Consider the following 72,089-nt stretch of genomic DNA (forward strand, 5'->3'; position numbering starts at 1 on the left):
CATGGTGAAATTGTCCAAAGGTGTATTCCTTCCTCTGTGTACCCTGACATCTTCCCTGCAGGGTGTTTCCAATATTTAGCGCAGAGCTGTGTGTACATTAGCTGGGTGTGTGACGGACTCCTTCTACTTTGCACATGCATGCTGAGCGATGTCTCCACCTGCATCCTTCGTGGCATTCTTGGTAGTCATTGTACTTGTGTATGTGGACTATTGACATGACTTCATGTGTACATGTTTTCTTTTCTGAGCTATGCATGCGTATACTCCCAGCCTCGCACACATGTGGTACATGTACTCCAGGGTCTTTGTGCACCTGACTGAAATTTGTGGGCATGGTATCTGTGGCTACTCCACCCTTTGCGTTTCATGGGCACTGCTGTGAGTGTTAGGCACACACCCCTCCTGTCTCTGGGCACTGCTGGGAGTGATAGGCACACAACCCTCCTGTCTCTGGGCACTGCTGGGAGGACTCTGCACACACCCCTCCTGTCTCTGGGCACTGCTGGGAGGATTCTGCACACACCCCTCCTGTCTCTGGGCACTGCTGGGAGTGATAGGCACCCACCCCTCCTGACTCTGGGCACTGCTGGGAGGACTCTGCACACACCCCTCCTGACTCTGGGCACTGCTGGGAGTGATAGGCACACACCCCTCCTGACTCTGGGCACTGCTGGGAGTGATAGGCACCCACCCCTCCTGACTCTGGGCACTGCTGGGAGGACTCTGCACACACCCCTCCTGACTCTGGGCACTGCTGGGAGTGATAGGCACACACCCCTCCTGACTCTGGGCACTGCTGGGAGTGATAGGCACACACCCCTCCTGACTCTGGGCACTGCTGGGAGGCCTCTACACCCACCCCTCCTGTCTCTGGGCACTGCTGGTAGGACTCTGCACCCACCCCTCCTGTCTCTGGGCACTGCTGGGAGGACTCTGCACACACCCCTCCTGACTCTGGGCACTGCTGGGAGTGATAGGCACCCACCCCTCCTGTCTCTGGGCACTGCTGGGAGGACTCTGCACACACCCCTCCTGTCTCTGGGCACTGCTGGGAGGACTCTGCACACACCCCTCCTGACTCTGGGCACTGCTGGGAGGCCTCTGCACCCACCCCTCCTGTCTCTGGGCACTGCTGGGAGGACTCTGCACACACCCCTCCTGACTCTGGGCACTGCTGGGAGGCCTCTGCACCCACCCCTCCTGTCTCTGGGCACTGCTGGGAGGACTCTGCACACACCCCTCCTGCCTCTGGGCACTGCTGGGAGTGATAGGCACACACCCCTCCTGCCTCTGGGCACTGCTGGGAGTGATTGGCACACACCCCTCCTATTTAACAATATGTACGCTTAGTCCATACACGTGTGTGGGTTCGCTCCATGGGGGTACGGGTCGTACTTACACTGTTGGGGTGGGGGTTACGCTCCATACGTCCGCGGGTGAGGGTACGGTCGTACTTACACTGTTGGGGTGGGGCTACGCTCCATACATACGCGGGTGAGGGTACGGGTCGCACTTGCACTGTTGGGGTGGAGGTACGCTCCATACGTACGCGGGTGGGGGTACGGGTCGTACTTACACTGTTGGGGTGGCGGTACGCTCCATACGTACGCGGGTGAGGTTACGGGTCGTACTTACACTGTTGGGGTGGAGGTACGCTCCATACATACGCGGGTGGGGGTACGGGTCGTACTTAAACTGTTGGGGTGGAGGTGCGCTCCATACGTACGCGGGTGGGGGTACGGGTCGTACTTACACTGTTGGGGTGGAGGTACGCTCCATACGTACGCGGGTGGGGGTACGGGTCGTACTTAAACTGTTGGGGTGGGGGTACGCTCCATACGTACGCGGGTGAGGGTACGGGCCGTACTTACACTGTTGGGGTGGAGGTACGCTCCATACGTACGCAGGTGGGGGTACGGGTCGTACTTACACTGTTGGGATGGGGGTACGCTCCATACGTACGCGGGTGGGGGTACGGGTCGTACATACACTGTTGGGGTGGGGGTACGCTCCATACATACGCGGGTGTGGGTACGGGCCGTACATACACGGTTGGGGTGGGGGTACAGTCCGTACATACACTGTTGGGGTGGGGGTACGCTCCATACGTCCGCGGGTGAGGGTACGGGTCGTACTTACACTGTTGGGGTGGAGGTACGCTCCATACGTACGCGGGTGGGGGTACGGGTCGTACTTACACTGTTGGGGTGGGGGTACGCTCCATACGTCCGCGGGTGAGGGTACGGGTCGTACTTACACTGTTGGGGTGGGGGTTACGCTCCATACATCCGCGGGTGAGGGTACGGGTCGTACTTACACTGTTGGGGTGGGGGTACGCTCCATACGTACGCGGGTGAGGGTACGGGTCGTACTTACACTGTTGGGGTGGAGGTACGCTCCATACGTACGCGGGTGGGGGTACGGGTCGTACTTACACTGTTGGGGTGGCGGTACGCTCCATACGTACGCGGGTGAGGTTACGGGTCGTACTTACACTGTTGGGGTGGAGGTGCGCTCCATACGTACGCGGGTGGGGGTACGGGTCGTACTTAAACTGTTGGGGTGGAGGTGCGCTCCATACGTACGCGGGTGGGGGTACGGGTCGTACTTACACTGTTGGGGTGGGGGTACGCTCCATACGTACGCGGGTGAGGGTACGGGTCGTACTTACACTGTTGGGGTGGAGGTACGCTCCATACGTACGCGGGTGGGGGTACGGGTCGTACTTACACTGTTGGGGTGGGGGTACGCTCCATACATACGCGGGTGGGGGTACGGGTCGTACATACACTGTTGGGGTGGGGGTACGCTCCATACATACGCGGGTGTGGGTACGGGCCGTACATACACGGTTGGGGTGGGGTTACGGTCCGTACATACACTGTTGGGGTGGGGGTACGCTCCATACGTACGCGGGTGGGGGTACGGGTCGTACTTACACTGTTGGGGTGGGGGTACGCTCCATACATACGCGGGTGGGGGTACGGGTCGTACATACACTGTTGGGGTGGGGGTACGCTCCATACATACGCGGGTGTGGGTACGGGCCGTACATACACGGTTGGGGTGGGGGTACGGTCCGTACATACACTGTTGGGGTGGGGGTACGCTCCATACGTCCGCGGGTGAGGGTACGGGTCGTACTTACACTGTTGGGGTGGAGGTACGCTCCATACGTACGCGGGTGGGGGTACGGGTCGTACTTACACTGTTGGGGTGGGGGTACGCTCCATACGTCCGCGGGTGAGGGTACGGGTCGTACTTACACTGTTGGGGTGGGGGTTACGCTCCATACGTCCGCGGGTGAGGGTACGGGTCGTACTTACACTGTTGGGGTGGGGGTACGCTCCATACGTATGCGGGTGAGGGTACGGGTCGTACTTACACTGTTGGGGTGGAGGTACGCTCCATACGTACGCGGGTGGGGGTACGGGTCGTACTTACACTGTTGGGGTGGGGGTACGCTCCATACGTACGCGGGTGATGGTACGAGTCGTACTTACACTGTTGGGGTGGAGGTACGCTCCATACGTACGCGGGTGGGGGTACGGGTCGTACTTCCACTGTTGGGGTTGGGGGTACGCTCCATGCATACGGTGGTGGGGGTACGGTCCGTACATATCCGTCCCCACGCTATGTGATGCTTGTGCGACCCGTACCCAGGCCTTTGCCACGTGGGTACAGCCGTCCCGCCATTGTTGGGGTGACGTAGGTGTGGGCGTGGTACGACTAGTACCCACGCTCTTAAGGCGTGGGTACGGGACGTACCTGTATAGTTGTGTTGCCAGTTCGCGTCGTCAGGCACTTCCTTTGTGGCGGACGCTGGCTTTGCTGGAAACGCCCCCACCCCCTCGTGGTGACCAGGGCATGGGGGTCAGGTATGTCCAGGGCATGTGTGCTGTGTGACATTGGTGGTGGTTTTGTGGCCTGCCCCTGGTCCTGCCCCCCCCCCCTTTCCCCCCCTTTCCCCCCCTCCCTTAGTTGTTCTGACCTTCTGCGGCGTCTGCGTCGGAACCTGTAGAGGAGGTCGACTGCTATGAGGGCCGGGATGACACGTAGGTTCGGGTCCATGTCTGTCCGTCGCGTACAGGTACTCCTTGTTCGCGTCGTCCTGATTTCCCGGCAGTTTTTGGCAGCCGGAAAATATTCACCGTGCGGGATGACGTCGGTGCGAATCGTAATTCCTGGTTCGTGAATGGCAGGCTGCGCGCGTCCCGACGTCACGTCGGTGCTTTCCCGGATCGCATTTGTATGTTTATTTTCGTCGGTCGGGGTTTTGTACGATTCGTACGGAAATGGTGTTTCCGTGCGAATCGTAATTCCATGTTTGTACATTTTGACGACCGGGTACGCGTCGGACGGAGAATTTGCTCCGTCCGACGCTTCGTACCCGGTTTTTACAGGATCGTGATCGGCACCTATATGTATATGTTTAATTAATGCTTTATTAAATTATATATATTACTTATTATTTTTAAACATTATAAAATAGTTTTAACTATGTTTATTTTATTTATAAGTATTTTTTAGTTTATTTTACATATTTTGTTTAACTAAAAAAAAACGATATTTTTAATAACGATATTTTTGACATCGATATTTTTTTTCGATATTTTTGTACTTACCATGTTGAAGATAGGATGTCGATATTCTTGACATCGATATTCTTGCTCCGATATTTTTGTAGGTCGATTTTTTGACCTTCAATATTTTGTCAGTGATCCCAAATTTTTAGTAGATCGCAGAACATCATATTTACCTAATCTGGCTATTTGGAGTCCTCTAATTCATTGGCTCTGCAGCATCAAATTTGCAGTCAGTCGTCCAAAAGCAGGCCAAATCTCAAAGTTCTTTGCTCAGCACGCTACAGTCCCAAAAATCGGCAAAGGACCACAGACGTGCAAGCATCTATCATTGCCCGTAGACTTAAGAAAAGTTCGTAGTCGTCAGATAATCGGGCAGCATCCGGATCCTCTAAGATTCAGGAAAACGCAGCTGTTGGTCGGTCCCTCTCTATTCTACTACGCATTTTTATAATAAAATGAAGCAAAGAAGATACAATTTGATATTTTAAGACAGTCGTGATTGGCTGGTTGAGATCGTCCGATGTCAGTTTTAAGTTTCTAGTTCAGTTCGAGGGGTGAGGTCATTAGTTAGACCAAAAGTCGGCTTGTTCCGGTTTATTGTAAGGTTGATTGTTCTCGTGTCTTGGCTGATGTCCCACTGTGTCCTTGTTTGGGTACATGGTGAACAAAGGTCATGACGAGGTTTAGGAGAATTCTCGCGCAAGCGCAGCTCACTCCGCGCCTCATGGGACAGTGGCCACTTTGTTGTGTGGAGTTAGTGGCCATCTTTGATTTAGGCCCAAACGCCAACTTAGCCAAACAAACACAAAAGAGTAATTAATACATAGAAATAATGAATCTAATGTTAACCCCTTACTAATCACTCTATGTGCTTGTATTTATCTAGCGTATAGCAACATTTAAAGCCATTATATTCACCTTTTTGGTCCTCCTCTTGGGCAACATTACAAAAGCAACATATATCATGCAGTATTCTATTTACCACATATACTACTGTTAGTATGCGTACGGATATTAGTCATAAAGGTTATTTAGCCATGCAACATGCAAATCCCACGTGTAATTCGAATATTAATAATGTTGGTTAATAAACATGCAAACTCATTAAATAATATTATAGTTAATAGATTATTTAATTCGTATTTTCAGGCAGAATAGGGGAGGTATACAAAATGTTGTACTACCCGCTCCATCAATCCCCCCTTTGGTGATTTTATCACCACACCATTTAAATTTTGTATCAATTTGTCATGAAAAACAAAATGAATCCTTTAGATTAATTCACATTTCTGTTTCCCCAATTTCTTCTCTTCTTGCTGTTCTATACATACTGGTGCCGATTCCGATCCTGGAAAAATAATCCCCGTACGAATTGGATCCGGATTTTTTTCCGTCCGAATCGTAGAAGTAGCGTACAAACTGCCAAGTACGATCCGTATGGGAAAAAGACCATCCGAATCGCATTGGATAAAGTTCCCCACACGTCCTCGGGTCGGAAAATGTGTCCGACACATCCCCGGACGAACAAACGTACCGGTCGGAAAAATAAAGTCCGACTGCGCAAGTACGATCCGTCCCGTCCTTCCGAACTTACAACCGTATGCAAAATACACCGTACGAACCGAACTCCCATAGCAACCATGGAGACATGTGCCCGCATACGCGCCGAACAACCCCCCCAGCCCCCGTATGTACGCGCCAAACGACCCCACGCCCGCGGATGTACGTGCCGAACCCACACCCGTGTATGTACGGACTGTACCCCCACCCCACCCGTGCATGTACGGACCGTACCCCCACCCCACCCGTGTATGTACGGACCGTACCCACACCCGTGTATGTACGGACCGTACCCACACCCCACCCGTGTATGTACGGACCATACCCACACCCGTGTATGTACGGACCGTACCCCCACCCCACCCGTGTATGTACGGACCGTACCCACACCCCACCCATGTATGTACGGACCGTACCCCCACCCCACCCGTGCATGTACGGACCGTACCCCCACCCCACACGTGTATGTATGGAGCGTACCCCCACCCGTGTATGTACGGACCGTACCCCCACCCGTGCATGTACGGACCGTACCCCCACCCCACCCGTGTATGTACGGACCGTACCCCCACCCATGTATGTACGGACCGTACCCACACCCCACCCGTGTATGTACGGACCGTACCCCCACCCGTGTATGTACGGACCGTAGCCCCACTCCACCCGTGCATGTACGGACCGTACCCACACCCCACCCATGTATGTACAGACCGTACCCCCACCCGTGTATGTACGGACCGTACCCCCACCCCACCCGTGCATGTACGGACCGTACCCACACCCCACCCGTGTATGTACGGACCATACCCACACCCGTGTATGTACGGACCGTACCCCCACCCCACCCGTGCATGTACGGACCGTACCCACACCCCACCCGTGTATGTATGGACCGTTCCCCCACCCGTGTATGTACGGACCGTACCCACACCCCACCCGTGCATGTACGGACCGAACCCACACCCCACCCGTGTATGTACGGAGCGTACCCACACCCGTGTATGTACGCGCAGAACCCCAGGCCCCTACACCAGCACGCTCACCCAACATCGCGCATGTACGAGTCACACTAAGCCATAGCAAAGGTCAGCACTGTACAACATGGCCCATGTACTCACCGTACAGATGCCCAAAACAGTCCTACTGAACCAGGACAAAGCAAAACAACACAAGGAGAGTCAATTCGATTCGCACAACACCACAAAACATGACCAACAAGCCCAGAAACATCCTATACACTGACCTGCAACAGCCAAACAGCTAAACAGAGGCCCAAAACACAACCACTCCTTATAACACACACGCCCAAATTTCAAACACAGCCACACCCACAAATGGACCAATAAAAATGGACCACACACACAAACCATGAGCCTTTGCAACAGACCCACTGCTGCCAGAGCCCACAGACAACCCACACCACCATACTTGAACCTTACACTTGCATACCTTCCCACAACCACCTTCACAAACACCCCCTCATCACATTCACACACACACCTCCACTACCACACTCACACCCCCACAACCATCCACACCCACACCCCCACAACCATCCACACCCACACCCCCACAACCATCCACACCCACACCCCACGCCATGTCCGCTACCAAGAATCCAAAGTTCACAAAGGATGAGCTGGAGATCCTTGTCGACGAAATCCTCAGAGTCGAGCCACAGCTCTTCGGAACATTGGTCAGACAGACCAGCATATCCGAAAAATCGGCCATGTGGCAGAGGATTGTCGATTCTGTGAATGCTGTTAGGGCTACCAGAAGGACCAAGCATGAGTGCCAAGCCAGGTGGTACGATCTGCGGAGGACGGTCAAGAGAAAAATTGCCGACGACCACAACCAGGGGAACATCACTGAAGGAGGGCCGCCCCGCAGACGGGTAGAATACCATCCCTGGGAGGAGAAGGTGATGGCCACGCTGGCACCGGAGGGAGTACACGGACTACAGGGACTCCCAGACCCTGGTGAGTACACAAACAACTCACCTCACATGGGGGGGAACGCCATACACAACCAAAATCAAAATCATGTACGCAACCCCCCCAAGCCAGCCCCGGACACAACCACACGCCAAGTCACAGGCCACACAAAACACCAACACAAGACAGGATCTCCCCGATGCTGGGAGGGGGGCATCAATACCAACGTTGAGCAACTCACAAGCACACAACAATGGCCTCAGCCCATATGGCCCAGGGCACAGCCATACAAACAGTGTGTCCCCACACAGTACTGTGTTGCCTGCAAATGGTGGCTGCGTTGCAGGAGTACATGGGTATGAAGGCACAATTTGCACATAACAGCAGCCAAAGAAGATGCATCACTCTGAAAGAGTGTCAGCACACCCCGCCAGAGCAGCAGCGCAGACTCAGACACACTGCCCAATGGGTGCCCGGAGAATAGAAATAAAGCCACACGAACAAGCCAATGGCCATTGAAAGACCTGCAAACTGTGTGTGCCCAGGAAGCTGGCCTGAGGTGACAGAGGGTGACACACAGAGGGAGGGAGGGGGGGAGAGAGGGAGGGAGACAGAGGGGGACACAGGGAGACAGACAGAGGGAGGGAGGAGGGTGACAGAGGGAGACAGACAGAGGGAGGAGGGAGACAGAGGGAGGGAGAGGGGGAGACAGAGGGAGACGGACAGAGGGAGGAGGGTGACAGAGGGAGGGAGAAAGGGAGACAGAGGGAGACGGACAGAGGGAGGAGGGATACAGAGGGAGGGAGAAAGGGAGACAGAGGGAGAAGGGAGACAGAGGGAGGGAGAAAGGGAGACAGAGGGAGACAGACAGAGGGAGGAGGGAGACAGAGGGAGGGAGAGGGGGAGACAGAGGGAGACAGACAGAGGGAGGAGGGATACAGAGGGAGGGAGAAAGGGAGACAGAGGGAGACAGACAGAGGGAGGAGGGAGACAGAGGGAGGGAGAGGGGGAGACAGAGGGAGACGGACAGAGGGAGGAGGATACAGAGGGAGGGAGAAAGGGAGACAGAGGGAGACAGACAGAGGGAGATAGAGGGAGACAGAGGGAGGGAGAGGGGGAGACAAAGGGAGACGGACAGAGGGAGGAGGGATACAGTGGGAGGGAGAAAGGGAGACAGAGGGAGACGGACAGAGGGAGGAGGGAGACAGAGGGAGGGAGAGGGGGAGACAGAGGGAGACGGACAGAGGGAGGAGGGTGACAGAGGGAGGGAGAAAGGGAGACAGAGGGAGACGGACAGAGGGAGGAGGGATACAGAGGGAGGGAGAAAGGGAGACAGAGGGAGACAGACAGAGGGAGGAGGGAGACAGAGGGAGGGAGAGGGGGAGACAGAGGGAGACGGACAGAGGGAGGAGGGATACAGAGGGAGGGAGAAAGGGAGACAGAGGGAGACGGACAGAGGGAGGAGGGAGACAGAGGGAGGGAGAGGGGGAGACAGAGGGAGACGGACAGAGGGAGGAGGGTGACAGAGGGAGGGAGAAAGGGAGGGAGAGGGAGGGAGAGGGGGAGACAGAGGGAGACGAAATCACCCTTGGGTGGTGTGGCCATGTCCACTCGTCAGCAGGTGGACTGTGTGCATGTAGACAAGGTCTGGCAGTGCCTCAAACCCCCCTCTTTCCGTAGAGAAACACCGGTCCATGTGTCAATCTGTGCACGAGTACATCCGTGCTGCAGGCACAAACCTAACCTTACACCCAGTATACCCACCCACTGTGTTCGTAAGAACCCTGTCACAAATGCTCAAGTTACCCACCTGCATGATCAAATAGCATGGAACAAACACCATTTGGACACGTAGTGCAACACGGAAGGCGGCTCTGCATGGCTCACTACGCCCGATCACCACACTGCTGACTGTGTTCCAAAATAGATGCATCAACTAAGATTGTGTCACACATAGGTAAAGTGTCGAAAGCTGTGGCCAAGGGACATACCCATGCACAAGTGCACTGTGAGAGGAATGCAAGACATATCCAACTACCCAGAGGAACTGTGCCAACTCAAAAATGAATGAAACATGGATGTCGCATGTAACACAATTAACATTGTCTCTCTCACACACAGGTCAACGTCGTCAATCTCCCCCCAACACTGGAGGGGAAGACTCACAGGATCGGGCTCTGCGTGATGAGGACCCCACCGGCAGCGACGACTCTCACCACACCATGGATGACCAAGACCAACCTGGCACCTCTGGTGTCCAGCCACCTGCAGCACCTGCGTCAGGTACAACTGTGCCAACCACCACCCCCATTCCTGCCACATCCCAGGAGACATCTAGGAGCCCTGCCCGCACACGACAACACAGCCAGTCTGCCCAGGAGGGACACGGTCCTCCGGGCATCCAGGAGGAGGCAGGCGACACCGCAAATGCCATCCCTCAGGGGTCCCGGAGAGCCGATGTGCCCACAACGGCAGGCCAGGCACATGTGGGCAGGGGTGGTGGGAGTGGAGGAAGGCGGAGGCGCGAACCTGACCAGTCGGCTCAAGAACCGGTAATGTCCCAGGTCAGCAACATCCTGGACACATACCGGCGTGACCACAGAGGCATGGACCAGCTTGTGTCAACCCTCACAGACATCAATGGGACCCTCGAGGAGATGAAGACCCTGCAGGCCGAGCAATATGCCTGTCAACAGCAACACCAAGGCAGGATGGAGGACAGACAGGCTGAGCTCGTGGCGGTGCAGACGGAAATGACCCGTGTACTCCGTCGGATTGCCGACAACATGGGCAACCCTCCCTGTGCCATCAGGCGAAGAACATCACCACCCACAGGGAGGGATCAGGATGAGGAGGATTCATCCGACGGAGCATCACAAGCACCGTCACAGCCTGCACCTGAGGGTCCCCGCAGGAGGGTGGGTCGTCCACGCAGAAGACCGTGAGAGTCCGCGGAACATCACCATCTCCCAGGTCACCTGGCCTGGCACCTGGCCCTCTGGCCCAACAGCAGCACATCAGCAAATTACATTCTCTGCCACATGGACTTGCTGGTCACTGTCTGACCAATGTTGACAAAGACTGTGGCATAGACTCTGATGATTTCCAATGGCAAGGATACCAACTCCCCCAGTGAACTTTGGATTCTACACTCCCGCCAAGCACCCCCTGTCATCCCCACAAACCCGTACCCCACCAAAAATAAAATTCATCACAATCACGAGATGATGCCGTCATTTTGCATTATTCCACTACATGTGTGTGTTGTAAAGTCAAACCATGCCTGATCTCAGAAGTAACTCCAACCATCCAAACCCTGGGGTCTCAGTCTGGCACAGGACACACATGGGTCACAATGTATCATCCAATACAGACATGGAGCACCATACTCACCCGTGCTGGGCCCAACCAGTTCCCGCACAACTGTGGCTACAGACATATTTAGAAGAGCAACTGTCATGCGCAGAGGTCAGGGATCATGTGGAGTGTCCTGGGGTGCTACTCCCAGGTATGTGTAGACATGTGGCAGAACCATGTCCTGCATGCTTGAGTCAGGTGGATGTGGAGAATGGTGGCCAGGCCAAGGTTGGATGCATGGAGATGGCACAATGGGGTCTTGGATCACAGTGCCACAAGGTTGAGTTGGGGTTGTGGGCTGGATCATGAGTGTGGGCGTGGATTGAGAAGGTCATCCTGCAGCTGGCAGTGAACCATTCCCCCCATCTCTGTTGGACGTTGATGTGGCCTGGTTGCCGGATGTAGTTGCAGAGCTGTGCAGATGCACCCTGGATGTGGACAAGTATCATGGGAGTTGTAACGCACATGTCCGTAGAGTGCAGGGTAGGATTAGACACGGCTGTTGTAGTTGCCCTGGGGGATGGTCTCTCTTGCCTTGAGGTGGATGGAACTGTGGATCTTGTGCATAATGCAGAGTGTGCAGCAGCATGAGGCACAGATGCTGCTGATCAGCACAGCACATGTCAGCAAGCAATCCATGATGAACACCAGCTCGTTTGCGTGGACCCTGGGTGCCCTTACTGCAGGGCCAGCAGCAGCATGCGCCATGTCAAGAAACAAATGCCACAAGTTGAGCACAAAAACAAGGATCTCAGGAAGGAACTATGCAAAAGGTGTATGTCAAGGAAGGAATGTCTGGTCCAACATGGCACACATACACACAATGGATGCACATGCCGCACAGTGGCCGTCGTGGAGACTGACATGCCACAATACCGACACAGCCATGGACATCATGCACAATACAGATTCTAATCCCTGACAAACAGCTTGCATCTTGCTACTCTACACATAGACTCATATGCACCATCTCAGACAACTATGCCAGACATGCCGCATGCACAGTGGCAACAGACCACCATTGACAGAGATGAGGCACCTTGGAGACAGAGGGACACATTTACTAGTCATGTGTGTAGGAATGCCAATGCAACTCTGTCAACACATACACAGGTCATGTGGATGAACATGTGGGAGCAACACTGGGACCCCCCTTTGCAACACAGATGCTGGTAATCCATTGAACTGGCACACAAGTGACGGGTAACAGCTAAACACCCCCTGCTGCTCACGGAGAGGCTGCTATACACCATTGAGGCTCTGATGGGGCATTCACACACCATGTCAACACGGTGCAACCCGTATGTTTCCGAGGGCATTGTTACACACATTGATGGCTTCATCACATTCCCCAATCCCATGACAGATGACAGTCACCAAGTCTGACCATCGATTCAGGTGAAGTCTGCTCCATGTCATGTTCCCCATGGTGATTCTACATGTATGCTAATTGACCAAACATGAACAGGAGCAGTGAACACACATTACAAACAAATACCACACCCAAAAACCCGTGATGCATCCCTTACCCTAAGGAGATTTTCTTACTTGTCCGTGCATGTGACGCTGATTCAGCACATGTTGCTGTGTTCATGAGGAGTAGCAGGAGTACAACAATGCCACCAGCAGACAGCATGCGCAAGTACCTGTGGATGAGAGACACACAAGGAGTTAGCCAAAAGAAGCACATCCGCCAGCATGTGCATGTACTCAACACTTATCAGGTCGTCAACATGCTAGTTGACAATGATGACTCTGGAAATACATACTTCTATTGCACCATGACTCGAGTGACACATCCATACCCACCACTGACTCACTTGGCAGACATGCAGATGGACACACACATTGCAACACATGCCACACACGGCACAATGCGTGCACACACAGACACTGCAACTCACCACTAAGCAAAGAACTCCCGTGTGAGCCGACTCCTCCTCCACATCACTTGCCCCGTCACCCAGCCCTTCATCCTCCACGGGTGGATGGTCCTGGTCATCTTGATCCAGTATGAGTGGCACAGCTTTCTCCACTGCCATGTTGTGCAGCATGCAGCAGACGATGATGATCTTGCACACCTTCACCGGGGCATATGGGAGTGTGCCGCCGGTCTTGTGGAGGTACCGGAATCGGCTCTTCAGGAGGCCAAACGTCCTCTCTATGACTCGCCTGGTCCGCCCATGGGCGTTGTTGTAGCGGTGCTCGGCAGCCGTGCTGGGGTTGCGGACAGGCATGATCAGCCATGGCATGTTGGGATAGCCAGCGTCCCCTACATGGAAACATCATGGACAAAAGTGGGTCAGGAGAAGCAGTGAGACAGGAAGATGAAGCTAAACACTGGACTGCCAGAGTATACCCACCAACAATACATGCTCGCTCGTTCCGCAGCTGCAGCATCATTTCAGGCACCCTGCTACGCCTCATGATGTAGGCATCGTGTGCTGATCCTGGAAAATGAACACAGACCTGTGAAATCACCATGTTGGCAAGACACACCACAAGGGCATTAATTGAGTGGTAATGCTTGCGGTTCCTATACGCTACCTCCTGTGCCTGTGGTGGTACCAAAGCCACATGTGTTCCATCTATGGACCCAATGACATGGGGCATCCCTCCCAGGGCATAGAACCCACGCTTGACACCTGTCAGCTGTTCAGGAGTTGGGAATTTAATGTACTCATCCAGGTGAACCAACATGGCCTCTAAGAAGTCATGCAGAACACGGCTGAACATTGTTTGGGACATGCCCCCGACATCAGCAATGGTATGTTGAAACGTACCCGTGGCAAGGAAATGTAGGGCTGCCATCACCTTCATCTTGGGTGTCAGTGCACTGGGATACCTGTGTCGTGGGAGGAGCTGTGCTTCCAGCCGGCCAGTCAACTCATCAATCAACCGTTTGCTGAATCTGTAGCGGCGTATACAGTCCCGTTCATGCAGGGCAGCCAGGTCTGGCATTCTTCGAGGGAGAGGCGGTGCCCTGCAGTACATTGGAAGGGACAACGAAGAGTGAGTACAGTACAACAACAATGTCAATGTACTGAGCACATGTTAAACATCCATTACACATATGCTACATACAGAGTCAGGTCTGTGCAACATATCCTGGACACGTATGCCAGGCAGGTGACACTCCTACCAAGAGCCAGCCACAAACGTTGAGTCTCAAGCTCACAATGACATGGCATGAGACTAGCTGTGGGCCAGTGTAAGTGAACAGGCAGACGCATCACAGGAGTCACAGGCATCCACACATGTGCAGAAGAAGGATGTGGATGGTACAGACAAGTTGCGGAACACTAGATGCACAGGTCACATGTCATGGGAAAAGGACAGCCCACACACATTGCCATGAAGGAGTACATGTCAAGATTGATCATTCATACATTGAGAGTATGCAGATATGTCCTTGTTTTGAAACTCCGTGTAGTTGCATGCATACACACCTTACGTCGGATTACACATGTGGGCTGGTGTGCGTAACAGTGTAAGTGTTGGCCTAGTATAGAAATTACTAGGGCTGCAAAGTGCACTGCGTGAAGTGAGTTAACACGTTTAATGCAATTTCAAATGCAATTCTCAAGAAATTATATACATTTCTTCACTGTACATTTCGGTATTTTAAACAAAAAACATCATCCAATGAATATACACAAATGCATTTTTGTTAGACAACAATTTAGAACTGAACAAGCTTTTTTAGAACACCCAATGCATTTCGGGACATCTTAGTCCCTTCGTCAGGGGTAAGCTGTGGGAGAGAAAGGAGAGTTTTCAGAATCCGCGTATTGCGAGAACGTGTAGTTTTAAAACTGTGCTCCCCACACCATAGTGATTAGTGTGGACAAGCAAACAGTATACGATACCTTAAGAGTTGTACTTGTTCGATCTCTACAAAACTGGTGTAAAATGTGATAAAGTAACTAATTTCGCATGTAATACAGAGTTCAATATGAGAGCATTGAAGTCACACTTCATACCTGCAGTTTGTTTATATCACGATGTGATCGCGTTGATGATCTATGAGATGAAAAATTGATGAATGTCAACTAAACATTGTGAATGAAGATAAACAATAACTTGTGACCGTATATATAAAGTTTAGCTCACCTATTCAAGGTTGTACGTATAAGAGCCAGTTGGCGTTTAGGGAGATACGAATTGGAGTGAGGAACGGTCGTGGCCCGTGGGCGTCTAAAAATAAATTAAAGATTAAATGTCATCGAGGCCCGTTATATAAAGTCTAAAGTAATTCTGATGCCGATAGATGCAAAAATCAGTAACAACGCACAGAAGCTTACCGATTCAGAAGGTCGGGTGTACTCCGTCTGTGTCCGCTAACGCTTTCAATCGAAAGTGTATTCTGGTTGGTTTAAACCAGGGTACCTTGCGTGATAACGTTTAGAGTAAACAAAGAAATAGGACTGGGATATAATCGGCTCGAGGGAACCTACGTAAATAATCTGAAAATAGTGAAAGAAATATCGAGAAAAACGGGGAAAAGCCATGGTTTAGTCATGCTAACTGATAAATATAAAAAATGTAAGAAATGAAGGGAGCTCGCGGAGGCGTGCAATATGTTGTAATCAGATGTCCAATGTCAAAAAAATATCAACTGAATAAAGATATGTAAATTCAAATCGTGCTAAAAAACTAGCCCGCTTAACTGAAAGAATGAAATATGTAATATCATTCAGTCCAGTCTAAGGAGATGGGATGCGATGTGGAATTAACTCTCCCGTGTCGGTGAAATATACGAACACAAACTGTGTTGAAAAACGTTAAAGCTCCGTTGGGAAAATAAGTGAACCATATGATACACGAAAATCAGGGTTGATTATCAGTGGGGTCGGAAAGATTGTAGGGAGCGTTATTAGATCAAAATATCTGGAAATAACATGTGTATCACATGGACAATTATAAGCGAACATATTGAAAAAAATCGGTGATGTTGAAATACAACATATATATCACATTTCAAGGAAACATATTATGAGATATTCTGGAATTGTGGATCACATGTGTATCACATGATCGATTTTCTGCGAACATTTTGAAAAAAGTAATGGTATTGGAGTACGACATCTATATCACATTTCAAAAACATTTCAAAAACATGTAATTGTACTAGTGTTAGTGTGAATTCAATGCATGTGCAGTGAGTAAGGATCCCTGTGTGGAGTCTGTTTCTCAGTTGTTTATAAGAAGCAAGCCATCTCAAACTTATCGTTGAGTCCATTTGGGTTGAGGGTCTTAAGTTTTTTGATCCAAAATGCTTCTCTTTGTAATAAGTATTTGGAGTTGTCACGATCTGGAAGCTTGGGTACTTCTTCAATAATTTGGAATTTCAATTGAGCGATTTGGTGTCGTGCTTCATCCCAGTGTGTTGCTATGCTTGAGGTGGTACTTTTGGTGCGTATTTTGCTTTTGTGTTCTGTTAGTCGGATTTTCATTTTTCTCTCAGTTTTGCCGACGTACAACAAACCGCATGGACATTTAATAGTGTAGATCACGTTTTCAGAGTTGCATGTTGTACTGCTGTGTATTTTGATTTTTTCACCCGTGAATGGGTGCAATAAGGTATCTCCAATAATAGCATTATTACAGTGGATACAGTTCCAGCATTTTTGCGTGCCTTTTTTGCCGCTCAATGTTGAAGTAATCTTTGGTTTCTTTCTTTTTGATAAGATTTCTTTGAGATTTTGTGCCCTTGTGTAGGCAAACAGTGGTTTGTCTTTAAACAGGCCTTTGAAATCTGTTTCAAGTTGCAATAAATCCCAATGTTTTGTGATAATCTTCTTAATCCTCGTTGATGCAGTGGAGTATTTTGATACAAAAACTGTGCGTGTACTGGTTTGTTTTGGAGTTTTAATGAGTAACTCATCACGAGATCGAATTTTGACTTTGTTGAGTTGCTTGATTAATAAATTTTCGGGATACCCTCTGTCTATGTAATTCTTGATTTGTTGTTGCCAAGTTAATTCACACGCCGTGTTTGATGAGGAGATTCGTTTTGTTCTTAGAAACTGAGAGACTGGTAAATTCCGAATCAAAGTGGGAGGATGAAAACTGCTAAATAATAGAGCATTATTCTTGTCAGTTGGTTTTTTGTACACGCTAGTGTGTATGTTGCCCTGTTCGATGTTTATCCAGACGTCTAGAAATGAGAGTGACTTACAGCTGATAGTGTGAGTGAATTGTATTCTAGGGTCTATCAGATTTAGTGTCCGTATGTTATTGATTAATGCTGGTTCTGACTGGTTCCAAATGAGGAAGATGTCATCGATGTATCGTTTAAAGAATATCAAACCGTCTTTCCATGTGGGATCATTGAGGATATAGTCATTTTCGAACTTTGCCATGTACGTATTGGCATATACTGGTGCTCCTGGAAAGCCCATAGATGTGCCGTTCAGTTGAATGTAAAAGTGTTCATCCCAGCTGAAATAGCTGTTTTGTAGGCAAAACTCAAGTAGTTGTAAAATGAAATATTGAGGTATTCGGGTGTTATCTTGTTGCAATAAAGCCCATTCGGCAGCTTCAATTCCATTAATGTGTGGTATCGACGTGTATAATGCTACCACATCAATAGTACATAGGATCCAATTTTCCGTGTTTTGATTTTGGATCTGCTGTATATTTCTGAGAAAATCAGTAGTGTCCTCGATGTACGTTTCCCAGTTTTAGACAAATGACTGTAGGAAAGTGTCGATGTATCGACCAGGTTTTTCAAATATAGAGTCACATCCAGAAACGATGGGTCTGAACGGAGGGTCAGTTAGATTTTTGTGAATCTTAGGTAGTAGGTAAATTTTTGGTCTTCGTGGAAAGTCCGCCTTTAAATATTTTTTCGTGGATGAGTCTATCCAGTTGAGTTCTTCTGCTTTCTCTAAAATGATCTCCACATTTTTGGAAATTTCCATTGTGGGATCTTTTTGCAGTTTTCCATAAATAGCTTCGTTCGTGATGTGTTCTAGGACTTTTCTTTCGTAATGTTCTGTATTCATGATTACTAGTCCTCCACCTTTATCAGCTTTTGTGATTGTAATAGCAGAATTTCTAGCTAAACTGATTAAAGCACTGTTTTCAGCCCTACTGAGGTTTTTGGTTTTGTTTGAATATTGGATCTTTTTCAGATCTTGTTGAACAAGTAATTCAAATGTATCCAGGGTTTTGTGTGATACTGGGGCAATAAAAGTGCTTTTAGGTTTGAAAGTCAAAGGTGTGGAATCTTCAAGTGGATCTCCAATGAAATCTTGGGGGCATAGGTTGGTAAACAAATTCCGTAGTCTTAATATTCTCATAAATTTATAGAATGATAGTTCTGTCTCCAATTCTGTGCTGTTATAGGTGCTTATGAATGACATGCCTTTATTAAGCACCTTTTCTTCAAATGTTGTGAGTTTAAGAGATGAGATATTTATTATGAGGTTTTCGTTTGGCTTCTCAAGCCTTTTTTTCTTTTTTCTTTTTCCTTTTCCTCTCCTTGTTTTTCTGTACCACTGGTCGTTTTGTTTTGACTTTTGTCTGGTGGTCTTCCTTGTTCCCTGCCTGTGTCCAAAAAAGAAGAAGAAGAAGAAGAAGGAGTACTAGGTATCGTAGTTGGTGCATTCTCTTCTGATGGTATTGTGGCAGTTTTTGAGCTGGTACTGCTAGTGCTGGTTTTAAAGGAAACTCTCTGAGTGTCTATATCTGAGTCAGACACAACGCTTTCCTCTGAGGACGCTTGGGGAGTTTTCTTAGTGTTAAATCTGCATTGCGCGTAGACTTCTGCCCAAGTGTAAGCTTCATTAAGCTTATAATCAATTGTGTCTCTTTTGAATTTCCTTAGTTTTGTCTCTTGTAGCTCCTTTCCGTATTTGTCCAAGTTGAGATTTTCAAGGAATTGTCCCCATGGTTCTGCTTCCATTCTGGTTGATAGTTCAGTTTTAAGTGTGTGTATTTCTTCTTCTAGGTCATGAATTGTTTTAGACAGTTCCTCAATTATCAGCAGTATCAGATCCAGTGAGCATTTATTTAGAATGGAATACCATTTCTCCATGAATAGTGAATTGTTTTGGAGTCTGAATAGCATAGGACGTATTGGTAATCTTAGTCCACATGGGATCTGTTTAACTCGATGGTATTGGATAAGTGTAGAGGCATGTAGGCGTTGGTTTAATTCTCTTCTGGTAAGGTATTCCAGTTGGCGTAGTTGTTGTGTGACTGATCCGCTCTGCGCGTCAAATGATTTTGTCTCCTTTATTAAATTGTAAATCTCATTTGCATCTTCTGTTGTGTAAACTTTGGTTGTAGCTCGGTTTTCAGTAATATTAGCTATGGATTCGAAAGACATTCTTACAGTGGTGCTGTTCACCAAGGGCGCAATGATATGTAACGTAGAAGTAGGTGGTGAGCGCACTCGTTTTTAAGTTTAATTAAATTTCAGCGATATGCGTGCAACTTTGCTTTATGTTTGCGAGGCATAAGTAACCAATGAAAGTATTGGCCTAGTATAGAAATTACTAGGGCTGCAAAGTGCACTGCGTGAAGTGAGTTAACACGTTTAATGCAATTTCAAATGCAATTCTCAAGAAATTATATACATTTCTTCACTGTACATTTCGGTATTGTAAACAAAAAACATCATCCAATGAATATACACAAATGCATTTTTGTTACACAACAATTTAGAACTGAACAAGCTTTTTTAGAACACCCAATGCATTTCGGTACATCTTAGTCCCTTCGTCAGGGGTAAGCTGTGGGAGAGAAAGGAGAGTTGCATTAAACGTGTTAACTCACTTCATTCAGTAATTTCTATACTAGGCCAACACTTTCATTGGTTAAGCGGGCTAGTTTTTTAGCACGATTTGAATTTACATATCTTTATTCAGTTGATATTTTTTTGACATTGGACATCTGATTACAACATATTGCACGCCTCCGCGAGCTCCCTTAATTTCTTACATTTTTTATATTTATCAGTTAGCATGACTAAACCATGGCTTTTCCCCGTTTTTCTTGATATTTCTTTCACTATTTTCAGATTATTTACGTAGGTTCCCTCGAGCCGATTATATCCCAGTCCTATTTCTTCGTTTACTCTAAACGTTATCACGCAAGGTACCCTGGTTTAAACCAACCAGAATACACTTTCGATTGAAAGCGTTAGCGGACACAGACGGAGTACACCCGACCTTCTGAATCGGTAAGCTTCTGTGCGTTGTTACTGATTTTTTCATCTATCGGCATCAGAATTACTTTAGACTTTATATAACGGGCCTCGATGACATTTCATCTTTAATTTTTTCATCTCATAGATCATCAACGCGATCACATCGTGATATAAACAAACTGCAGGTATGAAGTGTGACTTCAATGCTCTCATATTGAACTCTGTATTACATGCGAAATTAGTTACTTTATCACATTTTACACCATTTTTGTAGAGATCGAACAAGTACAACTCTTAAGGTATCGTATACTGTTTGCTTGTCCACACTAATCACTATGGTGTGGGGAGCACAGTTTTAAAACTACACGTTCTCGCAATACGCGGATTCTGAAAACTCTCCTTTCTCTCCCACAGCTTACCCCTGACGAAGGGACTAAGATGTCCCGAAATGCATTGGGTGTTCTAAAAAAGCTTGTTCAGTTCTAAATTGTTGTCTAACAAAAATGCATTTGTGTATATTCATTGGATGATGTTTTTTGTTTAAAATACCGAAATGTACAGTGAAGAAATGTATATAATTTCTTGAGAATTGCATTTGAAATTGCATTAAACGTGTTAACTCACTTCACGCAGTGCACTTTGCAGCCCTAGTAATTTCTATACTAGGCCAACACTTTCATTGGTTACATATGCCTCGCAAACATAAAGCAAAGTTGCACGCATATCGCTGAAATTTAATTAAACTTAAAAACGAGTGCGCTCACCACCTACTTCTACGGTGCGTAACAGTGTGCCATGCCCATCTACACACAGACACATGTTGTTTGCAGCAACTGCAGATGTATTTGACCAAACACCTACAGCAAACCTATGGAAACACGACACACACATGACATGGTTACAGCGTGCAACGCGGCCATTCACATGTCAGGTGTAATATTCCGTGTACCTGGCATCAGGGGACAGGTGCGGATGTCGGTGACTGTGCCATGCCAGCGACGCATGGCTCTACAAGTCTGTACTACATGCACACATGTCAAAGGAGTGAAGGGGATGTGTGGCACATAGTGCACCTTCACACACGACATGTGTACACAGCTCATCGTACATTTCTTTGCCTCACACCTCAGGAGTAATGTGCCACATCACAGCCTGACACACCTGTGCCCGACACATGTAGTACTGCACAGACAATGCCTTGATGTCCAGCCTTGGGCAAGTATTACAGCTCCATTCCTGTCTGTGTGCCGCCTGTCACCACTGTCACATGTGAAACGCACCTTACATATGCTCGGAGGGCGTGTGTAGGGTCCCTATGTCAATGTGAGGGGTGGCGTATGCGTACGCCACAGTAATACGGACTGTACACGCGCGTGTACGGTCCGTATTAGTATGGCAGTGCTCGCGTACGCCACAGTAGTATGGACTGTACACGCGCGTGTACGGTCCGTATTAGTATGGCGGTGCTCGCGTACGCGTACGCCACAGTAGTACGGACTGTACACGCGCGTGTACGGTTCGTATTAGTATGGCAGTGCTCGCGTACGCGTACGCCACAGTAGTACGGACCGTACACGCGTGTGTACAGTCCGTATTACCATGGCGTACGCGAGCACTGCCATACTAATACGGACCGTGCACGCGCGTGTACAGTCCGTATTACCATGGCGTACGCGTACGCGAGCACTGCCATACTAATACGGACCATACACGCGCGTGTACAGTCCGTATTACCATGGCGTACGCGTACGCGAGCACTGCCATACTAATACGGACCATACACGCGCGTGTACAGTCCGTATTACTGCATTTGGGGTGCCCTAGGGCGTGGAACGCACCGTACCTGTGTGTAAATATTGAAAACACATAGGGGACACATGATGGACAAGCATAAGGGCCTAAGTGCATGCTGGTTGTCATGGAGACCGAGTTTTAAGTTTGAAGTTGAGCAACAGGTGCCCAGCAGAAGTCAGTTGGGAAAAATATACTATGTTGCGAAGTGGTTGTTGACTTGACATCAGGCTCAATTTTGAAACCATGCAGAGCCACACACTGGGGTAGGTTTGAAGGGAATGGATGAAACGTAGGATGCAAATGTGATTGACCAATCACTCTGTACTCCTGTACATGAAACAGGCCAGCAAGGCAAATATAAGGCAGCCAGGCCCCATGAGAGAGCACTTGCCTGCACAAACTTTCATTAATGACCACTGCTGCTGCTCGTGATTCCACTGGCACCATGTCCAGGTCTGTGGAGAGGACCCAGCCATTCACCATGGAGGAGAATATGGCGTTGGTGGATGTGATCCTCCCACAGTACACCATGCTGTATGGTCGACTAGGGGAGCAGGTGAGTGCAGACTCCACTAGCTTAGACTGTGCCCCTTTTATGTGACTGTGACTTCTGGCATTGTGTCCATGTGTGACAGACATGCACTGTTGTTTCGAGTGGGTCCCAGGGTGGGGAAGGCCTCATGTCTCCCCTGCAGGGGCATGCTGTGGTTCCTGTGTGCACTCCTCACTTGCATGGTGCCTACAGTGACAATGAATGCATGGTGCATGCCACATTCTGCCTGGCTCCTCCTCCTGGGAATGTTGTTTCCACAGTCCTGATGTGATTCAGTGGTCCCCCCAGTGTGACAGGTGACAGTACCCATTGATGTGTGTTTGTTCAGTGTACCTGTGCTGTGAGTGTCCAAATGATGTGTTTGTCCCCTGGACATTGGTGTGTGTGTGTGTAAGTCCCCTGTCATGTGGGTGAGTGCATATGGGGAGTGTTGCACACCAGCTGCATGAGGGATGGATATACCCTGCCCATCTGATGTGAGCAGGGAGCACTGCTGTGTGACTGCCGTGCAGAGCCAGCACCACACCTGTGACCCCCCCCCAGTCTCGTGGCACATGGGCAGAGTGCTGTTAGTACCCGCAGTTGGCAATGGAAGGTGTTTGTCCTGTGCCTGTGTGTGTCTGTGTACCCTGCTGAGGTTGTGTCAGTGGGCAGGGGCATGTGACTGCTTTGAGGTGCTGTACATGATCCTGGTGTGGCTCGTGATGCACAGTGTGATCCTGGATCATTGACTGTGTGGCACCCCTCATGCCACCTGTGTATTTGCAATGGCACGTAGTGCTTTTAGCCTTCCCCAGAGGATAATGTCCCTATGACAAAGGTGCAATGAGTTGCCTGCATACAATGGCCTGTGCAAACATGACTAATTATTGATATGTGTGTCTCTGGGTCATTGCTCAGGTGGATTAACGTATTCTCACTTTTGCATCCTCACAGGTAGGCGTCTATGCCAAGGGGGAGATTTGGAAGCGAGCCGTCAGTGCCGTGAACAAGACCGAGGGTCGGAAGCGGCGCCTAGCCCAGGTGAGGAAACGCTGGCAGGATATCCGGTGCTGGACGAGGAGAATTGCACGGGTCCTGCTGGGGGACTCACCTGTGAGCCATAAGAACCGTGGGTGCCGGCGTCTGACCCACATCCAGAAGCGTGTGCTGGCGGTGGTCTTCCCTGACTTGGATAGGCACCTAGCGGACAAGCAGCAGCTGGAAGGGGGTAGGTACATGTGTGTTTGTTGTGTGTTACCAGCTTTTGGAGGTGCGCAGTTGCATGGATGCACTGCCAGGGTTTGAATGTGCAGTGCATGACCTGTTCCCCAAAGTAGACCGGTGCTGTTCTTCCTCCCTTCCCCTCCTTGCCATGTGTTCCCTGGTCTTTGTGTAGTCACCCTTGCACAAGGTTATCTAGGCTGGCAGTTGATCCAAGTGCCCAATGCTTGCAGCATCATGTGTGGGGGTGATGTGTCACAGGTTTTGAGACCTTGCCTGTGCCCTGGCCAGTTCAGTCATTGTGGGGTCCATGTCAGTTGGCACTGATGGGGAGTCCCGACATAGGATTGTGTCTTAAAAGTGTACTGCCTTACAGCATGCATGTCCAATTTTGTGCCCTCTGACATGATGTGCATGAGTGGGAGTGATGCATAGTGCAGGGACGGTTGCTTCAGTTGCAGTCATATCCATCCAGGTCCATGGAGGAGTGTGGGCACTACCGTGCCCTGGGGCACCTTTTCCTAGGTATCATGTGCGTCATCCAACAATATGGACATTCACTGTGTCTTCGGCATAGGTTGGGCTGGGTGGCAGTGTACCCTGGCCTCATCTGTATTTACGTAAAGGGTGCTACATGTGTCCACTGTACCGGGTGACCCAATTTTGCTGCTGCATACTCACAGTGGGCAGTGCCTGTGTGTCTTGGTACGACAATCTGATGATGGTTGTTTGTCAATGATATATGTGGACAGGCGCAACAGGGGTAGTCTGTGTACAGTCAGGATTTAGTGGAGGCCATGTTTTTTTATCCCAGAATAAGGGGTGTAAGTACTTCCTCTGTCTCAATGACATTGTCTCCGGTGTGGGTGGTTTGTGCGGACAAGGCCTACATGTCAAAAACATTAGTGTCCTTTCTGGGTCGGACCTGTTTGTGATGTTTGTCTGGACATACACTCATGGTGCAGTGACCCAGTCATGTTTGACATGGTTTAATGTATTAGCTTAGCAGCATGTGCCAAAAGTTAATAGACATGGTTCCTGCTCATCCCTTTTGTGGCAACGCTGTGTGGTGCAGATGCTGTGCACGATTGTCCCCAGAGGCTGGCTCCTCTGTCAAATTTGTTGTCAAGTTATTTGCTGTTGTGTCATGCTCTCCATTGTTTCTCAGTGGCATGGTGGGTCAACAAACTGTGTGTTGCATGGCCTACATATGTACATTGTATTGTAGATGTTACTCCTGTTGCTTTTCAGGCTATGCACTGTGACCTATGTAGATTTGACTCATGTGACATATGTGTACAGGTGTCTGATTATTTCCTGTCTCTTCACCTTGCCCACAGCATCGTCGGGGGACACGGAAGGAGACACTGGCACGGACCGGGAGGAGGGAGCGAGCACCAGTGCCAGCAGTGCTGTCCTGTCTGGCACATCGAGTGGCACGGAGGCCGAGGGGAGTGATGCGGAGGACCTGTCGACTGGCACCACCGACTATGACGCAGACGGGTCCAAGGCTGACCTCCCTGAGGTGGCGGAGGATGCCCCCCCAGCTGAAGGCAGCCCTCCACATCCCCCCGCCACCTCAATTTACATCACCGGCCACCCACTTGCTCGTGGCCCTTCCCTCCGTGCTCGGTCACCACATGTCTCCTTCTTGCCAGGCACCGCACCCCCTGTCCCTGTCTCCACTGCTGCCGTGAATGCCGAGTCTGTGGACATCCTGCACCAGTTGCAGGTTGGTCAGACTGCGATGCTTAATGTCCTCCATGGCCACACACGTGTGCTGACCCAGATGGAGGCATACATGGAGGGCATTTCGGCTGCGCAGTCTGACCAACGCCAGTTGCTGAGGTCCATAGACTCGACACTGACTGCAGCAGTGGATCTCCTGCAGCGCTGCGTCCCCCCCCTGCCCCTGCACCATCCACACCTCCCACTCCCATGTCTGTCCCACGCACACCCAGACGTTCCCATGCACGTACCCCACCAGACACAGGCACCACACCACCAGGGAAGGCAAAGCGCACACCTCCTCGCACGCACATATAGGGTGAAGTAGGCACACCCACTGGGGCGGGGGGAAAACGTAGGACATGCAGCCACAGTGGGAGACCACATACATCACAACCCCCTCCCTCCCAATCCACTCCCCTCAGCTCTCCTGGACCAGGTACAGACAAGGAATCCTTCATGCACGCTCTGTCCCTGAGCCCCAAGGTGACACCGCCCCGCAAGCGGTCAAAGGGGTCCCCGGTCAGGGGAGTTGAGTCCCCCCCCTGTCCACACCCTCCCCCAGTGGCGCTGCGACCCATCCCTCTGACCCCCCCCCTTGGGGCCTGTTGTTTCTCTGGGTGCAGGGGAGTCGCTTGGCGAACTGGCAGCAGTGTGCAGCGCCGAACACGCCTCCATCTCTGGCGCTGCACCACCCCCTGTGGCGGAGTCGTCCCTCCCTGCACCCACGACACCTACCCTTGCCCCTCCTGTCCCTGCGGTGCCTGCCCCCCCCCCCCCATGATGCCCCCTCTTCTGTGGATGAATAGACTGTGCAGGCAAGCTAGGGGACACACGTCCCGATGTGTACCCCCCCAGGACTTTGCTGATGGCCTGGCCCATGGGCCTTGTAAATAGTGGACATTTAAAACAATTTATTTTGAATGCTGAATAAAGCATTTTGGGGCATATGCATCAACCAAACTAATACCGATTCCTTAATAGCGAAAAATAAGGAATCGCCATTAAGGAATCGGTAATTGGCATGCATCAACAGATTCGGTGAAATTTAGCGATTCCTTAAAAATCGCTAAATTTACCGATTCCTTATTAGCGGGGCACGCAAACGGCCTCACTAGCAAATAGCGACTTCGGTAATACCGATTTGGCTAATAGCGAGTTCGGTAATACCGAATTAGCTATTACCGAATCAGTAATAGCGAAATCGCAAATTGCCGCGTCGCTCCAGGAACAGGCTGATGACATCACCAACCAGGAAATACTGCTGCCCCACCCACATAGCCTCGACAGAGGAGCAGACAGGAGCTGGAAAGAAGGACAGGCTGTGCAGAGTGAGGCCACACAGATTCTGCCATTCACATCACACATCCATCATGTCGCAGGAAGTGCCATCCAGCGCAGAATCTGCACGCAAGCGCAAGAAGAAGTTTTCAGACAGGGAGCTGGAGTACCTCATCGAGGGAGTGTCCAGCAAACACGACCGCCTCTTTGGCAAGCTGTCCCTCAAGGTGCCTGAGACCGAGAAGCGGCGCATCTGGCAGCGCATCCGTGAGAGGGTCAATGCGGTTGGCGTCACTAGCCGCAGCATCGACGACCTTAAAAAACGGTGGTATGACCTGCGGAAGCGCGCAAAAGAGAGGATTGCTGAGAGGCTCCGGGAGGCAAGAAGGACTGGAGGCAGAACAACCACTGCACCATCCAACACAGCCCTGGAGGACCTTGTGGAAGGGACGATAGAGCGGGAAGCCGTCGTGGGGGTGATCCAGATGGACACGTCCGGCGCAGCCACAAGTGCCCAAGGTAAGATGCATGCCTGTGCCACACCCAGCATAGCGTAAATCCATACCCATGCCCCCAGCCCAATCTCACTGTGTCTGCAGCTCTGGCACAGACAGCTCCACACATGACACTACTGCATCTTGGGAGTTGTAGTCTAGTCAGCCCAGAGTGCAGGTACAGGCGTAAATCCTCTGAGCACACACCACATATTTTGTACATGGCTGTAGACTGTTCATTTGTTGGACCACAGAGGGACATTAATGGGTACAACACTATGTAGGTGTAATCATCCCACTAATCATGCACTGTTTCACACACAGATGCATCACCTGGGGACTCTGACGACAGCGACCAGCTGATCATTTCTGAGACACCCGTGGAGTCAGACCAGGAGACTGCGCAGGATGCGCACGCACCGCCAACACCTGCCACCCCACCAGCGCCACAATCAACGGCACCAGCACCTGCGCCACAAGCCACGGCACCAGCACCTGCGCCACAAGCAACGGCACCAGCAAGACAGCCTGCAGCTAGTACAGCCACAATACCGCAGAGGCACAGGCACCAAGTTGCGCCCTTGCAGGAGATGGCAACCCCCCCCCCGCAATTGGCACCCACGCAGCGCACATCCACACCACCTGCTGCACCACCTGGAGGCTCAAGACACGCACGGCGTCACAGGGCCCGTCGCAGTTCCGTCTCCTCAGCAGACCAGGATGTCCCAACAACCTCTGCAATCGAGGAGAGGATGTTGCGTACACAGAACCTGCAGGGAAGACATGTGGCTAGCATCAGCTGCAATATCGTGCGCCTAGCGAGGGAGATGCGCGCCATGACTGCAGCAGTCACCGACATGGGCTCCGCGGTCAGGGACATGGGCACGGCGGTCAGGGACCAGACCACTGCGGTTGCTGATGGCAATGCTCAGCTCAGGGAGGAGGTACGTGAGCTCACCCGTGCCATCAGGGAGGGCCATGAGTCCCAGAGGAGGAGTAACCGGCAGCTAATGTTGCGTTCTGCCGCCGCTACCAAGGCCATACAACGGCACAGCAACTGCACCGCTGTGTTGGCACGCCGCACAGTCTCCCTGCAGGTGGACCTTGGGCACTTCTGCGGTGATGTGGCCAAGTCACTGGGACACATCACCACTGCTGTGGAACAACTTCAGAGCAGCACATGCAGTGCTGCAGCATTGGGAGGGGATGACACCAGTGAGGCTGCCTCCAGTGTCAGCAGCGTGTCACTGGCAGAGGCCAGCACCAGGCGCCGAAGTTCGCGTGCCTCCACGGGGACAGGCCGTGGTGAGGCTTTGGATGCACCTGAGCGGAGGCTTGGTGTACGTGGCAAGCGCCACTAGAAATTTGGACATGCTGCAGGTCCATGGTGGAGCAACCATGGCCATCCAATTATTGTGTTTGCACAGGCCTGACTTTAAGGAACCTTTTATTTACATTTATGCAATCGGAGCATGATTCCCAATGCTAGTTCTGTTGCACAATCCTCAGTGCTACTGTGCATTAAACAGTTGCACCCAACACCAACTTGTAATGTCTCATTTTACCCAGGGTCAAAAATGATTTTGCATTATGTCTGTCCGCCTCCTATGGCCCTCTGCTGTGTTTGGGATGTGTGCCGGTCGTCGTTGGGCGGGTGGTTGGTCAGCCTGGGGGTCGTCATCCCTGTCCACCTCCATGGGTATCCCCCTTCTGGTGGCAATGTTGTGCAGCATTGCACATACAGCAATTATTCGACAGCATGTGTCTGGTTGGTATAGCATGGCGCCGCCAGTCTTGTGGAGGATACGGAAGCGGCTCTTGAGAATCCCAAAAGTCCGCTCTATCACATTCCTCGTGCTGATGTGTGCAGCGTTGTAGCGATGTTCCTGCGGGGTTGCTGGATTTAGGTATGGGGTGAGTATGTATTCCCGCAGGGCGTAAGCACTGTCACCTAGAAGATAGAAGCATAGACTTAGCATTGGTGATGTACATACATGTGTGGTGTTGGTGTGGGGAAGCGTAGTTCTACGTACCTAACAGGAGTCCCTCTCCAAATTCTCCATTGAGTAGTCGCCTGTGCATTCCACTGTTGCGGAAGATGTATGAGTCGTGTGTGCTCCCTGGGAATTGTGCCGCTAGGTCCGTTATGATGTTGTTGGCATCGCACACAACCTGCACGTTGATCGAGTGGTATGACTTGCGGTTCCTGAAAAGGTACTCATTTGCTGACGGAGGACATATGGGGATATGCGTGCAGTCGATGCATCCAATCACATGTGGAAATTGTGCCACCTGGTAGAATGCCTGTTTGGTGCGGTCCAACTGCTGTGGGGTTGTGGGGAAGCTGATGTGTGTGTGGAGCATTGTCAGCATGGCATCTAGGAATTTCTTGAAGAAGCGTGACAGTGCGCTTTGCGAAACACCTCCGGCAACCGCAATTACCCCCTGGAAACTCCCTGAGGCCAGTAGGTGCAGGCTGCATAGGACCTGAACGTGCGCAGGGATAGCATTTGTCCTGTGTGTCTGGTGCTGCAGTAATGGTTCCAGGTCTGCAATCAGGCGCATGATCATAGCGCGATTGAGGCGATACTTCTGGTACACCTCGTCCTCATTCTGGCCGAGCAAGGTTATGCGCAGTCTGAACACTCGCTCCTGGACCCTTCTCCTGCGCTGTCCTGCTGCATTGATCCGCATCCTCCTTGCAAGCACGTAGAGGGCAGCCATTTTGTGGGAGCCAACAGGGTCTCCTGGGCCACATTTAAGGGTTTAGTGATTGCCTCAATCATTTGCACATGTAGGAAGATTTTGTATTTCTTTTTTTTTTTGTGTAACTTTACCTCCAGGTTTTGATTCCCCTTATTTAGCTCTGGCAAAATAGCGATTTTTGGGATTTTCGTTATTAGCGAGTTTTGTTGCATTGGGGTGCGATTCGTTATTTGCTATTGGCAATTTCCGGGAGCTAATAGTGATTTCGGTAATTGCGAATTCGGTATATAGCGATTCGGTAAATTAGCATTTTGGGTATTAGCGATTCGGTATGTTCGAGGTTATTTATTTAGCGATTCGTTATTTGCTCGGGTTTTGGGTTGATGCATTGGGATTGGGTATTTTTCACACAATACCGGGAGCTATTAACGAATCGGTATTTTACCGACTGGATTTTGGCTTGATGCATAAGGGTGTTTGTTTTTGTTTTGCACACTAATGCTTTCCTGGACTTTCTGTTGGTGCTGGTGCTCCATGAGTTGGGGTGGTGATAATGTGTTAGGGGTCTGGGAAATGTTGTAGTGTGCTGCTCATGGGGTGTACCCTGGTATCTGCGTGCCATCACAAGGTCTCTGCAAATAATTTTTGGTCATGTTTGCTCTCACTGTATGGTGACATTGTCCCAAGGCGTGTTCCTTCCTCTGTGGAGCCTGCCATTTTCCCTGCAGGGTGTCTCCCAATTGCTGTGCTGAGCTGTGTCTACATTTCCTGGGTGTGTGAGGATCCCTTTAAGTTTTGGCATGCAGGCTCAGCAATGTCTCCACCTGCATCATGGGTGTCATCCTTGATGGTCACTGTACTTGTGTATGGGGTATATTGTCCTATGTCTGGGCACTGCTGGGGGACTCTGCACCACCCACTCCAATGTCTGGGCACTGCTGGGGGTGTTAGGCACCAACCACTCCTATGTCTGGGCACTGCTGGGGGTGTTAGGCACCAACCACTCCAATGTCTGGGCACTGCTGGGGGTGTTAGGCACCAACCACTCCAATGTCTGGGCACTGCTGGGGGTGTTAGGCACCAACCACTCCAATGTCTGGGCACTGCTGGGGGACTCTGCACCAACCACTCCAATGTCTGGGCACTGCTGGGGGTGTTAGGCACCAACCACTCCAATGTCTGGGCACTGCTGGGGGTGTTAGGCACCAACCACTCCAATGTCTGGGCACTGCTGGGGGTGTACGGCACCAACCACTCCTATGTCTGGGCACTGCTGGGGGACTCTGCACCAACCACTCCAATGTCTGGGCACTGCTGGGGGTGTTAGGCACCAACCACTCCTATGTCTGGGCACTGCTGGGGGACTCTGCACCAACCACTCCTATGTCTGGGCACTGCTGGGGGTGTTAGGCACCAACCACTCCAATGTCTGGGCACTGCTGGGGGTGTTAGGCACCAACCACTCCAATGTCTGGGCACTGCTGGGGGTGTTAGGCACCAACCACTCCAATGTCTCGGCACTGCTGGGGGTGTTAGGCACCAACCACTCCTATGTCTGGGCACTGCTGGGGGACTCTGCACCAACCACTCCAATGTCTGGGCACTGCTGGGGGTGTTAGGCACCAACCACTCCAATGTCTGGGCACTGCTGGGGGTGTTAGGCACCAACCACTCCAATGTCTGGGCACTGCTGGGGGTGTTAGGCACCAACCACTCCTATGTCTGTGCACTGCTGGGGGACTCTGCACCAACCACTCCTATGTCTGGGCACTGCTGGGGGGCTCTGCACCACCACTCCAATGTCTGGGCACTGCTGGGGGTGTTAGGCACCAACCACTCCAATGTCTGGGCACTGCTGGGGGTGTTAGGCACCAACCACTCCAATGTCTGGGCACTGCTGGGGGTGTTAGGCACCAACCACTCCTATGTCTGTGCACTGCTGGGGGACTCTGCACCAACCACTCCTATGTCTGGGCACTGCTGGGGGGCTCTGCACCACCACTCCAATGTCTGGGCACTGCTGGGGGTGTTAGGCACCAACCACTCCAATGTCTGGGCACTGCTGGGGGACTCTGCACCAACCACTCCTATGTCTGGGCACTGCTGGGGGACTCTGCACCACCACTCCAATGTCTGGGCACTGCTGGGGGTGTTAGGCACCAACCACTCCAATGTCTGGGCACTGCTGGGGGTGTTAGGCACCAACCACTCCAATGTCTGGGCACTGCTGGGGGTGTTAGGCACCAACCACTCCTATGTCTGTGCACTGCTGGGGGACTCTGCACCAACCACTCCTATGTCTGGGCACTGCTGGGGGGCTCTGCACCACCACTCCAATGTCTGGGCACTGCTGGGGGTGTTAGGCACCAACCACTCCTATGTCTGGGCACTGCTGGGGGACTCTGCACCAACCACTCCTATGTCTGGGCACTGCTGGGGGACTCTGCACCACCACTCCAATGTCTGGGCACTGCTGGGGGTGTTAGGCACCAACCACTCCAATGTCTGGGCACTGCTGGGGGTGTTAGGCACCAACCACTCCAATGTCTGGGCACTGCTGGGGGACTCTGCATCAACCACTCCTATGTCTGGGCACTGCTGGGGGACTCTGCACCACCACTCCAATGTCTGGGCACTGCTGGGGGTGTTAGGCACCAACCACTCCAATGTCTGGGCACTGCTGGGGGTGTTAGGCACCAACCACTCCAATGTCTGGGCACGGCTGGGGGTGTTAGGCACCAACCACTCTGTAGTAATCAGGTCCACACTGGTAGGTATGATTCAAGATGATTTATTCAGGTTAGTTACAGGATCAGTAGTACAGCCAGTGTAGAGCCAGAGTTAAGCCAGTGAAGAGCCAGAGTTAAGCCAGTGAAGAGCCGGTGAAGAGCCCCACCAGGAGCAGCCAGCCAGGCGCTCAGCCCATCTCCAACTGTGTGTTTCACAGATCAACATTCCACATGACATCATCACCCAGTGTTCCACTGATGGAGAAGTAAATAGGAAGAAACACACTGTACCAAGATATAACATATCCTCCTTCCTTCCAAAAGAATAACAAACAAAGAAATAAAGAATCAGATAAAGAGCTCAGAAGAACCAAACTAAATAGAAGGGTACAAGGGCGAACAGAGCGAAGGTAGAAAAAGAGAAAACAAGCAAAGTTCTTAAGGAAACAGAAAGCAAGCAAAAGTCTTAAAGAAACAAATAACATAACTTGTTTCCCATCCTCCTTTCTACACATGAGAAAAAAAAACGTCAATGAATACTCCCTCTGCACTCCAACTGGCCAGGTAAGTGTGCGAAAGAGCAATCACATCAGTGAGAAACCAGATGACAGAGAAGACGAAAAATGCGTAAGATTAATCATGCTTCCCTGTGATAGAATTAAAGATAACAAAACAATTTTTTAACAGCACTGGGTAAAACAACAGAGAAAGATCACAGCACCCAGTGAACATGAAGTTAAAGCGCACGGCGACTTACATTAACAGTAACGTGAAGCGCAGGGCGGCTTACACACAAAAGAAACAAAACATGAAGCGCAGGGCGACTTATACACAACTATAACGTGAGGCGCAGGGCGGCTTACACACAAAACGCAAAACACATGAAGCGCAGGGCGGCTTATACATAGACATAACGTGAGGCGCAGGGCGGCTTATAAACAGAAAAACAAATGCAGCGCAGGGCGACTTATACATAACTAAAGACATGAGACGCTGGGCGGATTACACATAGTCCAAACATGAGACGCAGGGCGATTTACACACAGGACAAAAATAACATGCACAGGATAGTGGAGAAAAACCCCACAACACACCTCCAGAGAGGTCAAGAAACTGTGCCTAGAAACACGGGACACACATCCGTGCGACGCACCTCGACTAGAGGTCAACTAATGTGCACACAAAAGTGGGACAAACCCCAAAACACACCTCACGGAGAGGTACATAGATTGTGCACGATTGTGCACTGTGTGGTAATTTAATAACCTACTGACACACCAAATGTGCACTGTGTGACCACTGCTCACATGTAACGCAAAAGCAACCTAACTGGTTCTGGAAATTGACACATCACACAATTAAAATGTCATTGAGCAGTTTTAGAAAACATCAAGTTAACTACAACACATCTTGTGTAAAAAAAACGACTTTGTATGAAGTGTATAACTGTAAATTGCAGACTAGACCTTCAAAATTTCATACAACAACTGAATGGTAAAATATTTCCCATGGAGTCTCAAACTGATCATGTGACAAAATGTCACTAGATGGCAGCGTAACACAGAACTGTGAAAAACAAATGTATGAATACAAGATTTTACAATGTTTAACAATACAATGCTGCACTCGAGTAAAGAAATGCCACCACCAAAAGAAACAAGTCACTGTTAATAATTAAATGTCACTAGGTTCCGATAAACCTTCAAAACAAGTTTTGCCCATTACCTTCATGTTGCAGTATCGTAAAACGCTGAAAGAACATAAAGACTCTGTCAGCTGATAGAGCTCAAACCTCCATCCTCACGGAGATCCACGAGCAGAAATAATGTTAACCAGAGCATTTAATTGTTGCTCCCACGATCGCTCTGCTGACATAATAAAGCTTGAATTAACTTTATTAACACACCTCAACTGACAAACGTGGTTGGCAAAAAGAAAGAAGAAGGACATTTCACGTTCCCAAAACAAACAACCTGTATGGTTGAATCCTCCAAGTCCAAGATGCCGTCACGCTATCCCACGTCGTGCAGGGTGGTTCGCGGCACGCCTTTGCCTCCAAACGCCGATGGGAGCCTCGAAAAACATCACAAGAGGCTCGTGAGCTGAAGAGCGCGACACCATGGATGAGGTAAGGTGCGCGAGCACACATTTAAATTTAAAATAGTGCGCAACTGCCATGTTTTACAGGCATTGAAAAACACATAAACATGCCTTTGAAATACAATAATACCTTACCAAGTCAAAAACTTCCCATTCCAACCAGAGATAGAAAGGATTCTCCATGTCTTGCTCCCAGCATTGCCTCACTTCTCCTTCACCTCCAACCCCTTTTTTTTTTTTTAATGTACACCAAAATAACGATCACAGTGTGGAAAGGCAGCAGCGAGGCGAAGGCAACAGGAACTGTTCTTGAATTTTTTACATGTTGAAAACTGTTACCAAACCCCAAAACATGATGCAGGGTCATGTAGAAATAACGCAGATACAGCGCCATATTCATGTTGCGCAAAAACCGTTTTTGTGGTCACTTGAAGGGACAGGTGATGAAACAAAACGTTGTAGATAGTCAGGCTTACCCTCTCCTGAGAGCAAAGCATAGGCTTACTCTCTGTTGAGGGCACAGCACAGAACAGGCTTACCCTTTGAAGGCACAGCATAAAACACAGGCGTTGGGCTTACTCTCACTTGAGGGCACTTCAGAGAGCACAGCACATGACGAAGGCGTTGGGCTTACCCTCACCTGAGGGCACAGCAGAACACAGGCTTACCCTCTTTTGAGGGCACAGCACCTGACACAAGCTTTGAAGAATGTCAGGCTAGATCTGCAACTAAACAGACGCTGTAGGTACAGCAAACAGAGACTTGAGCTGCAGATAATACAGGAGCTGGCACTGTAGCGTTGAGGGCGACCGTTGTAGAGGTCACTGGTGGGGCTGATGTGTGCCAGAAGTTGAGTTAACGCAGCTGTAGTTACAAGAGTTGCTTTTATCTTGAGAGTAGGTACTCCAGATGTCCTCAAAGGTAGCAGAAGCAGGTTCTTAGTTTCAATTCGTCGCCAAAAATATGTAGTAATCAGGTCCACACTGGTAGGTATGATTCAAGATGATTTATTCAGGTTAGTTACAGGATCAGTAGTACAGCCTGTGTAGAGCCAGAGTTAAGCCAGTGAAGAGCCAGAGTTAAGCCAGTGAAGAGCCGGTGAAGAGCCGGTGAAGAGCCCCACCAGGAGCAGCCAGCCAGGCGCTCAGCCCATCTCCAACTGTGTGTTTCACAGATCAACATTCCACATGACATCATCACCCAGTGTTCCACTGATGGAGAAGTAAATAGGAAGAAACACACTGTACCAAGATATAACACACTCCTATGTCTGGGCACTGCTGGGGGACTCTGCACCAACCACTCCTATGTCTGGGCACTGCTGGGGGACTCTGCACCACCACTCCAATGTCTGGGCACTGCTGGGGGTGTTAGGCACCAACCACTCCAATGTCTGGGCACTGCTGGGGGTGTTAGGCACCTACCACTCCAATGTCTGGGCACTGCTGGGGGACTCTGCACCAACCACTCCAATGTCTGGGCACTGTTGGGGTTGTTAGGCACCAACCACTCCTATGTCTGGGCACTGCTGGGGGACTCTGCACCAACCACTCCTATGTCTGGCCATGTACGCTCGGGACATCCACATGTGTGGGTACGGTCCGTACATACACGGGTGGGGGTACGCTCCATACATACATGGGTGGGGTGGGGGTACGCTCCGTACATACATGGGTGGGGTGGGGGTACGGTCCGCACATACACTGGTGGGGGTACGGTCCGTACATACACGGGTGGGGGTACGCTCCGTACATACACGGGTGGGGTGTGGGTACGGTCCGTACATACACGGGTGGGGGTACGGTCCGTACATACACGGGTGGGGGTACGGTCCGTACATACACGGGTGGGGTGGGGGTACGCTCCGTACATACACGGGTGGGGTGGGGGTACGGTCCGTACATACACGGGTGGGGGTACGCTCCGTACATACACGGGTGGGGTGTGGGTATGGTCCGTACATACACGGGTGGGGGTACGGTCTGTACATACACGGGTGGGGGTACGCTCCGTACATACACGGGTGGGGTGGGGGTACGCTCCGTACATACACGGGTGGGGGTACGGTCCGTACATACACGGGTGGGGGTACGCTCCGTACATACACGGGTGGGGTGGGGGTACGCTCCGTACATACACGGGTGGGGTGTGGGTACGGTCCATACATACACGGGTGGGGGTACGGTCCGTACATACACGGGTGGGGGTACGCTCCGTATATACACGGTTGGGGTGGGGGTACGCTCCGTACATACGCGGGTGGGGTGGGGGTACGGTCCGTACATACACGGGTGGGGGTACGGTCCGTGCATACACGGGTGGGGGTACGCTCCGTACATACACGGGTGGGGTGGGGGTATGGTCCGTACATACACGGGTGGGGGTACGGTCCGTACATACACGGTGGGGGTACGCTCCATACATACACGGGTGGGTTGTGGGTATGGTCCGTACATACACGGGTGGGGTGGGGGTACGGTTCGTACATACACGGGTGGGGTGTGGGTACGGTCCGTACATACACAGGAGTGGGTACGGTCCGTACATACACGGGCGTGGGTACGGTCCGTACATACACGGGTGGGGTGGGGGTACGGTCCGTACATGCCCGTACCCACGCTCAGCAGGCCTGTGTACGGCCCGTACCCAGACCTTCATGACGTGGGTACGGGCCGTACCGCCATTGTTGGGGTGACGTAGGGGTGGGCGTGGTACGACCCGTACCCATGCTCTTCAGGCGTGTGTATGGCACGTACCAGAATAGTTGTGTTGCAGGTTCGCGTGAACATCCACTTCCGTTGTGGCGGACGCATGCGTTGCTGGACACGCCCCCACCCCCTCGAAGTGACCAGGCCCTGAAGGTCAGGTATGTCCAGGGCATGTGTGATTTGTGACTTGGGTGGGGGTCATGTGTCCTGCCCCTGCCCCCCCCTTTGCCCCTGGGTGTTGTTCTGACCTCCTGCGGCGTCTGCGTCGGTTCCTGTACACCAGGTGGACTGCTATGAGGGCCGGGATGGCACGTAGGTTCGGGTCCATGGCTGTCCGTTGCCTACAGGTGCTCCTTGTGTGCGTCGTCCTGATTTCCCGGCAGTTTTTGGCAGCCGGAAATTATAATCCGTGCGGGGTGACGTCGGTACGGATCGTACTTCCTGGTTCGTGAAACGCAGCCTGCATGCGTCCCGACGTCACGTTGGCGCTTTCCCGGATCACATTTGTGTGTATATTTTGGCCGGTCGGTGTTTTGTTCGATTCGTACGGAAAGGGTGTTTCCGTCCGAATCGTACTTGCATTTTTGTGATGTTTTGCCACCGGGTACGAGTCGGACGGAGAAAATGCTCCGACCGACGGTTCGTACCCGGTTTTTCCATGATCGGAATCGGCACCACTATCTTTCATTTCTTCTAATTCTACTTCTTCAAATTGCCTCTCTTTTCTCTTATTCTGTCTTCTTTTCAATTTTTCTCTTTTTAACTTTTTCTGTATTTTCTTTCTTTTATAACATAAACAACCTAGTCTTAAAATTAATACTAGAAAAATCACACATGTTAATGGAAATAGGATCCTACCTATAAATGTACCACCTAAGTTTAACAGGAAATCTTTAATAGAAGAAAGTTTCTTCCCAATCTTTTCCCAAACACTTTCAACCTCCAGTGGTGCAATTTCCTCATGCAATTCAGTTATATTTTTAATGTAGATCTTTAGATCTTTACTTTCGTCCGGAATGTAAGTACAACAATGTTGAACTTTCAGCATTCCACAGACTCCACCCTCTTTTGCCAATATTATATCAAGGGCAAGTCGATTTTGCATTACCATGGCACGCATGGCAACCATTTCAGTATTTACCAACAAAAATCCTCCAGCGGTGCTTGTTGACAAGCGATCCACTACTGTTGATAGTTTCCTAATTTTGGTGCCGATTCCGATCCTGGAAAAATTTTCCCCGTACGAATCGTATCCGGATTTTTTTCCGTACGAATCGTACAAGTACCGTACAAACTGGCAAGTACGATTCGTATGGGAAAAAATACATACGAATCGCATTGGGAAAATTCCCCGACACGTCCTCGGGTCGGGAAAAGTGTCCGACACGTCCCCGGACGATATTCCGTACGAATCGTAAAACTGAAGTCCGAGCGCGCAAGTACGATCCGTCCCGTGCGTCCAATTGTACAACCGTATGGAAAAAACACCGTACGGAGCGAACTGCTATAGCAACCATGGAGACATGTGCCCGCATACGCGCCGCCCCCCCCAGCCCCCGTATGTACGCGCCGTCCCCCCCCCAGCCCCCGTATGTACGTGCCGGACACCCCCCAGCCCCCGTATGTACGCGCCGGACACCCCCCAGCCCCCGTATGTATGCACCGGACACCCCCCCAGACCGCGGATGGACGCGCCGTACCCCCAGCCCCCTGTGTATGTACGGAGCGTACCCCCACCCGTGTATGTACGGTGCGTACCCCCCGTGTATGTATGGAGCGTACCCCCACCCCACCCGTGTATGTACGGAGCGTACCCCCGTGTATGTACGGAGCGTACCCCCACCCGTGTATGTACGGTGCGTACCCCCAGCCCCCGTGTATGTACGGAGCGTACCCCCACCCCACCCGTGTATGTACGGTGCATACCCCCACCCGTGTATGTACAGTGCGTACCACCCCGTGTATGTACGGAGTGTACCCCCACCCCACCCGTGTATGTACAGAGCGAACCCCCACCCCACCCGTGTATATACAGAGCGTACCCCCACCCGTGTATGTACGGTGCGTACCCCCAGCACCCCCGTGTATTTACGGAGCGTACACCCACCCGTGTATGTACGGTGCGTACCTCCAGCCCCCCGTGTATGTACGGAGCGTACCCCCACCCGGGTATGTACGGTGCGGACCCACCGCGCACTGGGGGTCCGCACCGTACATACACGGGTGGGGGTACGCTCCGTACATACACGGGTGGGGGTACGCTCTGTTCATACACGGGTGGGGTGGGGGTACGCTCCGTACATACCCAGGTGGGGGTACGCTCCGTACATACACTGGTGGGGGTATGCTCCGTACATACATGGGTGGGGGTACGCTCCGTACATACATGGGTGGGGTGGGGGTATGCTCCGTACATACACGGGTGGGGGTACGCTCCGTACATACATGGGTGGGGGTACGCTCCGTACATACATGGGTGGGGGTACGCTCCGTACATACACGGGTGGGGGTACGCTCCGTACATACACGGGTGGGGTGGGGGTACGCTCTGTACATACACGGGTGGGGGTATGCTCCGTACATACACGGGTGGGGGTACGCTCCGTATACACGGGCGCGCTGGGGGTCCGCACCGTACATACACGGGTGGGGGTATGCTCCGTACATACACGGGTGGGGGTACGCTCCGTACATACACGGGTGGGGTGGGGGTACACTCCGTACATACATGGGTGGGGTGGGGGTACGCTTCATACATACACGGGTGGGGGTACGCTCCGTACATACACGGGTGGGGGTACGCTCCGAACATACACGGGTGGGGGTACGCTCCGTACATACACGGGTGGGGGTACGCTCCATACATACACGGGTGGGGGTACGCTCCGAACATACACGGGTGGGGGTACGCTCCGTACATACACGGGTGGGGGTACGCTCCATACATACACGGGTGGGGTGGGGGTACGCTCCGTACATACACGGGTGGGGGTACGCTCCGTACATACACGGGTGGGGTGGGGGTACGCTCCGTACATACACGGGTGGGGGTACGCTCCGTACATACACGGGTGGGGGTACGCTCCGTACCTACACGGGCGCGCTGGGGGTCCGCACCGTACATACACGGGTGGGGGTACGCTCCGTACATACACGGGTGGGGGTACGCTCCGTACATACATGGGTGGGGGTACGCTTCGTACATACACGGGTGGGGGTACGCTCCGTACATACACGGGTGGGGTGGGGGTACGCTCCGTACATACACGGGTGGGGTGGGGGTACGCTCCGTACATACACGAGTGGGAGTACGCTCTGTACATACACGGGTGGGGGTATGCTCCGTACATACACGGGTGGGGTGGGGGTACGCTCCGTACATACACGGGTGGGGGTACGCTCCGTACATACATGGGTGGGGTGGGGGTACGCTTCGTACATACACGGGTGGGGGTACGCTCCGTACATACACGGGTGGGGGTACGCTCCGAACATACACGGGTGGGGGTACGCTCCGTACATACACGGGTGGGGGTACGCTCCATACATACACGGGTGGGGTGGGGGTACGCTCCGTACATACACGGGTGGGGGTACGCTCCGTACATACACGGGTGGGGTGGGGGTACGCTCCGTACATACACGGGTGGGGGTACGCTCCGTACATACACGGGTGGGGGTACGCTCCGTACCTACACGGGCGCGCTGGGGGTCCGCACCGTACATACACGGGTGGGGGTACACTCCGTACATACACGGGTGGGGTTACGCTCCGTACATACATGGGTGGGGGTACGCTTCGTACATACACGGGTGGGGGTACGCTCCGTACATACACGGGTGGGGTGGGGGTACGCTCCGTACATACACGGGTGGGGTGGGGGTACGCTCCGTACATACACGAGTGGGAGTACGCTCTGTACATACACGGGTGGGGGTATGCTCCGTACATACACGGGTGGGGTGGGGGTACGCTCCGTACATACACGGGTGGGGGTACGCTCCGAACATACACGGGTGGGGGTACGCTCCGTACATACACGGGCACGCTGGGGGTCCGCACCGTACATACACGGGTGGGGGTACGCTCCGTACATACACGGGTGGGGTGGGGGTACACTCCGTACATACACTGGTGGGGTGGGGGTACGCTCCGTACATACACAGGTGGGGGTACGCTCCGTACATACACGGGTGGGGGTACGCTCCGTACATACACGGGTGGGGTGGGGGTACGCTCTGTACATACACGGGTGGGGGTACGCTCCGTACATACACGGGTGGGGGTACGCTCCGTACATACACGGGGGGCTGGGGGTACGGCTCGTCCATCCGCGGCCTGGGGGGGTGTCCGGCACGTACATACGGGGGCTGGGGGGGTGTCCGGCGCGTACATACGGGGGCTGGGGGGGACGGCGCATACATACGGGGGCTGGGGGGAGGACGGCGCGTACCGGGCCCCCTATTCCGCTCGCATCGCTGCGTACTTAGCTTTTCCGGCACTTTTTGGGTGCCGTAAAAATATTGCCGTCCGGACTGCTGTCGGTACGAATCGTACTTGCTGGTACGTAAAAACATGCCTAACTCCGTCCGGACGTCACATCCGTGGTGTCCCGGATCACATTCGTATGTATTTTACTGTCGGTCGGTGTTTTTTCCGACTCGTACGGAAATGGTGTTTCCGTACGAATCGTACTTGCAAGTTTGTAGGGTTTTTTCCCGGGTACGAGTCAGACGGAGAAAACGCTCCGACCGACGGTTCGTACCCGGTTTTTCCAGGATCGGAATCGGCACCTTTGTGTGCATTCAGAGATATTCCCACTGCTGGTAGCAATGCTCCAAAAATGTCTCCCACAATTTCTGATCAAGATTCTCTTTTTCTACGTGTTAGTAGACTACCTAACTTATGTACACCATCCTCTCCTCTTCCCATGTGGAATATCTTTGGGAAAACCAGACCTACATAACATGTGCCATACCAATGATCTGGCAACCGATAATATGCCTTGTTCCCGCAGATAAAATATAACCCAGAAAAAACGGGATCATTTCCTCCTTTAAATCCCCATCCACCCATGATTCGGTATGTATCATGGCACTCACTGTTACCTACAAAGTAATTATCATATGCAGTTTGATTCCTTCTAATATACAACTTTCCTTTCTGAGGCCAATCTAAAGCCATAGTTGGACTAGCTTCTCCCTTCAAGTGTTTTTCCATTTCAACATCCCAGACTGTCTTTTCCTCTTTTCCCTCAGATGCTTTCTTTTGCATTTTCAATCTCCTTTCTTCAACCATATCCAAGAATGTATTTTCCTCTTTCTTTAAACTGCAAGTCAAATTATTTCTAAATATATATTCTAATGTTAGTTCTTTAGTTTCTAAGAAAAATTCACCTAACACCTTTGCAGGCTTTACTTTATTCAATTTGTTAATTGCAGGTACTTGTGAAAATATATTATCTACATCTGAAAAATAATATTCTAATTTCCCTGTTTTGTAAAACAGACTAGCTATTACACTACATGTTATTCCATAGGTTACTGGAAGGTGATGGTAGGTCACTCCCTCCGATACAGATGCAGGTAACTGCATACAAACGTAACAATCCCTCACATCCATTGTCTTTACAAATTCATATAGTAGTTTCGAAAATACATTGTTAGAAAAATCATTTATAGATCTGTCTTTATGAAGATAATTTCTATCTATTTTAGTCGGATATGCTTTCTGAATCTTCCCTATATTAGTTTTATTCTCACTATGTCCTTCTATTGTTTCTAGCGTGACTTTAAATGATATCATCAAAGCCAATACACTCCATAGAAGCATTAGTAATCCTGTACAACAACAACACATTTTAAACCACCTTCTAAGAAACGTACATTTAGCTTTTCTACTTTCTGTGTTTGCCATTTTCGTAAAATGATCAGTGTGGTTTGACTTAGCTTTTTCTACTTAACAACTAGTTTTGTCTAACCCAAGGCTCTAAGCACCTACTTGGTTCTATCCTTTTCCGTATTTTATTGTCTTTCCATTAGTAGCATTTTGTCTTGTTCAGTTTCGCATTTGATCGTCTTTCACTTTCCTCTCGTAATCTTGATACAGAACTTCCTGAACATCTGTCTCTTCTCCAATATGGGACAAGATAACTCTCAGGATTTCTGATTCTTCGTCTTCCTCAACCACTTCTGGCACAGTCACCTCTGGATTTTCTTGGCTAACCGCCTCTTCTTTTATTTCAGACAGGGCCACATACGACCATTCTGGCGACTTATACTTCTGGTTGGGCTTTCTCGTTCTTTTGTTTTCCTCTGCTGTAGTTATTTTCTCATTTTTCGATTTTTCTTGACTTGATACTTCATTCACTTGCTCTGCTCTTGGTGAATTCACTTGTGTCAGTCGATATCTTAATCTCTTTACTTTGTTTGGCCAAATTTCATCTCTTGCTGGTCTTTTCAATTTATTTCCTTTATCATTCTTTTCAGCTCTCCGTGCTCTCTTTCTCAGGACTCGACCTTCTGGTACTTCTTCATCACTATCCTCTGATTCTGTTTCAACTTGCTTTTTGCTTTCAGCTGTTCTTCTTTTCACCACTTCTTTTATTTTCCCTACTTCTGTCCCTCCTCGTGGTTCTTGCACACAATCCTTCTGCTGACTAATTGACCCTTCTTCTAACTGAATGCTCGAATTCCCTACAACTCCTCGGGGGTCTTCCGCAAGAATCTTTCCCTCTCTTTCTGTATCTGGCACCTGTTCATCTACTTTTGTTATTTCAGGTGGAATTTCTCTCAGCTTTTCATCAGGAACTTCCTTATCAACAATTTCTTTGATTGTCTCTTCACTGCTTTTCTCTTTTCTCCCATGTACCTGTGCTTGTTCAGTCTCTGAGTCTGAGCTGGTATCAGAAATCTGTAATTTTCTTCTCAAGGGAATATTTTCTGGGGCAACGGTCAAATTTGGTTCTGACTCCCCCCTTTCAGGATTTTCTCTTGTTCTTGTTTCTTCAGCATCCGATTCAGAACTAGTCTCTGACTCCTCAAAATATTCACCTTCTTTGTTATCCACTGGATTTTGAATTCTCAATGTGTGACTAGCATGAATCCAGTTCTTTATTCCAGCACACTTCACAGCTGTTGTTGTAGTCAAAATCATTTGTCGTGGTTTTCCCCAACGTGGGACCAGACAGTTCCTTCTTCTGTGTACTTTAATTCTCACCCAGTCTCCTGGGCTCAAATCATGAGCTTTCTTCTTTTCAAGGGTGGTGGCATCCGATCCAACCTGATGAAACACAGAATGAACTGCGTCAGCCAGCCCCTTACAGTAATCCAACACCAAGTCATCAGTTATAGGCAACAGCTTGTTGACTGGTATGAAAACATGTCAAATTGCTCTTCCCATGACAATTTCATGAGGACTCAGACCTGTGTTCCTATCTGGAATAGATCTAATAGTCATGAGTACTAGAGGCAAGACATCAGGCCATTTCAAACCTGTGGCTAAACACATTTTTCCCAATCGGTTTTTAATGGTGCCATTCATTTGTTCCACCACACCAGAAGCCTCTGGGCGATAGGCACAATGTAGTTTCTGTTGTACATTCAATGCTTCACAAATTAACTTCATGATCTCATTATGGAAATGCTTTCCTCTATCTGACTCAATTGTAACTGGGAACCCGAATCTAGGGATGAATTCCCTCAAAAGCAGTTTTGCTTCTGTAATTCCATCTCTCCTTCTTGTGGGGTATGCTTCTACCCATCTAGAAAACAAGCAGACCATTATTAGAACATACCTCAACCTATTACAGGGAGGCATTTCAATGAAATCAATCTGCATTCTGGTGAAAGGCCCTCCTTCTCGACCTATCGTTCCTAGACTTACCACTGTTTTCCTTCCAGGATTGAACTGCTGACATATAAGGCATCTTTGACAAAGGCTCTCAGCTACAAGTCTAAACTTTGCATTGTACCATGTTTGCTTAAATGACCTAATCATCGCATCTCTCCCTATGTGTGCTTGTCCATGATATGTCCGTGCCATGGTAGACACCATGCTATCAGGCATGACTGGTCTTCCATCTAGATAAACCCATACATGATCTGTTTCTCTTGGTGCACATCCTGCTTTTACCCATTGTCTCATTTCCTCATCTCCTGCTTCTTCCTGCAATTGCCTCACTTCTTCCCAGGTACTCACAATGTTAGTAAACAGTAGGGGGCAAGAATTCATTTCCCTTTCTTTCGCCCTGTTGATTGAGTTCTGATTACGAGCACAATATTGAGCCATATCGTTGGCGTACTTATTACCAACTGCGACATAGTCTCCCGTCTGAACGTGGGCAGCACACTTCACAACGGCCAATTGCTTAGGCAGCTGTATCGCCTCAAGCAACTTCCCAACCACTTCAGCATTCTTTATAGGAGTTCCACTTGAAGTCAGAAATCCTCTCTGCAGGCATATCTGGCCGAAATCATGCACAACACCAAAGCCATACTGACTATCAGTTATCACAGTCACTCTCACATTCTTTCCCAACTTGAATGCTCTAGTTAAGGCTACAAGTTCAGCAACCTGGGTTGATTTTACTCCCTTCAGGTAAGATGCTTCCTTACCGCTGCAACTGTGCATACCGCATATGCTGCACTTAGAATTCCTTCGTCTGTTCTCAAGCATGACCCGTCCACAAACATCACAAAGTCACTTTCTGACAAAGGTACATCTTTTATATCAGGATGTGGTTTGGTACAGAAGTCGAGTACATCCAAACAATTATGATCCACTTCGTCTCTGACTTCTACATTCTCAGCATCAGGCAGTAACGTTGAAGGATTCACATTCAAGCATCTCACAAGGCTCACATTCGTTGCACCTATGACCTTCTCATATTTAGTCAGCCGACTATGTGTCATGAACTGAGTACGGCTCCTTGTTAAAAGGATTGCCACATCATGAGGTACAAACACTCGCACAAGCTTCTCGAGTCTTTGACGCCACAAGTAGGTCGTCAATGTATTGAACTAGCACTGAATTCTCGGGCATTTCTAAGTCTTCCAAGGACTTTTTCAATATCTGATTGAATATCGAGGGGCTTTCTGTATGCCCCTGTGGGATTCGGCACCATGCCAAAATACGTTCGCCAAAACGGAACGCAAAAATTTGTTGGCTATCATGATGCAACGGGATGGAAAAGAAAGCATGACATAGATCAATCACTGTATACCATTCTGCATCATGTGGAATCTGATACAAAATCACAGATGGATTTGGTACAATAGGACAACATGACACAACAATTTTGTTTATCTTTCTCAAATCGTGCACTATTCTGAACTTTCCATTAGGCTTTTTCAGTTCCATAATTGGTGAATTACATGGACTACTCATTATTTCTCTCAAAATACCTTGTTTTACCATTTTCTCGATTATGGGAGTAACTCCTTCAATTATCTCGGGTGTCAATTTATATTGAGGAACATTTGAGTAGCTTATTCCTTCCTTTACTATTATTGTTACTGGATCCACATTTTTCATTAGTCCTACATCTTCTCCTGTGAAATCCCAGACTTCTACTTTTACTGTCTGTTTCAATTATTTTGGTAGTTCGTCAGGGTTGAATACAGCAAAGGCTTCAGTAATCTCAGTTTCCATATTAGCCATAGTCATTTTATACAGTACGTCTTCATCAGGGGTCTCAAATGCTATCAGGGGTACAAAATATGGTGCAATTCATTTTGCACAGTAAGTCTCTACCTAACAAATTTACAGGACTTGAATCACACACGACAAAGCGGTGCATTTCAGAAAATTTCCCTATATTGACTTTTACTGGTTCTGTAAGATACGTTTTGTAGGAGAGTGTCATCGACTGCATAGTTGCACCCAACTTTTTGCTGATGTTTTGACTGTTTTATGACTCTAGCGAGGCTGTGGCCCTGCTATCCAGGACCCCAGCCTATCTGCTTCCTCTCTTAAACGATGTGAGTACCCTAGGTACAAACCAATTGGATACTGAGGATACCCTGGCAGTCCCTTGTAGATGGTACCCTAGGTACCCAGGGCATGGGTCCCTCAGTAGGCCTACCAGGGCTGCAGCACTTATTGTGCCACCCCAGGAAAGCCATACAAACTGACACCACCAGACCACTACTGTATTTCTGTGAATTTACGCTCTGTGGAAAAGGCGGTTTTGGCGCCTGTTTCTGTTGGGTAACAACCTGCTGCTGTTGCGGCGGTTGACAACTCACCTCTTTCTGCACCTGCGGATTCAATGATGCATTATCACTATTACTATTCGGGGGAAATTTACACTCGGATTTCCAGTGCCCTATCCTTCCGCAATTATGACATGGCCATTTCTTTTTGGCTTCTTCTAAATTGAATTGTCCCTTTCCTTTTCCAGCATTAAATTTAGGTTTTGGTCCTGCACTATTTGCTTGTTCAATCAGCTGAGCTTCCTGTCTTTTTGCCACTTTTACCTGTGCCCACATAGCTTTTTCTTTTAATTTACGCTGCTTGGCTTAAATTTCATCACTAAAATACTTAGCATGTCTTAGTACTTCATCTATTTTCTTATTTTGCCAATCCACTGTATGCTGTTTAATCATCTCACTAATTTCAGGTCGTAGACTATATACAAATCTGTATACAAAATGACTTAAATCCTTCTCACTCAAATTTTCATCACCACTAAACTGTTTAAAGGCAAGGATCAACCTCTCATAGTATGCGTGTACTGACTCCTTAGTCTCCTGATGAGTTCGGTCTATTTTTACCCAATCAGTCTCTTTAGGGGATACCTTGTTTTTCAGGAAAACAATTACTTGTTCATATTTTTCATCACTTCCGGGTCAGGGGCTCCCGTTTTTGGATCTGTAGGGTATTCTTGTGTAGGCCAATTTATTATCAGTTTACACTCTGTCCATAGATCTGCTGGTACTATTATGTCAAATAGACTATTTAGATTAATCCACAAAACTTTCGATAATTTTACAAACCTGTCCACTTGCCTATACCACTCAACTGGCTTTTCGCGTAGTCAAGGGAAATCATTTGTAAATGACAAAATATCTTGCCTAGTCCAAGGAACATGTACATATCCTCCTCCTGGAATTTCTCTCATGGGATATTCTGTCACTACCTTTTCTTTTTCTCTTACGGGTAACGCTGCAAATGTTTTATTTGCGGCATCATCTTGTTTTCTAAACCACCTACTTTTCCATGTATCTACATCTCCCCATTTTCTCAACAAAATGGTTATGTCTTTAATCTGAGTTATTCTTCCTGTGGTGTTTAGATTTTCAATATCTTTTTCAGAAAAATCTACTCTGTAGGGTTTTTGTAAAGCCTTTACTCTTTCCATGTCTATACCCATTTCATTTGCCACTTTTTCCAGTCTTTCATGTAGATTCTTTGCTCTCCAAGTTATACTTTTGCATACAAATAGTCATTCTTCATCCTGATAATTTTTCAGCTTCTCTGTGGGGATAGTCCCTACTATTAATTCTTCCAAAACCATCCTTAGCTTGGCCACATCTATAGATAGAGATTCTCTGTCTTTTCTCTGTAAACTCCTCAACCATTCGCTTAATTCTTCTGAAGCAGGACCTACTGGTTTTTCCTCATTACCTCGTTCTGAGTCTCTTGGAGTTTCTGATACAGATTCTGTAGTCATTACCAGTCTTTCCACTAATCCTGGATTTACTATCAAATTTTTAGGCGTACTCTGTTCTGATGTACTTACTGTTTGTCTCCATGGGTTCTCGTCTGAATTTATCCTTGGTTTCTCAGTCTGTTTATTACTGTTATATGGGACCGTTAGACAATGCTCATTATCTTTTTGTTTATCAAAAATAGGCATTACAGGACCTATAGTTACGGGAACATTCACGGCTTCTAAGTTTTTAGATAATTCCCCAATCTTTTCAGTTAACTCTAAAGTGGTTTTCGCTAGTTCTGTTGAATTTTCATTACTCATTTTACCATCCTATTTTCTCTCTGTCTCTCTAAAAGAATTTTTTCTCCCTATCTCTTGTGTGTCACAGTTTTCACCCACTTGTACTCCGGTTTGTTCCTTCCAGGGTGCTGACTGTTCCCGACTCCCTCCGGAAACTACCAGCACGGCAAGGAAGACCAACACTTACCGTCCTGACAGTTCCCTGGGGGAAGGGGGGAATGGGAGTGAGAGACAAAGAAAAAACAAGAGACTGGATTCTGCTGTTCACTCTTATTGATGATGCCACTAGACTGTCTCTCAGGGTTAAGGATGTTCTGGATATGCGTGGATTTTTTGGCGCATGTATCTAGGGAACACATACAATGCACTACTGAAATACTATACAAGCATTTGAAGGAACTCTCACAATTATGTATGTAAACCTACCATGTTAATATAGTGCCTCTTCTACTCAGAAGCGTCCACAGTGTAACTTCTTGTATATGTGGATATGAACAACAGATTTACCTATCGAAACGTAAAACAAAGAATAACTTTTACTTTATGATCCATTCACTATTTGCAAGTTTCTATTTCACTAGATTTAAAGAAGAAAATCTTTGTCATGCACATACCTTGCATTAGCTCGTGCTTGTTGTAAAGGGTTCTTCAACTGAAAGATAAATGACACAGCACAGAGCAATATTGTAAATTGGCAGTTCTGATTAACAGAAAGTAAATTGAAGGATCATACAATCAGTGTTGCACTATAAGGCTTAATCCTTGAAAGTCTTTTGCAATGTCCTTTGTTTTGTAAAATGAAGTTCTTTTAAGTTGCAGCAGATCGAGTGTCCTTTCACTCAAACATACCAAATCAGTCTATACGTGCTCTAAATACCTTAAATAAGCCAGCCGCTTATTTATACACTAACCAGGCATTTATTTCCTCTTCTCTGGTGATTGTCCACGTTTTGTTAATGAAGAAAAATAAGTGCAAAAGCTTACCGCAAGTCTTTCAATACTTTCTCTTTTGGGCCTGAAAAGGGGGTTGCCTGGCAACCAGAATAACCTTGCCTTTCCTTTTCTTTGTAGGAATGAAGCCGAGGGACTGGAATCAAGAAGGGACAGGAAGAGGCAAAAGCCGGAAGTTTTCTGAGAACAGCTTCGACAAGATGCCTTGCAGGACCGGAGTCAGGTAAGCTGTCTGGATGCATTCATTGCCAATGTGACGAAGCGAAGCGTTAATTAGGCACAAGTGCTTCCTTAAATAGCCTGGTGCTTACAAAGTTCTAGAAGACACGTGTGCACTGGGGAGCTGTTGACACGTGCTCTTGTCTTTCAATGTAACCGGGCACACCCTGCAGTATTAACCCTAACAAGCATTGGCCAATGCAAGAAACAAACATTGGCAAAACCAAGTGTGTACATAATTCAACAGTTTTGTCCAAATTATAACCCAGATACTGATAATACATATTCAGGATGTAATTCAGAACAGTTATGTGGAATCCCAACATTTATGGGACATACTGGTAAATACTGGCAAGCATTCCTTAAGGCATACAACAATTACAGAGAAACCAAACCCTGTGCTAGGTGGACATATCATGACAAAACAGCACAATTCCGTTTACCCATAACATTGTGGTACTGATTCAACTTTTATGTTTCGCAAAGTCTCTCTCATTGGGGCACTTGGTGTCAACATGTCAGAATCTGGTTGATACGGGGTGGATTTTTATAAAACATGTCGTCAAGAACATCATCCTCCGATTCATGCACTCCATACCCTCCTGACTCTATATTATGTCTCTTTTCTGTACATTTTCTTCCACTAACTTCTTCAGCATATCTCACAGGAAACAAACCATCAGTCATATTTGTGTTTCGCCATCTCCTCATTCTATCATCATGATTCTCCTGTCAATGTGATCTACCAAACATGTACCTATACCTTCCGCCACTCCTCTGTCTTTCTCGGTCATGCATCTCATCTTCTCATTCTGTCAATGCTTCAAACTGTGTTGGTCTAGGTCTCGGTTCTAGATTCATCATTCTTTCTCTCAAATTTCTCAAAACCGCTAAATTAAATGAACCATGTTCTGGAAATGCCAAAACTCCATCATCTTTTGTATACTTTGCCCAATTGTCCAACCAAATACAAGTATGGTATCGGAATTTCGCAACCATAAAGGATGCGGGCGATTTCGGTGGAGGAAGCAACTGTCCTTCCCTAGTCACAATCGGTTTGTCCTCTTTAAATAAACCCTTGATTTTTCCAAACCAGGACTTTTTCTCTTTTTCTGGTGGATCGTAATACATCATTTTGTCTTCCGTGTATCACTAGTTTTTTTCCTACGACTATTCTGTTGTTTTAACCAATCGTAGCGCGACTCACACTAACGCACCAATCCGGAGTGTCTCTGTCACTTCTGTAATTCTCCAATCCCAGAGCAACTCACACTTACGCACCAATCAGGAGCGTCTACGTCACCCTGTAATTCTCCACTCCTAGCACGGCGTACACTAACGCACCAATCAGGAGCGTCTATGTTTCTTACTGACTGGCCAATCCCAGCGCGGTCTTTCTGACGTCAGCTTTTCTCGCTACTCCTGCTTCTGCTGACCCCTCCTTTACAAAATTTTCTCGGTAAGCTCCTTACGTTCTTCTAACGTACAAATCTGTTAGTAACTACATAAAAACTCCACCATTATCTGTTTCGCTAACAAAAGAATAGTCAATGACCTTTCTTACAAGAATTCTGTCTTTCCCGAGAGCAGCGCTTACCTCTGCCCTACTACAGAATCGTTAATTCCGTTGATAAAGTAGCACATCCCTCTAATTCACCCTTTTAGCAAGCATCAGCTAACCGTTTCTCCAGAATTAAGACACCTAGTTGGAGACCCAATGCTCCTGAGAAATAAAACCAGAGTTTCACAATTAACCTGAATGCTATTTCATTCACGCACTTTCATACGGAAAATGTAGTTCATTCACACAGAATTCTGTCTTTCCCAAGAACAGCGAACAGTCTGTCCTACTACAGAATTATGACATTCGTTAATAAAGTAGCACTTCCCTCTACTTTATCCTTCTAGCAAGCTTAGGGAACACCTATTACCTTTCCAGTGATAAGCGTAATCAGAGTGCCTTTTGGACTCCTGGTACTTAAGACCAAAATTTCACAGGTGACTTTCACTAACATACACTTCTCTCATACAGAAAATGTCCCTAATGGCAACACAGGACGATGTTACCGAATTGAACCCAGACAATGCGTCGTGCAACTCCAATCGCCACACGTTTTCCCCGTGTACCTACAGGGCCACAACAATTCCGTCTTTCCCGAAAGCAGCGCTTACCTCTGCTCTACTACGGAACCATTACAAACTTCCGACTTCCTACATCCCAGAAGCCGTCAAACAATATAGAACTCAACGCGACTCGACATAGAGTGTTAATACATAAACCAATACTTTCCCACAATCAATAATCAATAAGCAATTTACAAGCAATAATCACCAAACCAAAACAATAAAAACCATCATACTGCTAGCAGAAAAACTGATCCAGTGCAAAAACCCTAGCAACGGGAAAACCCCGTACCGATGTCCTCCCTGCGTCACAGACCCAACGTCACACTAACTCATTCACACATGCAGTCATTGGTGGGGCCTGTTAGAAATGGGATTTCTGGTTGGCTAGGGCTTGCGCCAAAGCCAGGCAGAAACCACCACTCTAGTCAGGGCAAGGAAGGTACACGCCAAAGATAACCCCTGCTCACCCCCTTGGTAGCTTGGCACGAGCAGTCAGGCTTATCCCTGAGGCGATGTGTAAAGCGTTTGCGCGCGCACCCAGCAACAACACCCAAGGCCCACCACAAAGGAAACTCCACACAAGGTATTCTATAAAAATAGAATTTGTATTATACACAACACATTAGATAAAAACACACACTCTACGATGTGCCAACAGGCACGGGCAGAATTTACAAGGGATTATATGTACAGGGGACAGGGCCACATGGACCACTGTCAGGAATTAGCACTTTTGGAACATAGGAATAATACTGTAATACAAAATAGCAAATGTAGCACACAACCAGTAACTACTGGTATCAGGTAAGTACCACCTACGCAACCCTAACCACCTTAGGAAAATACTGCGCAGGGAATCAGGACCTAACTAGTACCACCTGTACTAGGAGAAAAGCAACCACCTAAGTATCACAATACCTGTAGGGGTAAACGCACATTACACATGATGCATCACATTCAGAGGTGTAGAACAAGGGAAACACATGATGCATAAAATACATTCAGCGGTGTAAAGCAAACCACATGACGCATAAACACATTCAGAGGTGCAGGAAAGGAACAATAGCGCAAGAACTCACATCAGCCACCACTGTGGCAGTCCCTAGGCCAACTGGCCTTGTTGGGGCTAGGACGCCCTGTCCCCAGCAGAGTCAGGGCGCGCCGGCGCAGGCTGCGCAAACCAGGGCGCACAATGCACAACCTACACGGAGCAGTTGCCCACTAAGTGCTGGGCAACTGGAGAGATGCTGGGGCACCACTGTGCCTTCCTAAACAAATACGCAGTACTCACGTGGAGCCTCTCCTGGGCTCTAGCTGTACAAAATGCCCCCTAGAGCCTTCGTGGCTCTGTACGTCACTGTGGGGCAAGGTGGGAGTGGCCCGCTGCCATCTGGGGCCACTCAGTCACAAACGAAATGCCCCCGGAGCCTCGCAGGCTCTACAACAGGAAATGCCTCCTAAATAACGGGGGAGCGGCCCACTGCCTTCCGGGGCCGCTCTTATTAGCAAAGAAATGCCCCCATATGATGGAGCCCTCTAGGCTCGACAGTAATGCGCCCAAAACCGTTGGAGCCTCTGGGGGCTCAAGCACACTGCCCCCTTCGTGGGAGCGACCTCGCGCTCTTGACTGAACCAAGGGGGCGGGGAAGCGCACGAGAAGTAGGCCGGTCTGGGACCGGCACCCACAGCACACTCACGGAGTCCCCCCAGCCCTGTTCTACTCACCGGGCTGTTCTCCGGGGACTCCGCTCCTCTCCTGGTCGGCCCGCCTGCGTCGAAGGAGGAAACGGGGGCAGACAGTGCTCCGGCTGGTCTGGGGCGGCGGGCTTTCTCTGGACTCAAGAGAGCCCCGCTCCGCCCTTCCCCACTTCCGGGTCGCCTTCTCCTTGGTCTCGGATGATGCGGGTCGGCCGAATCTGGTTGCTAGGGGACGCCTCCTGCGGCCGCCAATCACAGCGCGGTGTTGTCCTTACGGTGCTTCTACGGCTCCCGGGCCAGTCGGCGGTGATTTCCTTGAGGCGGGGTAGGCTCCCGTCTTCACTTAAAACCAAGTCGATGACGGGGTAGGCTCCCGCTTCCAACACATGAACGCGGGGTGGGCACCCGCTATACGCAAATTACCCCTTAAGGCGGCGATAGTATGCGGGGTGAGCACTCGCGATAGAAATAATAAAATAAGCGGGGTAGGCACCCGCGAGGATCAGGCCACGTAAACCGGCACCATCAGCGGGGTGGGCACCCGCTCGATCTCGGCCAAAACGAGGGAATCCCTACGTCGGGGTTCCCCCCGTGAACGCTCGTAGCGCCGCTGGGGCCACAACCAAAGCGCTCCTAGCGCTACAAGTCCAGAACAAGCGCTTTCAGGCGCTCAGGGATACAAATAAAGCGCTCACAGCGCTTAGGAGGATAAAACAAAGTCCAGCAAGGTCCTTCCCTGCATACAGCCAAGCAGGGGTGGGGGGGGCAAGGGCTGGACCCAGAGCCAGCTCACTGGGCCTCCAGGCAGGGAGGTAATCCAAGTGGCGGTCCTCTGGTCCAGCAGCAGCAGCAGCCCCCCTTAGGCAGGATCCACATAGAGAACAGTTTCTGTGGGGACACAGCCCCATTTTTATACAGTAAAACCCTTTGTTCTGGGTTCAGGGTGAGGGGGAAAACCAGTCGCAGCTGGTTGGGGAGCACCCTTGATGTGCTCAGCCCCTCACTCTATTCACTGGCAGGGCTAGGGTCGTCAGTCGCACCACAGGGGGCGGAGCCGGCATTGTGTGGGGAAAACCCTGCCCTATTCAGGACCCAGGTGTACTCCTCCCACCCATGTAGCTGCTGATCTCCCCATTCACCACTGGGTGACTCATCCTGACTCTGGGGAATCCCTAGCCCGTCACATGATCTTAACCAGCCAATCACGCGACAAGGCACACATTTTACACTGCACACCGAAGTGCCCACTTCTAGAAGTGGCACTTCCACACTAGGTACATGCACGCCGCACACATCATCGCGCAGCATTCAATCACACGAGTCCGCACATACCAAACTCGGGCCTGCACACCCCACGCATCAGGAACTACTAGGGACACATACATTCCCCATGCATTCCTATGGGAGGACAGGCCTATCCCACCACATGCACTCAGAGTGTGCACGCACTTTACCCCGGGGCACAGGGAAAGTGCGCAGAAACCAAAAATCACCACACCAAGTCACCAATAAAAAGCAAAAAGTTCAGGGGTGAACCTGCCAGAAGGGCCAAGTCCAACACAACCCCCTTCCAGCCAAAACGCAGGGCAGACCAATCACCACCGTGATGGACTTCCCTGCTTGGGGCGATAGAACACGGACGCGGACCCGCAACTGCAGGGACACCCTCCGGTTCTACGCCACGGTGAACCCATGGAATTCTTTCTAACACCACTGTCTGGACCAACTGGGCTACCCCACTGGTACTCCCAAGCTGTCCGTGGCCAAGACCAGGCCCTGGTTTTTCCTCATTACCTCGTTCTGAGTCTCTTGGAGTTTCTGATACAGATTCTGTAGTCATTACCAGTCTTTCCACTAATCCTGGATTTACTATCAAATTTTTAGGCGTACTCTGTTCTGATGTACTTACTGTTTGTCTCCATGGGTTCTCGTCTGAATTTATCCTTGGTTTCTCAGTCTGTTTATTACTGTTATATGGGACCGTTAGACAATGCTCATTATCTTTTTGTTTATCAAAAATAGGCATTACAGGACCTATAGTTACGGGAACATTCACGGCTTCTAAGTTTTTAGATAATTCCCCAATCTTTTCAGTTAACTCTAAAGTGGTTTTCGCTAGTTCTGTTGAATTTTCATTACTCATTTTACTATCCTATTTTCTCTCTGTCTCTCTAAAAGAATGTTTTCTCCCTATCTCTTGTGTGTCACAGTTTTCACCCACTTGTCCTCCGGTTTGTTCCTTCCAGGGTGCTGACTGTTCCCGACTCCCTCCGGAAACTACCAGCACGGCAAGGAAGACCAACACTTACCGTCCTGACAGTTCCCTGGGGGAAGGGGGGAATGGGAGTGAGAGACAAAGAAAAAACAAGAGACTGGATTCTGCTGTTCACTCTTATTGATGATGCCACTAGACTGTCTCTCAGGGTTAAGGATGTTCTGGATATGCGTGGATTTTTTGGCGCATGTATCTAGGGAACACATACAATGCACTACTGAAATACTATACAAGCATTTGAAGGAACTCTCACAATTATGTATGTAAACCTACCATGTTAATATAGTGCCTCTTCTACTCAGAAGCGTCCACAGTGTAACTTCTTGTATATGTGGATATGAACAACAGATTTACCTATCGAAACGTAAAACAAAGAATAACTTTTACTTTATGATCCATTCACTATTTGCAAGTTTCTATTTCACTAGATTTAAAGAAGAAAATCTTTGTCATGCACATACCTTGCATTAGCTCGTGCTTGTTGTAAAGGGTTCTTCAACTGAAAGATAAATGACACAGCACAGAGCAATATTGTAAATTGGCAGTTCTGATTAACAGAAAGTAAATTGAAGGATCATACAATCAGTGTTGCACTATAAGGCTTAATCCTTGAAAGTCTTTTGCAATGTCCTTTGTTTTGTAAAATGAAGTTCTTTTAAGTTGCAGCAGATCGAGTGTCCTTTCACTCAAACATACCAAATCAGTCTATACGTGCTCTAAATACCTTAAATAAGCCAGCCGCTTATTTATACACTAACCAGGCATTTATTTCCTCTTCTCTGGTGATTGTCCACGTTTTGTTAATGAAGAAAAATAAGTGTAAAAGCTAACCGCAAGTCTTTCAATACTTTCTCTTTTGGGCCTGAAAAGGGGGTTGCCTGGCAACCAGAATAACCTTGCCTTTCCTTTTCTTTGTAGGAATGAAGCCGAGGGACTGGAATCAAGAAGGGACAGGAAGAGGCAAAAGCCGGAAGTTTTCTGAGAACAGCTTCGACAAGATGCCTTGCAGGACCGGAGTCAGGTAAGCTGTCTGGATGCATTCATTGCCAATGTGACGAAGCGAAGCGTTAATTAGGCACAAGTGCTTCCTTAAATAGCCTGGTGCTTACAAAGTTCTAGAAGACACGTGTGCACTGGGGAGCTGTTGACACGTGCTCTTGTCTTTCAATGTAACCGGGCACACCCTGCAGTATTAACCCTAACAAGCATTGGCCAATGCAAGAAACAAACATTGGCAAAACCAAGTGTGTACATAATTCAACAGTTTTGTCCAAATTATAACCCAGATACTGATAATACATATTCAGGATGTAATTCAGAACAGTTATGTGGAATCCCAACATTTATGGGACATACTGGTAAATACTGGCAAGCATTCCTTAAGGCATACAACAATTACAGAGAAACCAAACCCTGTGCTAGGTGGACATATCATGACAAAACAGCACAATTCCGTTTACCCATAACATTGTGGTACTGATTCAACTTTTATGTTTCGCAAAGTCTCTCTCATTGGGGCACTTGGTGTCAACATGTCAGAATCTGGTTGATACGGGGTGGATTTTTAGAAAACATGTCGTCAAGAACATCATCCTCCGATTCATGCACTCCATACCCTCCTGACTCTATATTATGTCTCTTTTCTGTACATTTTCTTCCACTAACTTCTTCAGCATATCTCACAGGAAACAAACCATCAGTCATATTTGTGTTTCGCCATCTCCTCATTCTATCATCATGATTCTCCTGTCAATGTGATCTACCAAACATGTACCTATACCTTCCGCCACTCCTCTGTCTTTCTCGGTCATGCATCTCATCTTCTCATTCTGTCAATGCTTCAAACTGTGTTGGTCTAGGTCTCGGTTCTAGATTCATCATTCTTTCTCTCAAATTTCTCAAAACCGCTAAATTAAATGAACCATGTTATGGAAATGCCAAAACTCCATCATCTTTTGTATACTTTGCCCAATTGTCCAACCAAATACAAGTATGGTATCGGAATTTCGCAACCATAAAGGATGCGGGCGATTTCGGTGGAGGAAGCAACTGTCCTTCCCTAGTCACAATCGGTTTGTCCTCTTTAAATAAACCCTTGATTTTTCCAAACCAGGACTTTTTCTCTTTTTCTGGTGGATCGTAATACATCATTTTGTCTTCCGTGTATCACTAGTTTTTTTCCTACGACTATTCTGTTGTTTTAACCAATCGTAGCGCGACTCACACTAACGCACCAATCCGGAGTGTCTCTGTCACTTCTGTAATTCTCCAATCCCAGAGCAACTCACACTTACGCACCAATCAGGAGCGTCTACGTCACCCTGTAATTCTCCACTCCTAGCACGGCGTACACTAACGCACCAATCAGGAGCGTCTATGTTTCTTACTGACTGGCCAATCCCAGCGCGGTCTTTCTGACGTCAGCTTTTCTCGCTACTCCTGCTTCTGCTGACCCCTCCTTTACAAAATTTTCTCGGTAAGCTCCTTACGTTCTTCTAACGTACAAATCTGTTAGTAACTACATAAAAACTCCACCATTATCTGTTTCGCTAACAAAAGAATAGTCAATGACCTTTCTTACAAGAATTCTGTCTTTCCCGAGAGCAGCGCTTACCTCTGCCCTACTACAGAATCGTTACTTCTGTGATAAAGTAGCACATCCCTCTAATTCACCCTTTTAGCAAGCATCAGCTAACCGTTTCTCCAGAATTAAGACACCTAGTTGGAGACCCAATGCTCCTGAGAAATAAAACCAGAGTTTCACAATTAACCTGAATGCTATTTCATTCACGCACTTTCATACGGAAAATGTAGTTCATTCACACAGAATTCTGTCTTTCCCAAGAACAGCGAACAGTCTGTCCTACTACAGAATTATGACATTCGTTAATAAAGTAGCACTTCCCTCTACTTTATCCTTCTAGCAAGCTTAGGGAACACCTATTACCTTTCCAGTGATAAGCGTAATCAGAGTGCCTTTTGGACTCCTGGTACTTAAGACCAAAATTTCACAGGTGACTTTCACTAACATACACTTCTCTCATACAGAAAATGTCCCTAATGGCAACACAGGACGATGTTACCGAATTGAACCCAGACAATGCGTCGTGCAACTCCAATCGCCACACGTTTTCCCCGTGTACCTACAGGGCCACAACAATTCCGTCTTTCCCGAAAGCAGCGCTTACCTCTGCTCTACTACGGAACCATTACAAACTTCCGACTTCCTACATCCCAGAAGCCGTCAAACAATATAGAACTCAACGCGACTCGACATAGAGTGTTAATACATAAACCAATACTTTCCCACAATCAATAATCAATAAGCAATTTACAAGCAATAATCACCAAACCAAAACAATAAAAACCATCATACTGCTAGCAGAAAAACTGATCCAGTGCAAAAACCCTAGCAACGGGAAAACCCCGTACCGATGTCCTCCCTGCGTCACAGACCCAACGTCACACTAACTCATTCACACATGCAGTCATTGGTGGGGCCTGTTAGAAATGGGATTTCTGGTTGGCTAGGGCTTGCGCCAAAGCCAGGCAGAAACCACCACTCTAGTCAGGGCAAGGAAGGTACACGCCAAAGATAACCCCTGCTCACCCCCTTGGTAGCTTGGCACGAGCAGTCAGGCTTATCCCTGAGGCGATGTGTAAAGCGTTTGCGCGCGCACCCAGCAACAACACCCAAGGCCCACCACAAAGGAAACTCCACACAAGGTATTCTATAAAAATAGAATTTGTATTATACACAACACATTAGATAAAAACACACACTCTACGATGTGCCAACAGGCACGGGCAGAATTTACAAGGGATTATATGTACAGGGGACAGGGCCACATGGACCACTGTCAGGAATTAGCACTTTTGGAACATAGGAATAATACTGTAATACAAAATAGCAAATGTAGCACACAACCAGTAACTACTGGTATCAGGTAAGTACCACCTACGCAACCCTAACCACCTTAGGAAAATACTGCGCAGGGAATCAGGACCTAACTAGTACCACCTGTACTAGGAGAAAAGCAACCACCTAAGTATCACAATACCTGTAGGGGTAAACGCACATTACACATGATGCATCACATTCAGAGGTGTAGAACAAGGGAAACACATGATGCATAAAATACATTCAGCGGTGTAAAGCAAACCACATGACGCATAAACACATTCAGAGGTGCAGGAAAGGAACAATAGCGCAAGAACTCACATCAGCCACCACTGTGGCAGTCCCTAGGCCAACTGGCCTTGTTGGGGCTAGGACGCCCTGTCCCCAGCAGAGTCAGGGCGCGCCGGCGCAGGCTGCGCAAACCAGGGCGCACAATGCACAACCTACACGGAGCAGTTGCCCACTAAGTGCTGGGCAACTGGAGAGATGCTGGGGCACCACTGTGCCTTCCTAAACAAATATGCAGTACTCACGTGGAGCCTCTCCTGGGCTCTAGCTGTACAAAATGCCCCCTAGAGCCTTCGTGGCTCTGTACGTCACTGTGGGGCAAGGTGGGAGTGGCCCGCTGCCATCTGGGGCCACTCAGTCACAAACGAAATGCCCCCGGAGCCTCGCAGGCTCTACAACAGGAAATGCCTCCTAAATAACGGGGGAGCGGCCCACTGCCTTCCGGGGCCGCTCTTATTAGCAAAGAAATGCCCCCATATGATGGAGCCCTCTAGGCTCGACAGTAATGCGCCCAAAACCGTTGGAGCCTCTGGGGGCTCAAGCACACTGCCCCCTTCGTGGGAGCGACCTCGCGCTCTTGACTGAACCAAGGGGGCGGGGAAGCGCACGAGAAGTAGGCCGGTCTGGGACCGGCACCCACAGCACACTCACGGAGTCCCCCCAGCCCTGTTCTACTCACCGGGCTGTTCTCCGGGGACTCCGCTCCTCTCCTGGTCGGCCCGCCTGCGTCGAAGGAGGAAACGGGGGCAGACAGTGCTCCGGCTGGTCTGGGGCGGCGGGCTTTCTCTGGACTCAAGAGAGCCCTGCTCCGCCCTTCCCCACTTCCGGGTCGCCTTCTCCTTGGTCTCGGATGATGCGGGTCGGCCGAATCTGGTTGCTAGGGGACGCCTCCTGCGGCCGCCAATCACAGCGCGGTGTTGTCCTTACGGTGCTTCTACGGCTCCCGGGCCAGTCGGCGGTGATTTCCTTGAGGCGGGGTAGGCTCCCGTCTTCACTTAAAACCAAGTCGATGACGGGGTAGGCTCCCGCTTCCAACACATGAACGCGGGGTGGGCACCCGCTATACGCAAATTACCCCTTAAGGCGGCGATAGTATGCGGGGTGGGCACTCGCGATAGAAATAATAAAATAAGCGGGGTAGGCACCCGCGAGGATCAGGCCACGTAAACCGGCACCATCAGCGGGGTGGGCACCTGCTCGATCTCGGCCAAAACGAGGGAATCCCTACGTCGGGGTTCCCCCCGTGAACGCTCGTAGCGCCGCTGGGGCCACAACCAAAGCGCTCCTAGCGCTACAAGTCCAGAACAAGCGCTTTCAGGCGCTCAGGGATACAAATAAAGCGCTCACAGCGCTTAGGAGGATAAAACAAAGTCCAGCAAGGTCCTTCCCTGCATACAGCCAAGCAGGGGTGGGGGGGGCAAGGGCTGGACCCAGAGCCAGCTCACTGGGCCTCCAGGCAGGGAGGTAATCCAAGTGGCGGTCCTCTGGTCCAGCAGCAGCAGCAGCCCCCCTTAGGCAGGATCCACATAGAGAACAGTTTCTGTGGGGACACAGCCCCATTTTTATACAGTAAAACCCTTTGTTCTGGGTTCAGGGTGAGGGGGAAAACCAGTCGCAGCTGGTTGGGGAGCACCCTTGATGTGCTCAGCCCCTCACTCTATTCACTGGCAGGGCTAGGGTCGTCAGTCGCACCACAGGGGGCGGAGCCGGCATTGTGTGGGGAAAACCCTGCCCTATTCAGGACCCAGGTGTACTCCTCCCACCCATGTAGCTGCTGATCTCCCCATTCACCACTGGGTGACTCATCCTGACTCTGGGGAATCCCTAGCCCGTCACATGATCTTAACCAGCCAATCACGCGACAAGGCACACATTTTACACTGCACACCGAAGTGCCCACTTCTAGAAGTGGCACTTCCACACTAGGTACATGCACGCCGCACACATCATCGCGCAGCATTCAATCACACGAGTCCGCACATACCAAACTCGGGCCTGCACACCCCACGCATCAGGAACTACTAGGGACACATACATTCCCCATGCATTCCTATGGGAGGACAGGCCTATCCCACCACATGCACTCAGAGTGTGCACGCACTTTACCCCGGGGCACAGGGAAAGTGCGCAGAAACCAAAAATCACCACACCAAGTCACCAATAAAAAGCAAAAAGTTCAGGGGTGAACCTGCCAGAAGGGCCAAGTCCAACACAACCCCCTTCCAGCCAAAACGCAGGGCAGACCAATCACCACCGTGATGGACTTCCCTGCTTGGGGCGATAGAACACGGACGCGGACCCGCAACTGCAGGGACACCCTCCGGTTCTACGCCACGGTGAACCCATGGAATTCTTTCTAACACCACTGTCTGGACCAACTGGGCTACCCCACTGGTACTCCCAAGCTGTCCGTGGCCAAGACCAGGCCCTAGGCCACCCAGGTGCCACCGGTCTTTGCCTAATCACAGAGTGGGGGGTAGTAACCCCTGGCACATAGCGGCCATTCTCCACTCTTCCTCTCTGCAAGACAGGACTAGACTGCCACTGGTTCTCCAGACTAGGGTCTACACCCTCAGGCGGACCAGGAGTCTCAGGGAAGGCTCTCCTCCCCCCACCTCTTCTCCTAGGGTTCCTCCTCCTCCGGCGAGGGGTACACCTAGAACGCCATTCCAACCCAGGGTTTAACCCCTCAGGTTGTACCGGGGCCAGAGGTGGGCTCTCCCACCCTCTGCACCCCCTTCCAGAGCCCTGCTCCCTACCAACTGGGGCGGTACCTCTGGAAGAAGAACTGGTCGGGACGCTGGTTACAGACGTCCCACCCTTCAGGTCAGGCTGATCCCGAACCTGGCCTTCCAACCTCCGGCCTAGAACCTTTGGTGGAATAATTGCCTGGCACTCCAGGACTTCTGGGGATTTCCACTCCATCCCCCTGAGGCTATCAAATGACACATATGTCGAGCGGCTGTCTGTCTGGCGCTGATCTCCCGTCCCCTGTCCACCTGACAGTGCGCGGAGATCCCCCAGAACAGAAGTGGTGCCACCCTGGCCACTACACGGGATCCTAGCCCAACTGGGTAGTCCCTGACCCACAGGCTCTTCCACTGGGGAACTCATCCCCCAATCACTCCTCACGCTGGACTCCTGTACCCTCCCTACCGGAGCGGTACTGCCAGACTCTAGAACCACAGGAGCCCTGGTTACAGGTGCTCCAGGTCCTCTACTCACTAAGAGATCTTCCTCAAGTGGAGTAACAGGACAGCCTAGGTCCCCAACTTGGTGTTCCCTCAAGAAACCATCCAAGTCCTGAGGCAGGGTTTCGTGCGTCTGGGGACCCTCGGTCACCCTCTCACTCCTGCTCCACTGAGCCAGGCAGTGAGCCCCTACACCCTCCTCGCTATCCTGGGACCTAGCTGGGCTACACCGAGCCTCTTCCACCACGCTGGGCTGGAAGATACCTGAACCACTACTTTTGGATTCACTCCCTAATGACTCTAGAGAACCTCTAGCCCTTTCCCAGCGCCCTGCTTCATCTCCAAGCTCAAATGGCGCAGACAATCCACACCCCAACAGGTGTTGGCGCAACCCCGGCACACAACAACTGAGCAGGTGTTCTTTGAGAACCAGATCACACAGTTTATCATAATCAGATTCTGCGGGAACTCTTATCCAATCAAACAGTGCATCCTCACATTCATCCACAAACTCCTCCCAAGACTGGTGAGACAGTTTCCTACTGCCCCTGAACTTCAACCTTAACTCCTCCTCCTGGGGAACAGGTATCAGACTGGGGGAACTGGGACTGGGATTTCCTACACTGGAATCTATCTGGCTGCTACCACTGGACTCAACCCTCCCTGGGGAGTCCAGAAAACCACAACTGCGCTCAGGGGATAACCTACCCTCCAGAGCTAGTTTCTCTCTGGCAAAGGCCCTCTCAGCCTCCGCCATCTGTCTTTTGACCTCCAGCTGCGCCATAGCCTGGGCATGCTGCAACCTGAGCTTTTCTAACGTCAGCTGGTGCTCCCTTTCTTTCCTCCTATCTTCCCACTCCTCTGGGGACAGGGAAAGGGATGAGGCGCTGCCTCCTACTCTGGACCCAGCAAGGGACTCCCTACCTATGGGGTCTTCACTCTCTACTGGCGTCCAGGTATTGTCATCCTCTACCTCCTCTTCTGAATCTTCAGGGCTCCCCACAGACCCACCACCCTCCAGGTGTGAGGCCCGGGCCCCTTCCGTACTGCGCTCAAGATCCCGTTGCCTCTTAACCCACTGGATCATGTGGCCCCTAAGTTCACACATAGTGTCTGACTCTCTCACCCCTATGCCTCTCTCTCTACAGAACCTTTCCAACTCCTGCATACTGTAATAAATTAGATCACTGAGATCAAAAGCAGGCTCCATTCTGGCAGACGTTCTAGAGAAAAGATCACACAGGGAACCTAGGGGTCTGCGTTTAACACAGGAGTACACAATTCACAAAGGATTCAGCAAGCTCTCTATCCCAGAGAACTCACACTCACTTGCCTAGTGCCACACACCATTCATCCACACACAACCCTCCCCTCGGACTGGTAAGGCAGTTTCTACCACCCCTGATTCCTCAACCTGACCACCATGTGACACAGGTACCAACTCTGGGCGCAGGGCGGGGGACAAATGTACAGGACACTATTACGCTGCCACCACTGGATCCCACCCTCTGGTGAATCCAGAAACACAATGCACTAAGGGGGATGATCTACCCTCCCGAGCTAGGGACACCTAACTCACAGTGCACAAAAACACATTTCCAAAGAAATGACAATTAAAAACAAACTTAGAACAATAATCCCTATACCATGTGATTTATCTAAATGCAGAGTTTTGTAGTGCAGCCAGTTGCTGCTGCGGTACAGCGCAAACACAAGTCCAAATCCCACCGCTGATCACCAATGTTAGAAATGGGATTTCTGGTTGGCTAGGGCTTGCGCCAAAGCCAGGCAGAAACCACCACTCTAGTCAGGGCAAGGAAGGTACACGCCAAAGATAACCCCTGCTCACCCCCTTGGTAGCTTGGCACGAGCAGTCAGGCTTATCCCTGAGGCGATGTGTAAAGCGTTTGCGCGCGCACCCAGCAACAACACCCAAGGCCCACCACAAAGGAAACTCCACACAAGGTATTCTATAAAAATAGCCTTTGTATTATACACAACACATTAGATAAAAACACACACTCTACAATGTGCCAACAGGCACGGGCAGAATTTACAAGGGATTATATGTACAGGGGACAGGGCCACATGGACCACTGTCAGGAATTAGCACTTTTGGAACATAGGAATAATACTGTAGTACAAAATAGCAAATGTAGCACACAACCAGTAACTACTGGTATCAGGTAAGTACCACCTACGCAACCCTAACCACCTTAGGAAAATACTGCGCAGGGAATCAGGACCTCACTAGTACCACCTGTACTAGGAGAAAAGCAACCACCTAAGTATCACAATACCTGTAGGGGTAAACGCACATTACACATGATGCATCACATTCAGAGGTGTAGAACAAGGGAAACACATGATGCATAAAATACATTCAGCGGTGTAAAGCAAAGCACATGACGCATAAACACATTCAGAGGTGCAGGAAAGGAACAATAGCGCAAGAACTCACATCAGCCACCACTGTGGCAGTCCCTAGGCCAACTGGCCTTGTTGGGGCTAGGACGCCCTGTCCCCAGCAGAGTCAGGGCGCGCCGGCGCAGGCTGCGCAAACCAGGGCGCACAAAGCACAACCTACACGGAGCAGTTGCCCACTAAGTGCTGGGCAACTGGAGAGATGCTGGGGCACCACTGTGCCTTCCTAAACAAATATGCAGTACTCACGTGGAGCCTCTCCTGGGCTCTAGCTGTACAAAATGCCCCCTAGAGCCTTCGTGGCTCTGTACGTCACTGTGGGGCAAGGTGGGAGTGGCCCGCTGCCATCTGGGGCCACTCAGTCACAAACGAAATGCCCCCGGAGCCTCGCAGGCTCTACAACAGGAAATGCCTCCTAAATAACGGGGGAGCGGCCCACTGCCTTCCGGGGCCGCTCTTATTAGCAAAGAAATGCCCCCATACGATGGAGCCCTCTAGGCTCGACAGTAATGCGCCCAAAACCGTTGGAGCCTCTGGGGGCTCAAGCACACTGCCCCCTTCGTGGGAGCGACCTCGCGCTCTTGACTGAACCAAGGGGGCGGGGAAGCGCACGAGAAGTAGGCCGGTCTGGGACCGGCACCCACAGCACACTCACGGAGTCCCCCCAGCCCTGTTCTACTCACCGGGCTGTTCTCCGGGGACTCCGCCCCTCTCCTGGTCGGCCCGCCTGCGTCGAAGGAGGAAACGGGGGCAGACAGTGCTCCGGCTGGTCTGGGGCGGCGGGCTTTCTCTGGACTCAAAAGAGCCCCGCTCCGCCCTTCCCCACGTCCGGGTCGCCTTCTCCTTGGTCTCGGATGATGCGGGTCGGCCGAATCTGGTTGCTAGGGGACGCCTCCTGCGGCCGCCAATCACAGCTCACTGGGCCTCCAGGCAGGGAGGTAATCCAAGTGGCGGTCCTCTGGTCCAGCAGCAGCCCCCCTTAGGCAGGATCCAGATAGAGAACAGTTTCTGTGGGGACACAGCCCCATTTTTATACAGTAAAACCCTTTGTTCTGGGTTCAGGGTGAGGGGGAAAACCAGTCGCAGCTGGTTGGGGAGCACCCTTGATGTGCTCAGCCCCTCACTCTATTCACTGGCAGGGCTAGGGTCGTCAGTCGCACCACAGGGGGCGGAGCCGGCATTGTGTGGGGAAAACCCTGCCCTATTCAGGACCCAGGTGTACTCCTCCCACCCATCTAGCTGCTGATCTCCCCATTCACCACTGGGTGACTCATCCTGACTCTGGGGAATCCCTAGCCCGTCACATGATCTTAACCAGCCAATCACGCGACAAGGCACACATTTTACACTGCACACCGAAGTGCCCACTTCTAGAAGTGGCACTTCCACACTAGGTACATGCACGCCGCACACATCATCGCGCAGCATTCAATCACACGAGTCCGCACATACCAAACTCGGGCCTGCACACCCCACGCATCAGGAACTACTAGGGACACATACATTCCCCATGCATTCCTATGGGAGGACAGGCCTATCCCACCACATGCACTCAGAGTGTGCACGCACTTTACCCTGGGACACAGGGAAAGTGCGCAGAAACCAAAAATCACCACACCAAGTCACCAATAAAAAGCAAAAAGTTCAGGGGTGAACCTGCCAGAAGGGCCAAGTCCAACAGGGCCCATAACACCAACACTCACACGTTACTTCCACACCGGTCTGCACACACAGGAGGGATGAATGATTCAAGCGCCGGACATGTGAGGGGAACACCTTATAACCTATAGGGAAGGAAAAGTCATTTACAAATTATACATTAATGCCCTTTCGCCTACAGATCTTTAATCCTAAAACATCAAGGCACTCCTCCCACTTCGGTCAATGGACCAAATTAGTTGGATTGGTTGATGGTGATTTAGAACCAGCTAAAACACATTTTAAGACTTCAGAATCTATCTCTTAATCAAACTCACAACTCATAATTTCTCGTTATTCAATAATTGTTTATCTAAAATTTCATAATGATTTGAATTCGTATTTATCTCGTCAAAATTTAGAAAGTTTCATATCAAATTTTTAGTAGATCGTAGAACATCATATTTACCTAATCTGGCTATTTGGAGTCCTCTAATTCATTGGCTCTGCATAATCAAATTTGCAGTCAATCGTCCAAAAGCAGGCCAAATCTCAAAGTTCTTTGCTCAGCACGCTACAGTCCCAAAAATCGGCAAAGGACCAGAGACGTGCAAGCATCTATCATTGCCCGTAGACTTAAGAAAAGTTCGTAGCCATCAGTTAATCGGGCAGCATCCGGACCCTCTAAGATTCAGGAAAACGCAGCTGTTGGTTGGTCAATCTCTATTCTACTACGCATTTTTATAATAAAATGAAGCAAAGAAGATACAATTTGATATTTTAGGACAGTCGTGATTGACTGGTTGAGATCGTCCGATGTCAGTTTTAAGTTTTTAGTTCAGTTCGAGGGGTGAGGTCATTAGTTAGACCAAAAGTCGGCTTGTTCCGGTTTATTGTATGGTTGATTGTTCTCGTGTCTTGGTTGATGTCCCACTGTGTCCTTGTTTGGGTACATGGTGAACAAAGGTCGTGACGAGGTTTAGGAGAATTCTCGCGCAAGCGCAGCTAACTCCGCGCCTCATGGGACAGTGATCAATAAAGTATAATGGGGCATACCCAAATAACCCTCCCACGCCTGGGTAAGGAACATCTAATAAATATAAAGAAACTTGGCTAAGAGGGATCAATCTCTTGTTTATTTTTACTCAAGAAACAATCAATTTTCTCGGTAATTACTTATTTCTTATAAGAAAATGTATTCATCATTATTTATCAGTAAGGAATATCTCTTGGTAGACATCAGAACACTTAAACACATAATATATACAAATTTAACAGACATGAAAACAAAACAAGACACCTCTATTTACAATTTCATTAGATCATATATATACATACACCTTATATACACAACAAATTATCAAATGTCAATTCCCCTAATCATGATTCCAAACAGATGTATACTTATTATTTACAGTAATACATTTGGAGGTAATCCTTTTTTGGCATCCGAGGTATTACTCCTCTCCTATTGTTTTATGTGTCTGCCAAACAAAATATTTCTTGGATCAACACAATCAGTGGACTCCTCCTACGTCAATATGTCGACGCGTTCGCGTTTCAGCCTCCAAATATTTGGCCTCTTCAGGACGGGGATAACAAACTATCTACAGAATAATGTAATGAAATGAAAATAAATTAATAATAACAACTATTTATCTCAAGCTATCCCAGATTAGCCCATGCAGTGTTCGGAAGGACTATGCGGGAAAGACTCCGCAGGAACGCGGAAAAAACAACCTTATTCCCAAACAATTAATACAGACCAGAAGGGAAGACAACCGCAAAGATTCTGTGGTGGGGGAAGTAATGGAATGATTAACTCTCATGTGGTGGTAAATACTACAGGTTGTGTAAAGGACCCACCACCACTAGGTTATTCTGCAAGTCTGCCTTGTACCTGATTCAGGTCCAGGCGGGTCTCTCATATGGTGTTGCGCAAATTCAATATCTTCTCAGCATCTAAAGTGAAGCATACAATTATAAACAATAAAGTTCGAAGATCAAGTAAGGAAGCGGAAATGAGTCGTCTACCCTCATAGCAAGCCAAGGGAAAGGTTAAATCAGAAATACCTGGTCCATTACCTTAGCATGTAGACGTCACCGTGCGTCTGGTTAAAACTACTGGGGGGTCGCTTTTTTATTCTTCCAATCAGTCCCCACTTTCTCATCCACTAGAAAAAGCAACAAAGACAGATCTAATGTCACTGTCTGATCCGGTGCTCTAAGTAGTAGTTCTTAAGCATCTACCTTCACCAACAGGTTCTACTCGCGCCATAACATGTAGGTACAGCGCACTCATTCCGAGTCGTCTTAATGGATAACTAGACTCACATCGCTATCACACTCTAGCGGTATATAACAGTAGCTTAAATTGTTCCCACAAATTACACTACATTTGCGCTAAAGGGCCTCATAGGCTCGTTACCAACAGAGTGCAAATCCTAAACACTTACATGATAGGAGAGGTGAAGTTCCCGCCTATTGCTCCGCCACTTCTGTTCCACGGAAGGAGACCGCGAGGACGGCCGCAAAAGTTGCTTGTTTATAAGCATGTGCGTGCGTCAACGCGCAGTAGGCGGCGTGAAAAACGTCACATAACGAGAAAGGAAGAAAGGACTATTCTCCACCGAGTCAGATACACGTCCAGTCTACCATATTCTGCTGAAACGTGCTAAGATCAATTTCAAGTGACCGGGGGGCTAAAATATTACGTAGAATTAGGAAAAATACCCGACAAAAATCCATTATGTATGAATCGACATACCCATCATGTCCAGTGAAAACTTAACCGGGGCCTGGATCTATTACAACGCTAAATAGGTACCATGCTGGGGGCTATAATTATTTGTGAAAGGGGAGGAGGCCCTCTGCTACAACCTGTTATAAGTGCCCAACTAACCGTGCTCCGAATATCTTATACAGAGAAGGGGTCACTCCCGCATCGGTCATCTACATCTATGTGGCTTATTAGCATAAACGTCTCACTGAGAAAGTGGAGTGCATGTGGAGAAACCAACTCCCATTCCACCCTCAGATTATTCCAGGTCACTGCATGAGACAACCGGCGGGCTTACATTCTCACCGTGTTTCATAATCAAAAACACATCATTCTCTGTACATGTATGAATTTCAATAGGCTGGACCCTTATGCTCAAAACACATTTGCATCTTCCTACATCACCCCAGTATGACATTCCGCCATGCCTCAGTGGCCACCTCGTCGTGTGGAGTTAGCGCCCATCTTTGATTTAGGCCCAAACGCCAACTTAAGTGAAACAAACACAAAAGAGTAATTAATACATAGAAATAATGAATCTAATGTTAACCCCTTACTAATCCCTCTATGTGCTTGTATTTATCTAGGGTATAGCAACATTTAAAGTCATTATATTCACCTTTTCGGTCCTCCTCTTGGCCAAAATTACAAAAGCAACATATATCATGCAGTATTCTATTTACCACATATACTACTGTTAGTATGCGTACGGATTTTAGTCATAAAGGTTATTTAGCCATGCAAAATG

At 49.5% G+C, this 72,089-nt stretch overlaps 1 long non-coding RNA gene across 1 annotated transcript; it reads left to right on the top strand.

Moving 5' to 3' along the window:
* Positions 1-35,095: 35,095 nt before the first annotated feature.
* LOC146811944 (uncharacterized) lies at positions 35,096-58,142 on the top strand. The gene is made up of 3 exons (XR_014966806.1): positions 35,096-35,213; positions 50,922-51,024; positions 58,039-58,142. It is a non-coding gene; the product is annotated as an uncharacterized LOC146811944 (long non-coding RNA).
* The last annotated feature ends 13,947 nt before the right edge of the window (positions 58,143-72,089 follow it).

The sequence above is a fragment of the Triturus cristatus genome, chromosome 7 (assembly GCF_964204655.1).
Source record: "Triturus cristatus chromosome 7, aTriCri1.1, whole genome shotgun sequence".
Lineage (NCBI taxonomy): Eukaryota > Metazoa > Chordata > Amphibia > Caudata > Salamandridae > Triturus > Triturus cristatus.